Source organism: Capsicum annuum, unplaced genomic scaffold, assembly GCF_002878395.1.
Source record: "Capsicum annuum cultivar UCD-10X-F1 unplaced genomic scaffold, UCD10Xv1.1 ctg4291, whole genome shotgun sequence".
Lineage (NCBI taxonomy): Eukaryota > Viridiplantae > Streptophyta > Magnoliopsida > Solanales > Solanaceae > Capsicum > Capsicum annuum.
The window spans coordinates 79883-151971 of NW_025850342.1; the positions used below are offsets into that span (position 1 = coordinate 79883).

The following is a 72089-nucleotide window of genomic DNA, read 5'->3' on the forward strand; positions in this document are numbered from 1 at the left end:
GCATTAGTAAATGGCTAGTGCTAGGTGGATTGGAGTTGTCAAAGTGGTAAGGAGAATTACTCTTAAAGTGAGAGGTTGTAAGAATGTAGATGTATGGGAGATCATGATTGAGAATGTGGTTATGTGGTGAATTTTGTGGTTCTAGGTTACACATGAAAATGATGAGGGGGTTTGGTTCAAGGGGATATGAGTTGATAGAAGTGTCGGTGTCATGTGAGGATTGTAAGTGGAATTGATCAAATATAGTTGCAGAAGGGTATAGTATTGTTGAGAGAGTGTTTGAGAAGTATAGTTGAGTTGAGAGTAAGGAGTTTCCTTGCTTGAAGCTTGGTACATTTATCCAGACTTGCCTAAAGTTCTTTGATCCTTCAGACCATTAGAATTCCTTGGGAGGGTGTTGAAGAAATCCTCTACTTAAGTATGAGTATCTAGTACAATTCAGTTTGCATAGCTAGCAACCCAGTTTTTAAAATTTGGCAGATAGATTTCTATGGTCTTCCATTTTTTTTCGTACTAGTCTGGTCTTACCACTCAAAATTTCATAGGTATGAGCAATAAAATAAGTAGTTGCTCACGCCCGAAACCTACGAATTCAGTTCAGTATGTGTATCAGGTATCAGTTTCATATTTGGATATACAATTGTGATTCAGTCTGTGAGCATTCATTAAAAAATCTTTGTATTCCAAGAATTCTAGTCCAGACAATGTAATACATATTAGGTAGTCTTATCCTTGTTTCTCATGACCTATGCCTGCAAAAATTATCTCTTCGCCGTTAATGAGTACGATTGCACCATTATCACATCAAATGAATTCTAAACTCTCAGTATGAGCCCGCTCTTTAATATAGGAAGAAGGCAAATGAACTCAGATTCAGTGGAGAATTACAGTTGTCCTCTATGTATTTTTTTCAGTATCGGCTCTAGCTGTATAGCTATTCTCATCATGATTTTATACATTCAACGAAGTACTTCAAAGTTTAGAAAGATATAGATTTAGATTTGCAAGTTATTTCAGCTGTGTGTCTTCAGTTTTCTCTATATTCTTGACCAAAAAGCAATATTCGAGGATGAATGTTTCGAAGGGGGAGATATTATAACACCCCGATCGTTTCTTAAGCCTAAATCCATCTTTTTAGTGAATATGGATGACTTCCGAATTGATTGTTATTTATCTTATGTTGTATTTCCGTAAATTCTACTCTCGATCATGTGGAGAAGTGGATAATCTTTCACCCGAATCGGACACCCGGTGAGGAAGTTAGAGCTATTTTGTAATTCCCCGACACTCTAACCAATAGTCCAACCATGAATAAATCTCTTGAGAAATAAATTATAGTTCTTTGGTTGTTTTCTAATCAAGGATGGTGTGTATTAAGGCCTTAAAGATGTCCTGACAATTGGGCGAATGAAAACATTCCTTACCTATTGAGTTCTTGGGAAGGATATTGGTTTAGTCAACTTTAAACAAGCATATTTCTCATTATACAAGGAATTTTTTTTCTCCAAATATATAATTGAATTATCTTTCCAACTATACCAATTATGCCAAAATACAATATCGGAGCAAAGAGTTATACCCATTTTACTCCAACATGGTCAAGATGTAAAATGGTGATGACGGTTCTGACAGGCTGCCACGTCTTTGAAGACATTTCTAACGACTTCGTTACTTTCTGATGACATTGTCACTTTCTGATGATGTCATCAGCCTTAGGCAGAAAAAAAAATTGACCCTTTTGTGACGACATTTCATGACAGCCAATCATGGGTCTGACGGCCTATCACGAATGTTGTCAGCCATTTTTTTCAGCAATTAAGGGGTGTTTTTAAAAGGTTATTTTGGTCCTTTTCACCCATTTTGACCCTCTATATATATCCAAGTAAAGAACAAAACTTCATTCTTCTTCTATTTCATCAAAAATACTAGGGTTTCTCTCTTAAAAATCCAATCAAAATTTCCCAACAACATCAAGAATCCAACCATAGATTTTATAAATTGGTTCAAGATTCAAGGTACCCAAGTCAAAAGCATCAAGAACCCTAACTCAAGAAGTGAAAAAGGAGTCTATAACAAGTTTCTTCATTCAAATACATAATCAAGGTATTTGGGGTTTGAACAAGAAAACTTCTTTCATTCTTGTTCCCAAAGATTTAATTTCAACAATTGAAATCCATGATTTTGTAAAGTGGGTTTACACCCAAATTACTTTATTAATGATTTATGATATTTGAACTATTCAAGATCAATACACATGCCTATTTTATTATTTTATTTCTTAAATTGAGAACTTATACCATGAGTTGAATATTTTTATTATGAGTTGATGATTTCTGAATGATTTGAGATAAGAGTAATGATTTAAGCTTTTCTATGAGAATTTTTATTATTGAATATATATATATATATATTGATATTTGAGCTTGAGAGTCAAGAATGTGTTCTATGATGTTTTCTTGTAGTTTTTGATACATGATTAGTTTACAACTTCCAAATTATGACTTGATGTTTAATATTGTGAATTTCATGTTCTACCATGAGTTGGTATTTCAAGTGCTTTCAACACATGTATCAAGATTTAAGCTTCATTATGACAAATTGGATTATTGAGTATATTGATTCATAAGATTGAGTTGTTATAATGAGTCTTGATATTGCCTCAAAGTTATTGATGTTACCATGACTAAAAAAATTGATACATCTTGATGTTGAGAAAGATTGTTTGATTTTGAGTCGAGTTAGGAATCCACAGTTGTATATGATTTACCGATGAGATATATATTTTCATTTTCGTCTTTATGTTGGACTCAAAAATTGATATTGATTAAGGTGGATTTCCTAACGTGTTCTGAGCTGATTTTGGGAGGAGTATTTAGCACCGAGTGGGAAATTTCGTATTTCCCCAAAACTACGTGCCACCGTAGGAATTATATTCATAATTGTGGGCCAGAATACGAGTATGGGATTGTGATTGAGAAATTGAGGTTGTATTCCTTGTCAAGAGTATGACACCCCTGCCAATTTGGGGTTCTCTCCTTAGAAGGGCAAAACATTGGACTCCATATGGCTCATATGGTGTAGTTATGTCAGTTATAAGAAACTCCCAAGTCCATAAGAGTTCAAGTTTCATGAGTTACTGAGTCACTCTAAGTCATGATTTGAAGAATTTATGTGTAATGATTTATGAGATTTATAATGCTTGTATTACTATTGATGATTTAGAAGGAAAATATTTCAGTTAATTCAAGCGAAGAATGTTGTTATCGTCATCATGTATGATTATCGTAATCATTTATGATATTATTTATAATGTTGCATTGCACCCCCACATACTCAGTACATTTCTTAAAGTACTGACCCCCATATATTTTTATATACTACTGTATCTTATAATGTAGGTGCAAGCTAAAGTGCAGATACTACATTCAGTCAGTCCACCGCTCCCATTCAGTTGGTGATGAGTCCTCTTTATTTGAGGGCTTGAGTTAGTTATACAGTTCCAGAAGTATTGTATTTTTCTTATTTTAGTCGTATTGAGCTTAGATAGTAGGTAGTCATGACCCGGCTATCTAAAGTCAGTACCAGTAGAGGCATGTTAGACAGTCAGTAAAAGTTGTTCTATTCAATTTCAGTTTCATTTGTAAAAGTAGAGTTGTAATCTTGTAAAGTTCATGTTTATATTGATCAAGTTCAAAGAAGTTCTATATTTTCACTAACTTTAAATAGATTTAAGCATTTCATCCTGTTGTTTATGAGTTAATGCCAGTAGGAGGGTTAGCTTGGGTCACTTGCAACCCTAAGCACTGTGTGACGTCTCAGGTCCCAAATTTCGGGGCATTACAGTAGAAATTCTAGAACAATTCAAATAATTCAATTTCATTGATGTACCAAAGCCAACTAATTTAGTTAACACGTTCACAACCGCAAAATTAAATGCATTAACCTAGTTTTGACTCTGTCAGAAGTGGTGACATAAACTTTTTTGGTTCCAACAATTTGGTAGCTTACATGAATCTAATGAATTTTGTACATTATATTGAGAAAGTCAACCATTTCTCTAGGATTACAGTAGTAGTACACACCTGAAATAGCTTCATATAGAGAATTTTCATCATAGGTTCACCTCTTAAAACCAATGCTGCATCAATTAAGACATCTGCAACAACTGACATATGGAAACATCACAGATTAAATTAGCATGGTGGAAAAGAGAATCTCTTATATTTCTTCTTAACACAATAGTCGATGCACATTCGTGATTGATTTTCCAAAATTTCAAGATATCATGGTATTAAAAAAAGTGATATCAAGGAAATAAATGATGAGATACATAGATGGTACAGATTGAGCTAGAAACTTGATGCGTATAAATGATAAGGTACATAGATGGTATAGATTTAGATAGAAACTTGATGCGTATCAATGAGCAAAGATACTAGATCTTTGAGAATATGCTATCTCCTTCTAGAACAAGACAATTAAACAGTCAAATATATGATTATAAATGCAAATTAAACCTTTATTATCCCTGATATGAACTGCATTTCTCGTTTTCTAAAGAAAAGTAAGCCAACATGATATAAATCACCAGAAAAATAATTCAAACAAAAAAGTTTAGTGGTCTGCATTAAAACAACCAAGGCATTAAGTGCAATGGAGAAGATTTTTTATAGTGATCGCACAATCAAGAGGCACACATGAGATATTTTGGTGAAGTTCAAGATATTAAGAAAATTGTCTTCACTAGTTCAAGATCATGGAAGTATTGGTAAGAGAGGGGCATTAGGCATAGTCCACTACTTTTGCTTCTGCATTTTAATTTTTGTAGTACTTTTTCTAAAGAACACAGTGATAAGGTCAATAACAACAACAACAATATGCCCAGTATATTCCCACCAGGTGGAGACTGAGGAGGTTAAGTGTACATAGTCCATACAACTACCTCAGAAAAATAGTGATGAGGTCATTGAGCATTATTTCCTACTTTGGCCTCAACCCTTCAATAGTGTCTTTTTGTAATTGTTATCATGAAAAGTAAGTTTATAAACTTAACATTTAGTGCAGAACTTCCTTATAACTATAGGTAATCTTTAGGAATCCTAAAAATAAAGGTTAATTCTCAAAATAAAAGCACCTAAATGATATTTCTAACCATAATACAATAGAACAACAGGTGGGAAATAGTCAAATGCTAAAAAATTCAACTTGACAAACCAAAAAAAAAATTCCAACCATGATAAAACCAAACTTTTTTTTATAATGGGCCATCTTGTGCACTACACTTTTTCAAGGGTATAATGTATATTTAATTAGTAAATGTTACAATAGTAAAGAAAAAAACATTAAGAAACCAGATTAATTTTAGGTAAAGAGGCGGATGGGATAAGAAAATTTCACTTGGTGCGTTGGAAGAATGTTATATCTCCTAAAAAATGGGATACCTTGGAATTAAAAGGTTTAAAAGTCTTTAATAAAGCTTTATTAGACAAATTACTTTAGATGTTTGTGGGGGGTGGAGGGTGGGGGTGGGGTATAAGTTCTGTAAAAGGTGTGACAATTGATAAATATGCTATTACTGAAGAGGGTTGAAGAACTAGAGATATCACTTTAGCTTCAAATTGAGGTTTATAGATGAATATCATGAATAGATGGAATTTATTTTTGGAAAATATCTCACTCAAGGTTGGAGAGTGAATTTTTAGGGACCTAGCAAGCATCAAGACATATTACAGAAGGATAGAGTCCACATATTGTACAGAATATCATGCCTATCAACCTCATTAAAACCCTGAAGATAAAATAAGTCAACAGATTATTGATGCAATAGAAGTAGTATAATAATTTCTAGTTAGCATCATTAGCAAACCTCAGTGATCTTAATAGCAGCCTCATAATCAATTTCACTATGTTTGTCGATCCCATCAGCATTGATCTTGAAGATTTCCATTAATAATTGTTCATTAGGCAAAGGTATTTCTATCTTTTTATCTAATCGACATGGACGAAGAAGAGCTGAGTCCAAAACATCGGGTCTATTTGTTGCCATAATCATTTTTACCTGAAAATAGAATGAAGATTAAATAGGGCCAAGTAAAGAAACAATATCTCTCTCCTGGTTTCATGGTTTCATGCATTCTACCCTTTTTTATAAGTTAAAAAAACTAAGTAATTTCGTGCTTGTAATAAGAAAAATTTCAATAGTTAAAAAAATATATCTAAGCCTGGAATTTCCCCACCCCCACCCCCAATCCCAACTCAAGTAGGAAAATCTAAGTATAAATTATTTAATGGTGCACCATATGCACAGATTCCAATCGCGTACTATGATAAATAACTAATGATTCCTGCCTTAATCAGCAAACCTAATTATAGTTAATAGACTTTTTTTTGGTAAGGCAGGTAAATCAAACATAGAGAGTTCAAAGAGAGACTATGAAATGATACAAGTCTTAGATCATGGACTATGGAAAAAATCCCAACACATTTTGATGGAAATATACGTTTAAGAGTAAAACATACCTTTCCAAACTGGTCAAATCCATCCAATTGATTGAGCAACTCTATGAGTGTTCTTCGGATTTCTCAGTCTGCATTGGTTCCCTCGTTAAAACGGAATCTACCAATTGCATCTATCTCATTCATGAAAATGATGCAGGGCTACAAATAAATATAATAGTGTCAACATTTTAAGGCACCTCTAGATTCATTCTAGAAGTCAAACACTGCCAATATATGGAACGAACCTGATTGAAGTCTTAGTTGGTGATCACGAGCATAATTAAACATTTTCTAAATTAATCTTGCACTTTCACCAATGTACTTATCAATAATGGCACTTGATACGACTTGCAGCAATCACAAATTATAAATACCCATTATGAGATGCTATTAGACTGGAGATATAAGTAAATTCTCGTACGCACAGCATTAAAAAATTGGCATTATGTTATTAGTGATTGCCCTGGCTAAAAATGTCTTGCCCATTCCAGGAGTTCCATAGAGAAGAACACCCTAAGATAGAAATCCTCGATTACATCAGAAGTGATATTACAAGAAAAAGAATTTCTGTTCATACCGACAAATATAAAAGAATACAGAAAATTATATTGAATAATTTACCTATGAAAGCTTAATCCTCCGGAGGAAAAGCTCAGGGTTCATTTGAGGTAACTCTATGGATTCTCTCAGCTCCCTGATATGATCTGAAAGTCCACCTATAACAGAGTAACTTATGTTTCAATGATTGTCATGAAGCATATTGTATACAATAGGATCAACATGCCATTACTTTCTCATGGTAAGGAAATTGGGGATGAACATATGTAATAATTCTAAATGTAGGCCTAGATACTTAACACTTGCAAGCAAAACAATGATTACTAATTTCATGGGGAAGTGCCCATATGAGTGTAAGTGCTGTCATGTCGAGAACTACTCTTGTGCCTGAAGTTAGTTTTTCCTTGTCGACTTTTATTTAGCAGCCAACCACATACCTTGGACCACTGCTATCTTTTACTAATACTGAAAAGGTAACGGAAGGTGTAGGTAAATTTTTTCATGTCAAAGAAAAAAGTAAACACTTTGTGATCAAAAACGCATTTCTAAGACTATAAGGGTAAATGTATATTAGTCAAGATAATTGTTACTTACAACACTCATTATCTAGAGGTTGCAGCACTTCTCCTATGATTTGTCCAACACTCTGAAGTGATTTCAGATCATCTTCTGTTTTAGCATATTCCTTTTTTGTAGCCTGAAAGTTCTCTCTTACTGAGGAGAATAACTTTACAGTCAATGGAATCAATGTAATAATAGAAGATTAAAAAAATATAAATATTATAAAGCTTTGCATGACCAGGAATTTAACCTGTTTATTAGATTTTAGGAACACAACATAATAGAAGAAAGAAATACCAAGGAACAATCACAAAGTACTATATAATGTATCACCAGCCTCATGGTCACTACTAACAAAACAACTGATCTATATCTTACTCTTTGATGCATTACACAAGAGGTTATACAAGCTCCAGGAAACTAAGGATAGAGTCACAGAATATGTTGGGCAAGAATTTGCATAAGCTCCCATTTCCAATAAAAATCTTTGGTTTTTGATAGTTCTATATTAGGGATCTGTATCAGAATAGCCGAACACTCATTTTTTGAACAAAAGGATAGATGATACTATTGAGACTAAAAGTATGTCAAAGCATGCTTAAATATATCATTAGGATATATATAGTTGAATAATGAAGTTTGACAACCCAACCAACTACATTTGTACTTTGTGGAGTAGAAGGCATAATAGTGAAGGAACAAAATTTAACAAATGGAAATACCAAATGATCTTGTTGATTATTATTTTCATACAACAAAAAATTATAGGAAACTAAGAAAAGATATGAACCAATAACATATGTTATATTCATTATTTTATGGAACCTTCTTACAGTAGGCCACAATGCTTTATGCCCCAAACCTTGAAGATCAACACAAAGATTTAATTTCCAAAATCATATATATATATATAGGAACACACACGCACACACATATACAAACACAAAAAAAATGTATAAGCATTTGTAATAGATCCTTATACCAACCATAGCGGGACTTTTAGTGCACCAGGCTGCCCTTGTCCTTAATCTACACCATCACAAGTGCAACATAAACACCAATAGATCCTTATACCAAGCAATGACACTCACATGCTTCTAGAATGTTCATCTTCATTAATGTTTAATTTTAACATAAAGCAATCATAGTTTAAAGAACATTGGCCACAACCATTGCAATACAAAACAAATCTCACACATCTTGTGCAAGGCAAGTTCAAATATCAGGTAAGACTCTTTTTTCATTTAAAAATACTTACTTTAATCCCATAAACTATCCCTGAATTATATTGCTAGCACTAAATGTCTCATTTTCATTATCTATGTGTTTACCCTCTTGCATCAGAACATAACAAATCTAATCTTCTCTACTATAAAAGTAAAATGAAAGAACAAAAGTCCGAAGCATTAGAACTGAATTATAGAGAGACAATAATTGACCATCCATAAATTGAAAAATTTTATAGTAAATTACCAAGTTGTACAAATAAAAAAATGATAGAGTCAGATAGAATAAAGTAGGAAGAACAAGATTGAATAGCTTGAATAACCAAGCAATAAAACTAATTTTGAACAATTTTGGAAGAAAAGAGCAACTACATAGAACTGAAATCATACCTCGAATTTGCTACTCAGATAGAACAGAGATTAGGGTAATTAGCTGCAATAACCAAAACTAAAGAAGCAATAGCCAAAGCTGCTCCCTCATTCATTGTGGATTTGCAAAATAGGTGCTTATATTAATGGAGTTCTAGGGTAAACTTATGACCAGGTACTGTATTTGAGGATTGAAAATGATATATAGTGCGAGTTTGTATGTGTTTTTTTTTAGAACTCATGTATTTAGGCATGTATTAGTATCATGTAAAAAAGGAATAAATAATTAAGGAACTTATTAGTATACTAAGTGAAATAAAATAAAATTGTTAAAATTTTAATTACATTTTGGCGTTAGTTTTTTCCGCTCAAAGCTTCTAATTATAATTTGGGACCAGTTAAATTTTTTCGTAGGGACAAAATTTTGTACCTTCACAATAAAATATAATATTAAGAACCAATTTTTAATCTCTTCCTAAAACATCTACTTCTAGAGACGAGATTAATGATTCATCTCTAAATAGTGGTCATAAATAAAGCAATTTCTTGTAGTGGGATCCGCACGATGCATACAATTTTGGCAAGAACTTATACTATGATTGGTTGGCTGTAAAAGCATAGTATGAGTACTAAACATATGGTACTTAGCAGGCAATTTCTGACTTAGATCCCACGATAATACAAATACACATAACATGTAAACAAGAATCTGAACTACACTTAAATATCTAGGTAAATAACATAGTAAACCTAAAAAGGAAATAAGGATAAACTATCCTATTCTAACCATACTCTGGAACTTAAGAACTATACCGTATATTACTAGCCATATACAAAAAAGGAAGATGAAGGATATATAGTCGTATGCAAGGCCAAGTAATGGATATACAACTTGAACGCATGAAGAAAGGAAAGTATAAAGTGTAATACCATAACTACATATATAGTTGTAGATAAATAAGGCTAACCTTAAAGTAGTCATACTACTATCTCAAGGCCTCCTAATAATAGTATAAACAAGTGTAAACATAATCAAAATCTCTAATCCATATGTTTAAACATGATATAATTACCCATAATATAGCAATGGCAAGGAAATAAATCAAAATCATACCTCAAAAATCAGTACCAACCTTATAATCAACTAGTCATGCACTAAACATAATAATAACACAATTAAAGTAATTAGCTAGGCTAAATAAACAATACCTAATTGGTCCCCATAACTAGGAAGGTCCAATCAACACACAACACAAAACAAGTAATGCTCATCTATTCTACATATGCAACCTTATTTGGATAATAGATATAGACACATTTTGGTGATAGGTAATATGTATGCAAGAATAAATACTAAGTATAATCCATACTACTATAACCAAACAAAGTACGATAGTGTGACCCAATTTATACATATTATCTAACTTGATATATTATAAAGGCAGGACCTACAATGACCTCTCTTCTTCGGCATGATGGCTCACAGATGAAGGGCCCCTAAAACGTTCAAAAGTACCCATATACACCAAACTTATCCTAATATAGGATTTCCAATGACCATCAATATCAAAAATCTATTTTTACTAGTGCTAGATATCTATATATATATATAGATATATGTGAATCTGTATATGTATATATATATTTTTTATTTATATATATATATATACACTGGCTAAAATTTTTCTTAAAAGAGTATAAGTCTTTAAATGGTGCTCGAGGTAAACTTTTGGATTAAATTATCATAAAAGTATATCAACGGTCAAAATCTCTCTCAACAGAGATAAATAGTTGTATAAAACCGTGGACAAAAAACTATCTCGATCAAATCTCTAAAACACCATTATTAGTATCAAAGCTCAAAATTTATTCATTAAGATGGTACAATTCTCCTTGTGAAAGAATTTTTTTAAAAAGTGAAAAGTGGGAATTAATCCTTTCTAGGAAAGATAGTAATAAAACTATATTTTTAATTGGAATCATAACATTTATCATTTTAGTGAGCTTAAATATCGAATCTATGCATACCATCAGTAGTGTCCAAATAAAACAATCATAAGCATTAAAACATCTATAAAATATGGCCATGTCCTTTACAAGGAAAAATAAATTTTCAAAATCCAACTAATTTCTTAAACACGGCCTTAGGACCAATAATACATCTAACATAAACATCACCGTATTACTCAAGAAAACCATCATAATCTATCGAGTACCGTATTAACATTATACTAAAGGTTCATTAGTATCAACTATGCCTGACATGGTAGCAACCTAGGGTAATAGAATCCTACAAGCATAATAAGTATTTCACCTTATGGGTCGATTACCATTTCAGTCCCGACTCTCATAAATTAGGCTAAGTTATGTAGTTCAATAGGAAATCACATCCTAACATCCCTATCTAACAATACACATATATAACATACCACGACAAAAAGAAGTGTAGACAAAAGCCTACCTCAATGCAAAACTACAATCATTGAATCGCCCATAAATCATATTCTACATATTATTAGGGTTAAAAGGAGTCCTATATTACTATATTAAAGGTCTCATCAAAATTCAAGTTGAGAATAGGCCTTTGAGGCTCTAAAATAGAATTCAAAATTAAATTGATCATGCGGTCCCTCAAAGCACAAGGAATGTGTGATCAAAAGTAGAGCATAAATGGAGAGTAAATCTGGTTTCAAATCTACCCTTAAGTTTTAGGAATTCAGGACCTAATTTCTATGAATTTGACCATGAATTAGGATGGAAATTAATTGGAAATGACCAAGGAGAGTTAGACTAGCTCATCTTAGCTTCTATGAATGAATTTTCACTTTTTCCTATTGTTGTAGTCACATTTTGGTATGAAAATTATGGAAAAATTTATAGAAAATTAGGTGGGGAAAATAGTATTAAAAAGGATTTAAGTGTCGCTAAAGTCTACACTTAGGTGTAAAAACACCTACCACTGAAGCGTAAACATGGCATCTTAAGCAGTCTGGCGATAGTAGTTGGTACCAATAAAGCACTCCCAATGGCACTAAAGCGAGCATCGGTTTAGTGACTATTAACTGCTTATGTTGACCTCGACTAATGGGTCATGGCTACAAAAGCAACCCATGGGAACTAAAATGCTAAGGCGGCCGAATAGTTGCTTAAGCGGACCTATGAAGTTATATGCACCAAATTATTTTGTCAAATCCAAAATGATCTTTGATCGAGTGCTCAGGATTTATTTGGAACCCTATACGTGCAAATGAACTATGCTACCATACCAAATTCGATATTTCCAAAATCAATGAAATCATCAAGTCTTTCATTTGAGATTATTTATAATAAATATTGGACCCACTATAGTTCTATTTTCACATAGACCACCCAGCCCAAAATAAGTTTGGATGCTATTAAAGAATCCCATAACCATGTTATTCATTAATCTATGGATGTGACTATCACTTAGGATATTTATTTGGCCATTTATTAGATATTGATTTGGCCAATGAACACCTTACTAAATGGGCCCCTTAGTATAATATGGCTTAAGCCATAATGTAGTCATCAACTATGTTATGAATAAGGTACAGATTTTTCCATGGATTTTCTATTGCTCAAGTTATTAATAAGATTTCTTTATGATAATAGTGAGAAAATAAAGAGGTTACTTATGGGTGATTATGTATGATAATGGCCATGGTTATGCCCATGGTCTAATAGATTAGATTATTGATTTGTCGCTTATAACATTCATGTTATATATATATACACTTGTTGATAGTGCAACATTAATGATTAACGAGTAAATACAGAGATATGCTCTTCTTTCTTCTTCTTTTATGTTTATTTATTTTAGCTCTCATGGGTCTTGTCCTTTACATTATCCCTCGTGGGTCTTGGCATTTATTTTAGCCCTTGTGGGGCTTGCTCTTTATTATTTGTATTAATATGGATGATATGATGATACCTAGCAAGGTAGAGGATATTATAATTATATGATCATACGTAGAAAGGGCGTAGTATATGAAGATAATATGATGATACTCGACAAGGCTTAAGGATATTCTGATAAAATGATGATACTTAGCAAGACCAGAGGATACTATGATGATATGATGATACCCGACAAGGCTGGAGGATATTATGATGTTATGAAGATACCCAAAAAGGTCAGAGGATATTATGATGATATTATTATACATGGAAAGGTCGGAGGATGATGATACCTACGTACTTGAAAAGGTAGGAGGATGACTGTTGGTGTGCCTATGAGTACATCTACCATTTTGAGTCCGACTATTCTTATGTATGGTAATTTTATATTCTTTATGCTCATGTGTAGTTGGGTATAATATTGATGTTAGAAATACCGGACATAGTTTTCTAGTGATAAAGGTATAGTTGTTAATTTAAGGTTTAAAAGATGATTAGTGCTAAATATTATTAAGTGGTTAATAATAACTTATGGATAGTTGAGCCTTAGCAATAATGAGGACTACTGATGTTGACGTATTGTAATTATAATGGTTAAGCTATGCTAATATTTAACGTAAACGAAGACTTATAACAATGATGATTAATTGATAATAATGATTTAGTCAATGATGATGACTAGTTGCCAAATGAGGATTTATGGATTAGCTATGCTAGTTACTAGATGCGTTTAGTCAATAAATTTAATAGTGGATAATTTATGATTAGCGATTATTGGATCAATTATGATTAATGATTTTTGATTGCTACAAATATTGGCTAGTTGATAAGTATGGCTTAGTGATGATTTTTGGCTATGTGTTATGTATTGACTAATTTAAGAAGAATGTCTAGTTGTTGACCCATGAATAATGATTATATAGTAAAGAGTTGATAAATAACAATTAGAGGTTATATGATGACTAGTGAGCAATAGAATTAGTAAATAAGCATTAGCTAGCTAATAAAGATCTATTAGAGCCTATTGAGAATATAGTTGTCTAAATGATAGTAGTGTTATGGATATAAATATATTCTCATATATTTTTTAACTATGAATATTTATAATAATGAGGAAGGCTGGTCAACCTCCGATTGATGATAATCTTGGAATGTTGATAAATTGACTAATTGATAGTATGCGTGGAATAATAGTTGAATAACAATGGTGTTTGGATATATTGTTGATTAGATTCCCTTTTATTTCTGTTGGGTGTACTCTTTAGTGGAATGGCGTATGGGAGATAACTTTGTAGTTGTGATTGCTTGTGTTGATACTTTATAAGATATTGTTATTTTGATATTTATTACTGTTATGTACAATGATACTAGCATGTGTAGATGCCTTATCATATAATATTATTCTATTTTGATTACTTATTATATTCAGTGATGTTGGAGATTATTTAGGTTCAATTTTTTACCTTGACTTAGTTATGATTATCTAGCATTATATCATTTTTATACCATGACTTACCTCAGTTGATCAATGATACGTACCGAATACCCATTGTTTCTTTACTCATACTACATTTATGCAGCCTATAAATCATGATACAAGTTATTAATTTTGATGTGTGCATTATGTGAAGCAGCAGTGGTTCAAAGAGTTAGAGTGATTTTCTAACGTTCGAAGTATTAATTACATCCCTCTTATGCACTAGATTTATCTTTATGTTGTATTTGGAGATAAATTGTATTAGTGTAATTTATTTCATTTATTCTATTTTTTACTATTAATATATTAGAAGCTCTTGCACTAATACCCCCAGGTTCTAGGATTTTATATTGTATCTAATTCTTTTATTTCCTTTATTTTGCAATCTCTTCTATATATTTTTATGTATTCTGTTACGAGCCATTTTCGACTATAGGTTTGGCTTACCTACTAGTTGGTTATAGTTTGTACCATCATGCCCGGAGGAATTGGTCATGAAAAATTGTTATCAGAGCCTAGGGTTTACTAGTGTATTGTTACAAGAGTAAAGTGTTAGTAAACTCTTACAGATCGGTGCAAAAATGTCTGTAACCTATCTTTGGGAAGCAACAGGAGAATTTTAGGAAATTTATTTCTTGACTCTTTATTGTGTGTTCTCATTGATATGTGCCTTAAAATCATTCTGTGACTTTTTTCTATCCATAAAAGGGTAATGCAAAATAATCAATAGATACAGATAAAACTTCGACATGTGTTTTCAGAGCTTTAACACAGCATAGGGTTAGAGGTATTATAGATAGATATCTAAGATCTTCAGCATCTACCAAAGGATTTGAGGTCAACCATTGGAGATCCGAATTATGATTATAGATCCTTCACAACCATGGATTAAATTTGATTCATCGAGAAGTTCTTAGACTAGAGTTGGGTCTATTGGTATACATCATAGTTCTTGATCAGATCTAAGTATGAGATTGGGTTTTTAGATTGGGCCATGCATTTTACTATGCGATATCCTTCAAAGAATGACATAGTTGATAAAATCATTAGAGTTTTAGTATTGCCACACCATTTGACGTTAGAGCATTTAATAGCAGCCAAATCTTCTTTCTCTCACGTTGTGGATTATTCATGGTCCATAGACAGAGCATGTATTGGTACTTAGAAAGGTGGCTTCAAGAAGTCATGCCACAAGTATAGTCCTATTGGTATTTCATCCGAGAGCTTATTTAGGTTGTGGCAAGATGAGGCATCACTTTAGAGAGTTCCCCAAATATGAGTTAGTTATCTAGCATGTATTACCTACCACCCTAAAGTTTATGGGATAGGCTATGATTACGGGAAGGATGATCAATGGTAGTTGAAAGTGCTCTTAGTGTTAGTTGGCCAACCATTTAGGCTCAATTTGTTCTCACCATGTTGGGCTCCAAGAGATTGCTACAAGTATAGAGAGATCAAGTAATGGTCAAAAGAGTGTCCCTGATATGAGATTTCTAGTCTTCTAACTTATTCAGAGTAGCCTCATGATGATTGTGGCACCTTTAATTAGAGATAATGCGCTTAGTGCCTCATTTGATAATTCAGTCAGTTGGTTTGAATTTTGACCCATTCAAATTTACTCTCCCTTATATCTATCAGGCATGAGGTTGCAGATTTAACTCTAGTTGGTGTACATTAATTTTTCAACATTCATCTTTTTATCATATGATTTAGGATTTTTATACCCAATAATGATTATATGCCTTGATGAGTTCATATTGGCTATTCTGTACCTTGTAATGAAACTCTTGATTATATGACTACCTCCGTGGCTTATTTCTTTTAATAGTAGATGAGGTAGATCTATAATGATGTTTGCTCCTTATGAGTGTAGATTTTGGGTATGAGTCCCATTTATATTAGTGCATTGATCTTGTTATGGTCCCTGGGCAGTACATGATTTTGATGATTACTTTGGTATTGCCTATTCATTGTATTGATGTTGATATTGTTATTACTATTTCTATCACTGCTTGAGATTAGCAATATTATTTGATATTATTACTTGATGTAATTGATCATCGTTAGGTAGCTATATAGAGTAGTGCTAGTTAGTTAGAATTTAATTCCCTTGTAATTCTTATTCGATGGCTTGAGTAGATATAGCCCAATTTGATGATTTCTTTTTCATTGCACGGTGAGGTTGATTGTTTTCCTTCTTTGTTAGCTGTGTTAGATTGATTCAAGAATTTATTATGATGTCGAAGGTAAGATGACCATCTGTGCTTCTATATGGTTCTTAAGTTGGCAACTTAGCTATATTGCCCAATCTTGAGATGGAGATTCTTAGACTACCCCCAGGTTACAAATATTTTTTCTTTGGCTATCCCTTTCTATATAACCTATTTTTAAGCATGACTAATTTGGGGTTTGTTCTTTGTTTGTGGCTATTTCATTGCCCGATAACAATTTGACATAGATATCGAGATATCCTGGATTTATCTCTTTAATTTGTTTAATTCATCTTCTTGTGATGGTTTGCATATTTTATAAGGTGGATTTGGATGCTTCCTTCTCACTATAATGTGATTTTTTTCTTTTGTGAAGGTAGGGAAATAGAGGTAGGAGGCCTTTCCTGTAATCGATTCATAAATTGGCATTTTTCTGCTTTAATGATGTGATCCATGGATGGATCGAGTGATGATTTCCCTACTTGAGTGGATTCAATAAATCCCCATTTCAAAGTTTGTTAGGCCTAATGAGGCTTGGTGGATAATTTCCCCTTGTCGATATATGCCTAAGACTACTCTTTTTTGAATCAAAGTGTTGGATTGGTTAGTTTTTGCCTTAAGTTGTATTTCTCTTAGTTGCTAGAATTTTTTCCATCATTAGTGTGATTTGTGTCCTTTATGAGCTCTTGAGTAAGTGTGATATTTCACACCCTTTGGTGGATATGGAGTGGATTTATTTCTATTTTAGCTGATGATTTATCCTCTTCTTAGATTTTACTCTTCTGCTATGTTTCAATAACGGCACGGCATGATCTGGTATAGATAAGTCTAATTCATACAATATGGTCGATTTAGGTATTTGACCTTGGTTTGGAATTGTTGTCTCAATTTTTGATTTGGCACCTCGGGATGGCTATTTATAGGTTATGATAGATTAGGAAATTAGTTCCTATAGATTTTTAGGTTTGGTTAAGGCAGTTGAGATTGAGCGACTCAGCCTTGGTATTAATATTTCTACTTGGAATTGTAGGGCTTGAGTGTAGCCTTTATTTTTGAATTATCTCACTTTGGATTTCATGTATAGGCTAGATGATCCTACTCCATTGTTGCTTATTCGACTTCTCAACTTTGGTGGGATTATTATTTGTAAGTGCTCACACGATATCCTATAGACCCGATATTGATTACTTTAGTTCTGATCGCGAGTCTTTAGTATACTTTGAGAATTTGGGATTATATACTTAGTAGGAGTAGCATGCTTGGGTTGGATTAAATATGGTTCCATTCTTTGTTAGTGGGACATCCTGGAGCAGATTGTTCTATGATAAGTAGTTATGCATTGATCTTGTTGATTACAGTCTTGATTACCATCCAGACTAGTTACAGTATGGCATAGGTTATATTCCCTGATTATCTCTATTTCTATGCCCAGATAATTCCTTATGAGTTAAATCTCAGGGTTTTCATATGGATTTTCACAGATTAGTTTCACTTTTTTGAGTTGTCTATGATGAGATTGTGTGTATAGGACTCAGGTGATTTTCCTCCTAGTTTCGAGTACATAGTAAGTATGGAGTGGTAAAAAAAAAGGTTATAGTTGTATTTTGAGTTGGTGGTATGACTCGTGTCTTGATTTTTTTTGAATTTGATAAACCTTTGTTGATTTGTGTGGATGTTGAGGTAGTACCAGTGTGAAGTGATTCAGATGTGTGTGCATTAGCCTCTTTGGTTTAGTTGGTGGCCAGTCAGTGGTTGAAGTTGAGTTTTAGTTATTTGGAAGTGAAATGAGAGTGCTGGTTGAAAAAGGGATACCTGTGGTGAAATCTCTTACAAGTATTCTTTCTTCGTGAAGGTTGTCTAGAAACTCATGCTCGAAGCGTGCGGTTTACTACCTTATCCCTTCAAGCTTTTGAGATTCTGTGATTCGTTGACTTTCGGGATGAAATTCCTTTTAGTAGTGGATATTGTAATGACTCTTTCAGATATTTTTCATAATTACATTTATTTTTGCCGATTGAGCTTCTTCATAGCTGCCCCAAGTCATTTATGACTTGTTTGGACTGGTCGATCAATTATCGAATAGTTTGTTTGGGTTCTTACAATAAATTCCCTATTTATAAGTCTTTTCTTGTTTTAACTAGTCACTACGCAAAAACTTTAGTAAAATGATTTTGGATGGGAATTCCAATTGCACCATAAGATCCATAATATCAATTTAAGGCGAGGTAGATCTTTGGTTCAGGTCCTAATGCAATTCGAGCTCATTTCAACATATTGGTCGGAAAGTTGGAAATTTGGAAATGTCAATATAGGAACCATATTTTGTTGAAATATCTTTGGATTGAAAATTTGACTTCACCAACACATCTAGACCGCCAAACTTAGTGTGGTCGCATGGTTCATTTGAGAAATTGTTTTCCGAATGAATCTCGAGGGATCATTGAAAACTTTGAAGAATTTCCAAGATGCTGGTCTAGTTACATGGCGATTATGCAAGGATCACCATGATAGCACCATGTAGATCTCGGCAAGGCCTATGACAATTATGACACGGTAATTACCATCCTTATGACGGCGATCGCGAAATCTCTTTGCCTGAAGGGTCTATAAATAGATCCCAACTTCACAAATTCAGGGATTTCCCCTTCATCCTTTAGACCTAAAAATCCTAAAATGGTGAGATAACTCTACACTGAGTCTTGGGATTTACATGAAATCTTAATTAACATATATTTTCATGATTAGCATCGGATTTAAGGTATCAATCCATTAGTTATAGAGCTTGAATTTCTTCATTATTTGACCAAAACCCCAAATAGCTTGAGGTTTTGATTTTATCCGTAATGACCTAGATTTTCACCTATTCTTGAGGGTTAGATTCCTTGATGATGTATGAATATTGGGTTTGACCTTGTAAATGTATTTTTCGTACGTGGGGCCGACTTAGGTTTTTGGTGTCATTTTTTATCCCAAAGCTCAATAGTACAATATGGGTATCGTTATGCTCGTATTGATGAGTAGATTATATTTTTGATAGCTTTGCATCTTAATGTGGATTCTTGGAGAGGGGAAACATAAAGGTTTAGCATATTTGTGAGCGTTATTTAGATTGGAGGTAGGTTAGGTTTATCCCTTGTTCAAATGAGTTTTGCCATAGTATAATTATGATATCTTATTAGATTGGCTAGGTTTTTAAGTGTTAGTTTGATGATTATTCAAGACTTGTGAATAGTTTGATCTTTTAGGTCATTTGAACCCAAATAGTGAAATGGCTAGCCTGTTATCTTGAACTGTAATGAATATGAGTTAATGTCTCTTTCTTTAAATGAGAATGCTTAGAATTACTTTAGTTAGATGGGAGTGGCCTTTTGACTTATGCTTAAGGCATGATTGGCCTTAGATGCTTACTGTAATAAAGTTGCTTTTGTTCTAATAGACTTAGTGATAGTATTTGAGTATGATCCCTACCTTGGACTTAACAGTGGCTTGCTATACTTCTAAGAGTTGAATTAGATACCTTAGACTAGTTTAGGGTAGATATGAACTTGAAAGTAAATCAGAGGATTTAGAAGTAGGCCTTGACAAACCTTAAGTCAAGATTGAGGTAGTCCTTGTGAGACCCATGGGTGCTTACAAACTGTCTAAAAAATTCCACTTTAGGTAATATTGAGGAACCTTGGTAGTAAATTGGTTTGTAGTACCATAACGAGCTATTTCTTAAGCTATTAAAGAAGCCCATGACCACATTATTAATTAATCCATGGATAGGTCTATCACTCAGGATATAGATGAGGCCATTTCTTGGCTATTGATTGGGCCAACGAACACCTTATTGAATGGGCCCTTGACTATAACATGGCTTAAACTGTAAGGTATGATATCAACTATGTTATAAATAATCTATAGATTTTCCCATGGATTTTCTATTATTGAAGTTAGTGATAAGATTTCTTCATGCCATTTATGGGCCAATGAATATGTTACTTTTGGGCCATTGCATATGATAATTCTTATGGTTATGTTCATGGTCTAATGGACTAGATTATTGACTTGTCACTTATAATATTCATGTTATATATATACACAAACAATTATTAATAGTGTGGCATTGATGATCAATGAGTAAAAATAGATGTATTGCATTTTTGCTTTTCCTTTTATGTTTATTATATTAGCTCTCATGGGGCTTATCCTTTTCTTTATTCCTCGTGGGGCCTTTCCTTTAATTTAGCCATTGTGTGGCTTGCTCTTTATTATTGATATTAATTTGTATGATATGATGATACCCAACAAGTTCGGAGGATATTATGATAATACGATGTTACCCGCCAAGGTTGGAGGATATTATGATGATATGATGATACCCGATAAGGTCGGAGAATACTATGATTATATTATGATAACCGACAAGGCAAGAGGATATTATGATTATATGATGATACCCGACAAGGTTGGAGGATATTATGATAATATGATGATACGTGACAAGGATAGATTGTGATGATATTAAAATGTATATACCCGGCATGGTTGTAGGATGATTATAGATGTGCCTATGAGTACATCTACCGGTTTGATTGAGGCTATCCCTATGTATAAGGCAATTATAGGTTATTTATGGTCATATGTAGTTAGGTGCAATGGTGATGTTAGAAATGTCGTCCATAGTTTTCTAGTGATCAAGGTATAGTTGTTGATTTAAGGTTAAAAAGATGATTAGTGGTGAATATTATTAAGAGGTTAATAATGACATATTGATAGTTGGACCTTAGCAATAATGAGGACTAGTGGTATTGATGACTAGTAATTATAATGATTAATCTATGATTTTGTTTAGTGTAAATGAAGACTTATTGCAATGATGATTAATTGATTATAATGATTTACCCGATGATGATGACTAGTTACCAAAGAAGGATTTATGGATTAGGGATACTAATTATTAATGATGTTTAATCAATAAATTGAATGATGAATAATTGGTGATTAGTGGTTATTGGATCAATGGTGATTAGTGAGTTGTGATGGCTATATACAAGTATTTGCGAGTTGATAAATATGGATTTGTGGTGAATTTTTGCTATCTTCTAGGTGTTGACTAGTTGGTAAAGAATTTCTAGTTGTTGACCCATTAACAGTGATTATGTGGTGAATAGTTTATAAATAACAATTAGATGTTATATAATGACTGGTGAGTAATTGGATTAGTAAATATGCATTGACTAGGTAATAAAGAGCTATTAGCATATATCGAAGATATACCTTTTGAAATTATGGTATTATTATTGTTATGAATAAATTGTCATATGTTATTTAATTATTAATATTGATTATAATGAGGAAGGGTAGTGAACCTCCGATTGATGATAATTGTGGAATATTGATAAATTGACCGATTGATGGTAAGTATGGAATGACGGTTGAATAATGATGGATTTCGGATACATTGTTTATTATATTCCCTTACATTTCTCTTTGGTGTACTATCCACTGGTATGGGACTTTGTCATAAGTTCTTTACTTTATGCACCAGTTGGTGTATTAGAGCCAACTTTGTACTCGTGATTGTTTCTATTGATAATTTATGATATATTGTAATTCCTATATTTATTTCTGTTATGTATAGTGATACAAGTATATGTTGATGCCTTTTGTAATACTATTATACCAGTTTGATTACTTATTATATATAGTGATGTTGGAGATTATTCAAGTTTTGTTCAGTACCTTGACTTAGTTATAATTATCTTGCATTATATCATCTATATATCATGACTTAGCTCAATTGACGTATGATGCCTACCGAGTACCCATTGTTTTGGTACTCATACTACACTACTATAGCCTAAAGATCATAGTATGGGTTATCTCTTGATGTTTGCGTTGTGCAGAATCGCTATGTTTCAGAGACTTAGAGTGAGCTCATGGCGTTTGGAGTATTTCTTTCCTGCCTCTGATGTACTAGATTTGTTTCTGTATCATATTTTGAGATAAGTTGTATTAGTGTAATTTATTTCATCTATTCTACTTTTGTACTCTTAATATATTAAAAGCTCTTGTACTGATACAACCAGGTTTTGAGATTTTATATTTCCTATATTACGCAATCTTTTCTATATATTTTTTGATAGTCCATTATTAGCCGTTTCAGATTATGGGTTTGGCTTGCCTACTAGTGGGTTATATTAAGTGCCAATATGACCTGAATAATTGGGTCGCAAAATTTCCCTTGCCTTTTAGTTTAAGGACGAACTAGATTCTTAGTGGTGGATAATGCAATGACGTGATTTTTGGTAATTTATGTGATTTATTCATTTATGTGTTATTTGAAAATTTAACCCTCCTCACTGTTGCATTTTACTATTTCCTTAGGTGTGGGGTTGATTGACATGGTTCACAATGCATTTTCGTATAATTTGTGCGAGTTGTGGTTTGTGGTGGTTATAAAGCCTTATTAGTTAACTGATCAAAATTTATTGTTCTATGCGTCATATGACAAAATAGACTACACTTGCAGATCCAGAACATGTTTTTTAGTTGGGTGACATAGTTGGTGTGGTTTTATGACTTTTATCTCTAATTTTGACCTTTGGTTTTAAAAGTTGTGAAATTGCATTTTTGGGGTTAACCTTGTGAAAACGACTTTTTTTCAAAAATTTGATAACGCCAGTGAGTCCCGAGCATTGAATTTAGTCAAGTAGAATTATTTGTTTGTGTTCTTGGGATTTTTGATGAATCCCAACTGGTCCATATAGACGTAGAATTCTCCAAGTCTCCATCTGGTGCACTACTCAGCTGGGCACCACTTACGCAATACTTTTATCGCTTTAGCAACTTGGCATGATAGCCAAAGTGTCTCCTAAGCAACACCAAGCTCTCTTAAGCAACCACCTGGTTGCTTATGCATCATGGCGTGCATTGCATAAATGATGCCTTGTCTCCTAAGCAACTTGGTGGTCGCTTCAGCGATACTTGGGGAGATTATATCTCCATTTTCATAATTATTCACCATTATCGAGAAAAGAATCTTGGGGTTTCATTTTTTCGGCATTTTCTTCCATTTTAATGCTTGAGTAAGCTCCAAAAACTTTTTTAATTACTTATCATTGATTTTTAACATTTTAAACCTTTTAAAACATGAACTCAAGTATAGAATATGGGGATTTTGGATCATGAGGCCTAAAATTTGGAATTCTTCTACCTAAATCTCTATTCTAACTCATTATAACCTGGGTTTTCTTCTATGTGTTACTTTAATCAAGGGTAATATATATTTGGACTAAAATTCTTATTTTACCATTCTTTTTTAAAACTCATTTTGGGGGTCTATTTTAACCCTGACACAGAAATAGGCAGTATTGATATTGTTGGCTTTCTTTTAATGCATAGTGTCTATATTTGCATATTTTGGTTCATTTCGAGTTCATCGTGAGGTAAAAGCTCATTGTTAAAGGCTTCTTTTTACCGATTTATGATATTTGAGGTAGTTTATGGATTAACTTTCTTCAGACTAGATTGGGTAGTTAATATTAGTATAAAATCATGTTATGGGCATGGGAACCAATCATGGAAATGGATATTAACATTGTTTTGTCGCCATGTGAGGGCCTACATTTTTGTTATTTGGTTGTATTTAGACATTAACTGTGTGGGGTCTTTTACAATGTCATTGGCCTTATGTATAAATATTTAGTGGTATCCTTCAAATTAAAAGCTTAAATTGGAATTTATCTGGTATTAATGGAATATTGTTATATATTTCATTCTATTGGCATATGATTACATTGGACTTTTGAACTGTTGACATATTGAGTGGATTTTGGATCACATGGTTTGTATATTGGTCAACTTTGGAAATTCCCATTCTGGTTGGTTGTGAGCTTTACATCCTTATATTGTATGCACTTGTGAAACATTGGTATCGCTATTGAAAAATTGGCTTGTGACATCTTTATTGACCCTTTGTTGGGGATGTGCTGGAGAAGAGTTATGGATATTGGATAGTATATGGGTTGACAAACCGTCATTGGTCCTATCTCAGGAGAATAACTCGGTAGGTATATAAGGAGGTTGTGCGATGACCATATATATTTCATCATCATTCATATTGCATCTCAATTGTATGCAACTTGTTTTATTATACGTTGTTCTTGATATGTTTCTTCTCTCTTATATTTATCAAACATAGGTACACTATGGAAATACTTGAAACACTGGCTCATGACATCTTTATAGACCCTTTTTTGAGGGATGCGTTGGATAGGGGTCATGGATATTGGTATTGGATAATAGTTATATATAGGTTGACAAACCCCTTATGGGTCCTACCTCAGGAGCATAGCTCGATAGGTATATAATGAGGTTGTGCGACAAACCTGAGAATCATCATCACATCATCAGCACCTTCATTTCATTTCATATATATTGTGCTCATTTTGGGTTGTATTGTGGTCTTTGATGTGATATCTATCTATTTTTACTTCTTTCCTATACTTGTATTTGGTATTCATGTATATTTGTGTGTCTTTCTCATATTTGTGTTTATTATATGTATATTGTAAAACTATGAGTGGAAATGGTGTTGGCCATCGTTTGGAATTATTTTTCTATTACATATGACATGCTCATAGTGTGTATTTCATATGCTTTATTTTCTACTTTGCTCAATAGGCCTATGATACCTATTGAGTGCAAGTGGATCATTCTCACCCCTACCATGCCCTTTCAATGAAGATCCAAGTATGAGTGCACTGCACAGTACTTAATTTATACGGTGTCTAGGGTATATTCGAGGTAGTGGATGATCTATGCTTTCGGAGTTTCTCTACTGCCTTTCCTATCTATTTCATGTCTTATTTTTTATTTAGAGATAGATTTTTATCCTTTTTGTACTCATTCTATCTTTGACATATGAGATGGATTTAGTGGTTCTTACACTGTGACACCACGTTTTGGGATATTAATATGGTATTTTTGGTTATGTACTTTTGCTATTGTCATAGTTGTGTGGTTCGTCTTTGTTCTGGAAGTCTTGGCTTGGTTCTAGTATTGATTTCATATTTTGTATCATTTTTCTGATAAGATTGCCGCAACAAGAGTCATCATGACCCCTGGTTTTGGGTCGTGACAACTAAGACAAGAATTCAAACAGTTGCATACAATGTTTGACCCATGTTGGCAAATTGATTTAATACTTAAGTGTGTGACAAATGCTTTTCGATTAAAGACACTCCAACTCACAAAATCAGTATTTGTTTGTACGTTGATGATATGTTGATCATCAGTAGAGATATTTTAGACATAAAAGCTACAAAGAAAATACTATATAGCAAATTTAATATTAAAGACCTTGGAGATGTTGATTTAATATTAGGGATAAGAATCCGTAAAAGTCCACAAGGTTTAGATTTATCACAGTCTCATTACATTGAAAAGGTACTTTACAAGTTCAAAGTATTTGGAGTTTAATATTGCCAACACACCAATAGATGTGAGCTTTGTGCTTCAAAAGAATAAAGGTGGAAGTAACTCACAATTTGACTATGAAAGAGTGTACGAAATTTTGATGTATATCATGAATTGTAAGCGATTAGATATTGTATGTGCTATTAGTAAATTGAGTTAGTTCATAAATAATTCCAAAAACTCACTAAATTAAAACAAAAAGAGTTTTGAGGTATCTAAAATATAATCAAACCTACGCTTTAATTTATAACAAATATCAAGTAATAATTGTAGGATATAGTGATGTAAATTGGATGTCCGGATCAAATAAAATAAAATTTACAGCTAGTATGAACTACTCTCGGTAGAGGAATGGTCTCTTGGAAATTATAGAAATAGACATGTACAACTCTATAATGGAGTGTAAATTTATCATTTTCGATAAAGCCAACGAAGAAGCTAAATGACTCCAGAATTTCTTAGAAGATATTAATTTTTGTCCCAAACCTTTGACATCTATATGGATACATTATGATAGTCAAGCTGCAAGACGTAGGGCAGGGAGCAATATATATATGAAAAAATCTCATCCCATTTAGATGGATACATAATACCATTACACTACTACACTGTAGTGGAATTATCACGATTAACTAAGTGATGTCAAAAGATATAATATCAGTTTCATTAACAAAAAGCCTATGTATCGAGGGAGTTTAAAGATCTCAAAAGGAAATGAATTAAATGCCTAGCAGAAGTCATTATGTTGGTAAATTTATGTAGTATATTGGAGAACCCAATAGCTAGGTTCAAGGAGATTAAAAAAAGTTGTGATTGCCGATTAAACATTGCCAAAAGAACTTAACAAATTCTCATGATGAAGACAGTGTTCAGGAAACAAGGATAAAGCTTTTTTAATGGTTTCTAAGTTTGAAAGTTATGACAAACTAGTTTATCTATACTATTAAACATTTAGGAATTACCAATGCGAGTGTGAAGTGGAAGTATCTTCAAGGAGAATAATAGCAAATCCCTATAATCCATTCTCTCATGAAATCAAGTAGTGTTCATAGATAAAAAAACAAAACCACGAGAACTGTTAATAGTAAAAGGCGAGTTGTGTGACATGTATTATCTTCATTGCATGTGATTAACACTTAGGATATCATTAAAATATTTACTTTTATTTGACCATGCCTTATAATAAGTATATGAAGAAACAATTAACATGTACACATAAATCTACTTTGGTTTCAACTATGTTAATCTATTAGCTACCTCAATCCAAGATTGAACCACTCTTGTGAACTTGAGCCTTTCTATTTTGTGTAATTTCCACTTGGTTATGATCTATAACTAATGACATGATCACAATTCAAGCAATGACCTAGTATATGCATCGATTACACCTAATCCCATAATCGTCAAAGTCAATTCATCATCATTCCATCAATTAAAGGGTTTTCTATTATCATTCCACATTAATCCTACCAATTAATTTCGTCTTTAAAATGGTGAATTATAGTTATGCAGGGGTATTTTAGAAACTTCTAACAAAAACTCAAGGATTTTCTACCCTATTCACTAAACTTCAGAAGAAAAATGAGTTAGATCATATCAAAACCTCCCTAAGAACTAGTGATTCTTAGGAGTTAATAATAAAAAAAACTAGTTAATGGAAGGGGTCAACTTACCTTTACAAAGAGTCATAATAGAAGGTAGGTGGAATTAATAAAAAATTGCCACAACTATCCCAAAATAAAAGTTGAAAAAAATATTTTGGGGTTATTTCAAGCATTAAATAGAATATATCCTTCAATAATGACCTTATCCCACTATAGAAGCCTTGTAATTGTCGGATCCATCCATTATAACGGGATTGCCCAAAGTTGACTCCTATTTTGGCAAGAAAATTCCTGCTATAATGGTGCAGTGGTAGCATCCTACCACCCATGATAAAGGGTAGGTGAGGTACAAACTTATTATTTCTCCCCATTTTTCAATATTTGTAACACACCTCGAGATTTCGACATACCAAAACCAATCCCTTTGAGTCAAATTTATTATCAAGAATTCCACTTACAAAAGCTCACTTTTGAATAATCCTAAAATTTCCTTATCATCTTAGCTATCATAAAATCATCTAATTATACAAAAATTAACTAATACATTTTTGAATTACCATATATCATATGTGTAATGACCAGAGTCTATCCCCTAGTCGTAAAACGATGCCTAAAACTATAATTGATCCAAAACTAACCCTAGGTATTGGCATAATGTATGAGAAATTGATTAAAGAATATATAAAAGCTAAACTAATGGAGCAAAACCATAATAATAAGATAAGTTGTTTCAATACATTACTATTGAAATTTTACAATATCATAATATCAGAGAAAGAGGAACTGAAACTACATATAATAACGCTAACTGACTATTTATGAAACCTCTACTAATACTAACTGTAGGTAGCCATCACATGACCAAAACTATGCCTAATCAATGAATATGAATATGAAAAGAAAATACTACAACTACAACTGACTTGAGTCCTCAAAACAAGAGAACTCATTGCTAATGAGATGATGTGATGTGATTGCCTATGATCTTGATAGTAAGCACCTGAATTTAGATCAAATAAAAAATATAGGTAGAAGAGGTATGCAACTAGTACTTTTGAAAGGACTGCGTATATCAGATATGCATAATCATAAAAACGCTAAAACATGATTTAAAACTGAGGACATGAAATATTTACCTAGATAACCTTTTAAAATAGGTATGTACATAAAAGCTATTAGGCATAGTCAAATATATGAATCCTGAGCTAAAATGATTTTTTAAAATGAGAAGCTATTGAAGCATAACTACTATATTTGATCTAGATCTAAAATGTTCAATATGCTATAAAACTATTTTGAGTGCAAATTGAATACAAAGAGTTGAAATTAGTATAATGACCCTATATACCATACATAAATATTGATATGTAGTAATAGTATGAAAAGTCATAGTATAAAAGCAAGTAGACTAAACTGTTGGTCATATACAAATACTGAGTTTGAAATTAGTGGATGTGAACTGATGCAATGACTAAATAAATAAACATATAACTCATTAATATTGTACTAAATAAATTGATTACTAGGTCATGCAATAACTTGGGTTGAGCAATGAGAGATACTATTAATGGACACATAATCATATGAGATAAACATGAAGTTTGATACATGATCCCCATCTAAAAGGGCGCAATATATGTTGCCAGGACATAAAGGATGATCTAACAGGGTATGATGGGGATCATGCATCGAACTTCATAGAGTTTAACCATGACCCTTAAGAACCTACCATAGAGTTGTAGTTCTAGGACTTAGGGACTTCTACCAGGGGTGTCAACCTAATTAGCATGTCATCATTCATCCCTGCATCTGCTCGATGCTAAGTATTGCTCCCAACTAAATATAAATTGAACACTAGATAGCCCCATAATACTGATGATATCAAACTGAAGTATAAGTGATTTATATAAATGAATTCTTAATAATGATTACATAAGGATTGAGTATTCAAGTGATACTGCATGAAATACTAGGTCATGGGGTGTTCATAACCCGCCATCTTTGAAGAATTCAACTACTCCTAACGAAATCAATAAAACTGAAAAAAATTGTGACTTTTATAAATCAATTCCAAAATCATGAATTTACTAATACACTGAGAATTCACCATTATAAGGGTGTAAAGATACTAGATTTCATGATAATACATGGTATATCAATCCAAATATATACTTAAATCCGTCAAATGATGATAATTAATGCTTAATAGTCATGAAATATAATATATCATGCATACTAATATCTTGTAAATAAAGCATGGACTTGAGAATAATGTTTATACTATAATATATCAATAAAAAATCATAAATTATAATGAAACATGCTCATGAATGAAAAATATATCGTGGAGAACTCAATTTAAGCTTGAAATCCTAATTGGGTAAAAACCCTAGTTAATTAAAATCATCGAATTCATGAGTGAAAAACAATAATTTAGGATTGAGGATAAAGGATATAGGAATTTAATTCCCACATACCTATACTGAAGAAATCTTGGATTAGAGTTTGGAGAATTCGAGCTTCAAGGTGAACCCTAGGTTCTTACTTTGGAGAGGACAAAGTTGCCCATTTCTGTAAGTTTTTCAAGTATCGACTGACTTCTGAGTAAATAAGGGATTTTGGGGAATTAAATAGATTTATACCCCTTGTAACAGGTGATAAACCATAGTGTTTGGGTTAAAAGAATGGGAAAAACACAAACAACCCTTTTAATATCATATGAGATATTGTTTGTATTAGTCTCAACAACTTTGGTGATGATCCGTAAGCCTTGGGTATGATTCGTGGTTTAAGTCATCATCATATATGACTACACCACAACTAAAAATATGAATCTTAGGGACTGATGATTACTCGTAGGTTCTTTCGATGACTCTCACCACTAATAATTTTTATAGTGCTTTATTAAATCAACCATAACTTCTTACTTTGATACCAAATTATGGAAAAATTGGATAAAGTAGAAAGGTAATTCAAATATCTCTACTTTACTTTTTTTTTTTCCAAATTCTTCATAATTTAGTAACTACGGTTATCTGAAATTGAGTATAGAAAGACTCTACATAAGAAATCAATCAGTATGGAATGTTTCAACTTAGCTATGAGCTAGATGTTACTTTATGCATTAATTAATTTTTAAATAATTCCAATACTATCAAATCGCTAATTTTGGTTCCATATATTGTTAAAATATTATTCTACTCTTGGCTTGGATTATTTTGGGGTGTTACAATATGATGTTAAGATTTCATCCAAGACTAGCCTAACCTAATATTTCTTACTCTTGTTTTTAGTAAAACATTAACAAAATTTTGGAACGGTAGACTAACCTATAACAAAATAAAGGCTAATTAAAACAAGTACCAATTTACCCATAATTTGTAAATAAATGATCAAATAAGAAAAACAAGTCAAGCAAGAAGGAAGAGAGTACATGTATCCTTAAACAAGTAACGGTACTTGTACTGCATGTACCTATTGGTTTCCTGAGTTGCTTCCACAATAGGAAAATTCTTTCATTGGACCTTTACATACCAAACCTTCTTCATTCTTAATTTTTGAGTGTCCGGTCAAGAATTGTAACAAACTTCTCCTTTTATGAAAGAATGTTATAAAGAAAACTGAATCCCATTTAATTATGCAATCTCTATCTCCATGATGTATCTTAATTATTAATACATGGAATACCAAATGGACCCCTAGTAGGATTATTGGTAACACCAAGTTATAATCTACTGGTGCCACATTATTCAGCACCTTGCATGGACCTATATATCAAAGACTAAGTTTATTCTACTTTCCAAATTGCTTAACTCCCTTAATAACAGATACCTTCATAAAAATATTTACACAAGGTTTGAATAAAATTTCCCTCACCTTGATATTTATATACTTTTTTTTACTACTCTAGGCTACCAACAACTTGATGTGAATTAACCTCACCTTCCCCCGAGCTTTATTCACCAAGTCTTTGCGCAAAGACTTCACATCACCAACTTTGAAATAGCCTATGGTTTATCAACACCTTCTCCTATAGAGTGTTTGAATAGAGCCATGTAGATGCTATAATAATAACTATTGTTGTGAAAATTCACACAATTACAAGAACATATCCCAATACCTATCAAAGTCAACCAGTCATACCCTTAACATATCTAAGAATTTGAATAATCCTTTACACTACCCATCAGTCTTAGTATGGAAAGTAGTTTTGAGGTTAAACTTAGGTCCCAACTCTTCTTATCACCTATCTCAAAACATAAAGGTACTTGAAACACCTCTATAAAAATGATGGAAATTGGCAACGCATACAAACTGAATATCTTTTTATATATATCTTGGCTAACTTCTTCAAGCTATAATTCACTCTAATTAGAATGACATGAGCTTACTTAGTTAGCCTATCCAGTATGGCCCATATTGAGTCATGCTGCTCCAAGGACTTACGAAGTCCTACTAAGAAGTCCATGGCTATCTTCTCCCACTTCTACTCGGGAAGTATCATTCTCTCAAACTCATAGGTCTTTTAAGAACATAATTCACCTACTGACAATTATGTCATTTTGATATATTTTCTACTATATCTCTCTATATCTCGGACCACCAATAGAGCTATCTCTAGTCATTATATATCGTGATTTTACCTGAATGTATAGAGTATTAAGAACTTTGAGATTTTACAAGAAATCCTGGAATAAGATCACCAACTTGAGGTACACATATCTCCCCTTATCATCAACACTCCAACCACATCACGTGTGGTGTTAAAACCTTTAATACACACCACCTTTTTTCAAAGATTATTCAATTTCACATCTTTAAAGTGTCTAGTCTTGATTATATCATGGAATATTGACCTTAACTCAACACTAGCAACCACTATGCCTTTTTAGTTACAACAAAATACATCAAATATGATGGTAAATTATAAATATCTCTATCAAAGTTTAATTTTTAAACCCTCAAGAAAGACAAACTACCCTTACTTATTGATTTTCAGCTCAATGCATCTACCACCAAATTTGCCTTATTGGATGTATTGGATGGTCACATAAAATGCCTAAAAAAATCCAAGCCTAAGATTGAATCATGCTTCAAGAACATATAGGGTAAATCATCAAGTTTTACTAAGGCCACACGAATCCTCAATCCTTTAACCAAGCCACAACCTCCTTTACACATCAATTCCTAAAAAAGTGATCAGATTTAACTTAGAATAACTTCTACATTCTGATGCATTTTAAGTTCCATTAAATATCAAATTATAGATATTTGAATTATTTTTCAAAGCATCAAGTTTTTCCTTAATCTGATATCGAAATAAAAAGTTATTGTTTTTTTAGTAAAGCACTACTCTACAGTGAGATACCATAAGACAAATAACAATCGTCGTTGCATTGTACGACAATAAGATAATATTGTATGATCAAGAAAACCACAAAATATGAAAGTTGATAAAGAGTACCCTCATTCCATGGGAGGGAACCATGATTCCCTAGCACGATTATGAGTCTCATAAATACCTTTGATGTAACCAACAAACATATGAACCAAGTTATGATTATAGGTATATCCTACTATTGTACAACAATTCATCTGATCATGTTTGAAGATCTCTCATCCACATCATAACCATGAGTGCAACATATGATCATAGGTTGGTCCTAGGATCATGGGAAGGTCTCGAACATCCCTCCTTGCAGTTTTCAGCTATTATATTGTAAGGGGTATATTAATCTTTTTCCACTCTTTAAACTTCAAAATTATATTATCTTATGAATATCAAGGGTCATAAGTAGGGTTTATATGACCCTAAGATCTTATTACGTAGAATATCATCTGATACTTAGTTTCTAAAGAGAAAAAAAGGTGATTATTTTTTCCTAAGGCAATGTTGCAGTTTATCTTCTTCATACATAATAGTATAAATGGTTCTTTAGGGTTCTCATCTCTAGGTATATGGGATTTCATCAGTGGATATCATTTAACCCATTGAGTCCCTAAGTAAACTTAACTCCCAAGTTCAATTCTTTTTAACAATTTAGGTTAATGGATATTGGTAAATTTGTAAATATCTTAGTCTTTTTGTGTCATTGAGTGATAATACCCATTTTATCCTAAATTTTAGTGTTGTTACTTGAACATTATTCCAAAACCTAGTTATATATTAAATACCATGATTATTGGACCTGATTTATTGAATTTAACTAGTTCTATTAGTTTATGAAATTGACATAACAGTTTTATTCTTTAGGAATGGCGTGTTATTAACACCCGATGAACTAGAATTTCATGCATACACTTATGAGTTTTAATTCCCCTAGTTTACATGTTTGGAACACTTTTAGATATTATATTTATTTTAGTCATCAGATTATTACCATAAGTGAGAATTGCAGTTATCAGAGTCATTTCATTGGAAGTAGAACATAGAGTAGGGAGGATACAAAAATTAAGGCTTATTGTACTGCAACCTTTATTAAATGTCCCTAAGTCCCAGAACTATGATGATACCATAGGTTTAAAAGGGTTATCCCTTAGATTAGGATTTATACCTTATTTTTTTATAAACAAGTTAATTAATCCACGTTAATTTGAGTTTGTAAACATGGCAAGGTACTGAATATCCTTCCAACTGGGTTTATAGGCTGGACCCAGATTAGCTCATATTAGGGTATGTTGGTTATGAATAATTCCCACAGTCCATAATTTATATTTCAGATTTCAGATACTTACATGACCATGTATTTAGTTCATTTTATAGCATACGTTCATTACCTAGTCTTGTACTAGTTATCATGTTACCTGCATCATATTTATCTCATATTAGTTATTTTCCTACACGTATATTCTAATTAAACTCTAAAATATTTTTTATTTGCACGTATTTTTGGTATTTCAATCTTTCTTATAGATGCTACAAGTAATTTCTTACTCTTTGGTACTGTCGGTTTAGTTATCGGATAGTTTGTTTGGATTTTAAGCTTATTTTTCTATTTCGGAGCTTTAATTGTAAAAGATTTGGCCTCAAACCAAAACTCCTAGTAGATGACCTCAGAGAAGAATTTTAATAATTCCATCAGTTCTAAAATGGTTATTTTAGTCTAATAGGACCCTTGGTTCAGGTCTCCAGGCTTCAATACTCCTTTTGGGCTATTAGGCGAACAATGTGAAAAATAGAACTATAGGTATGGCACCTAAACTTTGTCAAAATGATCTCAAATGAGAGTATCGATGATTTTATTGAGTTTGGAATATCTAATTTTTTCTGGAACCATATTTTTTTGTTCACACAAGGTTCCAAACGCATCCCAAGAACCCAGTCAAAATTCATTATGGACTCAATAAGATCTGATGCATTAGGATGCTGATACGATCTCTTAAGTGATCATATGAGCGATTAAGTAGTCTCTACATATGCGACATAGTGTTTCTTAAGTAACCTTGACTATTTTGTCAAGGGTCACTTATGTAATGTTGTGTCCCCTTAAGTGGACATTGCTTAAACGGCCTGTGAGTTGCTTAAGCGATACCCGACCTTCTAGTTATTTATCACTTAAGCAATATTTGATCTGCCTAAGTTGTTATGAATTAAGTGACTCGGCGTCCGCTTAAGCAACACATAGTAGTAATTTATCCCCTTTTACTCCAACCAATTCTCCACAATTTCTTCTATCATTTTAAAACAACATTAAGTGCTTAAGGAGTGAAAAAAGGTGAAAGTCATTCGTAATAGCTAAGGTTAGCCGACCTAACTCTTATTGGTCATTTCTAATAAATTTTCCCTTCGATTTACCATCCTAATTTATAGAAAAATACTTATAAATTGGGTCTGAAATTCCCAGTTTTAAGGGTCAATTTGATACCATATTTAATCTTTGTTGGTGCTCAACTTTTGACCATACATTCTTTCTTCTTCGAGGGATATTGTGATGGATTCAATTTATTATTCTATTTGTAGGCCCCGCAAGCCCATTCTTGACCCAAACTTTATTATAGTAATATCGGTCTATTTTTAATCCTAATGACTTGTAGATTACTATTTTTATAGTGTGGAGGGATTTTGGGATTGTTGAATGATGATGGACGATATATGGATGATTAGAGGACTTTGATTCGGCATCAAGATAGGCTTCTGTCTACTCTTCTTCATGATATGGTATATTATATTTGTGGCATATTTGATAGGATTTTAGGATGTAATATTAGGTATTACATTGTGACTTAGCCTAATTTATTAGTTTGTGGACTAGAAAGGCAATTGGCCCATAAAGTGAAATAATTTTTATGCTTCTAGGATCCTATTAGCCTAGGTTTCTAGCATGCTAGGCATAACTGAGACTAATGAATATTTAGTATAATTTTTATTATGTTACTGTAATGACCTGAGACTACCCCCTAGTCATCACATGGTGCTTGTAACCACAAGTGATCCCAAGTTAATCCATGAACTAGCATACTGTTAAGCAACTGAATTATAACATAATAAATAGCTGTTCTGCTATGTAGAAAAATAATTATACTAAAAATATAAAGTAGATACCATATAGATAAAGTTTACAATCTGATAAATATGAAGGATGAAATTGAAAATTTCATGACTGACTCTGAATGACGTCTATGAAGCTTTTACTATACTAACTATAGATAGCTGGGACAGGCCTCCAACTACAACTAATTAATATATACAAAAATAAATAAACTATACATGGACAAAACTGTCTGGAGTTCCCAAAGTAGGAGAACTCGTAACTTGCTGGCTGGAATCTACAACTGTCTAATTGTGATGTGCAGGATACAAATGGTACCTATATTATAAAATAATGTAGCCATGCAGACGTATATATTGATCAGTACTTCTAGAATATACTGAGTATGTAGGGGTGAATGCAATAAGTAAAACTGATTTCATATGTAATCGTAAAACATGTCTGCTAAGTGTAAGTAGACTTACCAATAGGCTGGAATAAACTAAAAACTAAAATATCTTAAAGCATGAGTGACAAATATTCTCTGATGTGATGGTAAATCTCTATACTTTGTTTCTGTTAACTTTACTTTAATGATATAATTATAACTAAAGCAGGGATATGGTAGAACATGGATACTGTATAAATACTGGGTATGAAACTATGTGATGGAGACTGACATAAATCAAGGATCTGAATATACAATCATACTGAGCACAAATACGTAAACATACTAACTTATCAGATTAACTGAGTGACTAATAGCTGAATACTGGTCATATAAGCTTGAACTACACTTAGTCTAAATAACTAGACTATAACTGTAGAGTATTATACATATGAGGTAAAGACTGACTAAGTAACATGAGATAATTGAGCCTGAATTTTTGAAAACTATATTATCTAAGAATACCAAACCAAACGTATAACTTGATTTTTAACTAGTCTTTAAACTGAGGTACTAAAATACTAATAACTGAATAGCTGATAACTGTATGCTATGGTTAAGCAAACCTAAAATTGATAGAGTTATGAAGTGAATACTGAACTGGGACTGTAACTGAGACTTTAACTGAGAGAGCACTGGGACTGTAACTTAGATTGTAACTGAGATTTTTTTGTAGCTAAGTACTGAGTTTTGATAGTTGAGTAAATGATATTTGAGACTTTTGATAACTAAAATTATTGATAACTAAGTGACTATTTCTGATAATCTTTATTTCGTAGAATTAAACTGAGTTATATACTGAGACTAAAATTGGAACTCTGGGAGGTATCATTTAACCGACATGTACCAATCTGAGCTAATTGCGGTCTAACCTGTAACCCCAGTTGGAAGGGTGTTAGCACCTTGCCAAGGGATACTAACAATGCTGGGTCAACCCTAAGCGGGTAGAAAGACTCATAAATTATATATGTGTGCTTTTATCAACACTATTCTGACAGAAGGACATCTTACCCTACATTAGATACGTCGTTCTTTAAATAAGGGATTGCTATTAAGGGTCAAACCCTCTGCTGGCAAGAATGCCCCCATCCCTGGGTTAGCTTGGCGCTGAATCCTACTTCCATCTGAATGACACTAGAATACTAACTGGTGCATAAACTGATAACTGATAAGCTCAGGTTATGTTATTCTAAACATAACAGTGCATATGAATTCTGAGGTAATTATTAACGATTAAACTGATTCTGGGATTGAAACTGGCGGTACCAGGCTTGACTGAACCCACACTATTTTTGTAATCATTACTGTACTGTACTATGACCATTAGGCTACCTCCAGTACCACTTCTAGCCATCTTATTCTCCCTTTTTTTCTTTTTTGATTTTCTCTTTCTCAATTTGTTGAGCATAGACCATCTACCTGGAAGGTCCTTCTCTTTGACTAACATTGTTGTCCTACCTTTCATAACCATATCTTAAAAAATACTAAACATAAATTTATTCATTTGGGAACTAGAATTGTAAAGCCCCGAATCTGGTACTCAAAATGCTACACGGTGCTCATGACCCCAAAGGACCACAAGCTAAACCATAACTAATATCTGTATCAGCATAATGCAGAATATACTGTATAAATACGGAAATAAAGGCTGTAAGGTCATAAGGATCAAAACTGATAAAATAATCTCTGAATGATATGGTATCACAATACCAAAATAAAATCTAAAATAATGTATCAAAACATGATAGTCTAAAAACCCTCTAACTGACTGAACTATCTGAATAAGGAGTTGATAGGACATGTCCCCAACTATCTCTAAATAATAAAATAAATTAATTAATGAAATAATAAAGTAATGGTTATTTCCTCAAAGGGTGAGGATTCACTGCTAACTCAGACTGCTAAGACGGGAATGATACTAATACTCTGAAGTTCATGCTTCTGAATCTATGGTATAAAACACCATAGTGCAAATACGTCAGTACTCTGAATGTACTGGTATACAGGGAAGGTAGTTGAATACAAAGGGTTCAGATGTATGAACTAAACTAACTGACAGGACAACATGAACATGAGAATACATGCATGAATACATAATAACGGTAACTGAGTTCGTGATAACATGGTTATTGAATCTGAGTACTGATAACATGAGATACTGATAACTGTATAACTGAAAAAACTAAGACCAAGTGACTGTATCTGACAAGCTAGTTTCTAATGGAACTAGCTGAGTTCTATATTGTACTGAGTTGACTGTATTTGACAGTCCTTAATTTGAAGAACTATTTGAGTTGTTTTACTGAGACTGAAACTAAAACTGAATCTGTAACGGGGGAAGGTAATCATCTAACCGACATGCCCTATAGCTGAATTAGTGGTGTCCAACCTGTAACCTCAGCTTGAAGGGTGTCAATACCATGCCATGGGTAAAGACTACGTATGAGTATATCCTCTCTCATAGGAAGCTCTTCCATCAATCCCTCCTGGTAGGTAGCCCAAATAAGATGTCTCAGTCCCTAAACTTGTAGGGTGTATCTCAACCTAAGCTGGCTTCATAGTTTTGGAACACAAGGATTGCTTCTAAGGATCACACCCTCTACTAAATAATAGGTGAGTCCCCATCCTTGGGTTCACTCGGTGCTGAATCCTACTCCCAACTGAATAGATACGGAAATAATTAACAAAACTGAACTTATACTAATAGTATTGTTTAGCAAAGCTAAACTGAGTTCATTAAGTTCCATTGATCAAGATAATGCTACTGAGATTTGAGTACTGATTGAGAGAACTAAAGTTACTGAGATTTAATGGGAATACTGAGGTTACCAAGAGTACGAAGTGTTGAGATCACTGAGATTACTAAACTACTGAGATTACTAGATTTATGAGATTCCTATGTTTCCTAAGTCACAAGACTAACTGGGTTTTGTAGATCATGTCTTGACTAGGAGTATCATGAAAACATGACATTGGCTCTAGGAACAAAGCTAAATTGTCGGGTACAAGTACCCCCAGGACACGATGGAAAGAAACTAACAAAGCAGGACTTTCTTGAATACATAACTAACATCAACAATCCATAATCCATTTAATAAGATATTTAATCAAACACTTGACATGCCTGTACTTGTAAATGAATGGGGGTTACATATTATTATACTAGAATGGCACTTTTCCTTCGCATAGGCATTTGATCAAACACATAGGGAGCATGCTATGGTTATACAATCCTCAACACATGTAATAATCATGGATACATTAATCAACTTACAAAATGAAAGGGTTTTATCATGGTTATTATGCAAATCATCACATACTAGGGTCAATCATTGAAATATGTAATTTAAAACATGAATCAATACCATACTACATCATGAACTTGAATTTCAATTCAATTTAAATAATGAACATTCACAAATACCCAAATCATTGATTTTAAAAGAGATTCTTGAGCTTCATAGGTGAAAGGGACCCATGAACCAATACATGACATAACTAGGTTTTGATTTCTTAAAGATTGATAGAGGAAAACTTGAATTCTTCCCTCAAAATTAAACACCTATGGTTTTATTATTCTTTAGGATAGATCTTTGAGAGAAAAAGATAATTTGATGTTATAAATAAATAATGAACTTATGAGCCTTGGTCTGATATAATTAGGGGTTAAAACGGGTGGAAAAAGACCCAAATACCCTTTAAAAATGACTTAAAATAACTGAATAGGATCTGCGATGGCTCGTGCAATGGTACATCACCAGCTCGACGGCCCGTTATTTTGACCATCTTATGTGGACCAAGAAAAGAACTCACTGCCTAAGTAGTGACGGCTTGGGCGATGGTCTGTAGCAAGTCCGATGGTCCATAAACCTACCCGTTGTACCTTATCTAGAAGGTTGACTCATTGCCTTGGCTATGATGATCTAGGCAATGGTCCGTCCGTAGATTGATGGTCCGTTAACGTGGCCATTGTACTTGGGTGATTCTAACAGCTTTGAGTAAAATATCCATAACTTTTTACTCCAATACAGATTTGGATGAAATTTGCATCATTGTAAAGCTAATTCAATTTACCACATGATAAAAAGTAAAAAACATAAAAATTCCATTTATACAAAAGTGGGTTCATATTTCAAATAAAATTTCTAACATTCTTGGGATGATTTCAAACTAGGTAGAAATAGGGGGTATTACAATATATCCCTGTTGAGAATATTCATCCTCGAATTAGACTGAGTGAGAGGGGAGAAGATAAACTGACGTACCTACTGAACATAGATGGACGAAACATGATCTCATGACTGACTTGATAGATAACTAAATATATCATACCGAGCATGCATATCTGATGCATGTGTAACTAATTCATAAATGCGTGATTGAGTGTCATGATGAACTGAGTTTTTCTCAAAATGAGAATGCATATCTGATGCATAATTACATGACTGGACTAATATATGAATGCATGATGATTATGCAAGTTTGTAATAGATATATGAGAATGAATTGAACACCAAGTTTGTAATGGTAATTTGAACATGAAACTGATAAGTTGAAGAAAACTATTACATAAACTAAAAAGTACTGATGAACCCATGATTATCATAGTATGCATGAATAGGAACCTAAGAACATGGCTGATATTGAAACATGATATATAAACTGAATTTCATGAACTAAACTGAGCCCCTAAATACATGGATCACAACAGAGATTGGAACTTGGGAGTCAACTTATAAGTACCCACTACTCCAATCTGGATCTATTTCGAGAAAAGGGAGGGGGATATTTAAGTCATGAAAGCTCGGGGGATTATAGTGTATCTCCATCTTGGGACACTAGGTCCCTCTAGGAATACTGACTTGGTTGAGCTACTTGAGGAAACTGAGGCGATGTGCAATGGACCTAGGAACTGATTCTTGAGTAATTATCTGAGATTGAAAACTAAGGCCTGATACATGAACTGAGCTGATCTTGCATCTATTTGATTGGTTCTTCTTAGAATAGTTTTATTTGTTAGATTTTGGCTAGAGAGATTATATAGAAAGATAGGAAAACAAACTGTATGAACTTGTCTGTCTAGACTAACACATGCTGAAAACCTATAGTCGACTGAAGCGTTTCCTTAACAGTCTTTCTATAGAGCTCTAATGGCTTTAGGGGACAAGAAAACCTTGGCGTGGTCTGAACAAGACAGTTAAATAAGAAAAATCATTGCCTTGCTAAAATTCGGTAAGATAGGTTAAGACCTACGAACACCATTTAAGATAAAATGACAAAGATTCTTGCACTGCAACTAAGTCTACTCAAAAGATTCACGTGGGCATTGAACATGAATGCACAAATATACTAACTCATCTGATTAACTAAATAACTAATAGCTGAATACTGGGCATGTAAGATTGGTCTGTACTTAGTCCAAATAATTGTACTGAGGCTATAGAATATTATGCATAGGAGGTAATAATTAACTAGATAACATGAGGTAATTGAGCATGAATGAGCAAAACTGTATCACCTTAAGAATGCAAGGCTAGGTGTCTAGCATGGTTTGGATATATTCTATATACTGATATACTAAATACTACTAACTGAGTAAGTGATAGTTGTAGCGTTGTTTAACAAGTCTGGAACTAAATTAAGTTTCTGATCTGATTACTGAACTGAAGCTGGAATTATAACGAAGACTGTAGCGAAGACTGTAACTAAGTATGTAATTTAGACTCATACAGGTACTGAATGCTAGTAACTGAGGCTGATACTAATTCTAAATCACTGAATCCTAATGGCTAAGTAAATAATAATGGATAGCCATGGTCCCATAAGAATATCTGAGTTCTTTATATTATATCAATTGCTAAACTGATGTTGTAATCGAGGACAGAGGGACAGAATATCCACATCACAAATTTATTGAGGAATCTAAACTGAGCGTATACATGGCATAAACTGAGTTTGGCAAATCACTAAGAGAGGAGCATGAGTCATATGGCCTGGACATACTGTAAAACATGACATAAGTACATAAGTTATGAGCTGCATGACCTGAGTTTTGAATTTCAGTGTCCATGGGACATAATTCATAACACTGAGTGAACTTGAATTCCTCATACTAGGAACTTGAAATACCCACTATTCTAGGGGAAGTGTGCGGAGACAACTTGTATTCGTGGAACTGAAATGGGTAGCATGAATAAATATCGTGATGACTAAAGTACAAAACTTTGCACTAAGACAGGAATGGGTCAGAAATCGTCTTTCCTTACTGATTATCTACACACACTGGAACTATAACTAGAATCAGAAGGCTTGACTTTCTATCCCCAAAGTTTAACTGCTATGAAAGGTTTCAAAAGAAAAGAAACTCATGAATCTGAAGAAGCGTGAACATATAAATGAGATATCTGTAATATACCCGTAACTAAATTAGGAGGAATTTCCTTATTCTTCTTGGACCGAAGTGCATAGAGTGTATTTGGGTGATGCCCACTGATAGCACTAGAATTGGCACCCTGCCTTTTCGGGCGATCGGATAGAGCTGAAGAATGACTATGCTGACTTTGATTTCTGGGTTTAGGACAATCTTGAACTTTATGACCTACTTTACCACATCTAAAACATACATTACTACCGGTTCTACGCACCCCTTTATGATACTTACCATACTCTTTTCAAAATAGATGAGTAAGAATCCTGCTCTTACTACCCTAGGGCTTGGAGCTCGGTGTACTAGCTGAAAGGGGAAACTGGGACTGAAACATTCTAACTATGCTGAGAAGGGTTTCCACCATGCAACCCTGACTGAGAAAAATTATAACTGCCAGTTCTGGCTCTCTTATTTTCACTCTCCTTCTTCTTAAGCTTCTGTTCCTCTATCTGTTGGGTATAGACCATAAGCCTAGATATGTACATATCCTTCACCAAAATCGCAGTCTTGCTCTCCTTAACTACTCTACCTGACACCCTTGATACAAACTCTTTCATTCAAGATCTAATATCTGCTACTACTTAGGCAGCATACCTGACTAACTAAGTGAAGAAAATGGAGTATTCTTTCATACTCATAGTGCCTCGTCTGAGATTTATGAACTCTAAAACTTTGGCTTCTCTCTACTCTAGGGGAAATAATCTATCTAAGAAAGCTGTAGTAAACAATTCCCACTCTATGGGGTCTGTTTCTGTACCCCTGTCTACCTTTCACTGCTTATATCATGTATGGTCTATGTCTTGTAGCTGATAGGTGGCTAACTATATGCTCTCACTAGAAGACACTCCTATGATATTTGTGACTTTCTAAACCTGATCAAGGCACTCTTATGGATCATTTCCTACCTTAGAACCGGTGAACAGGGAAGGATTCATTCGGGTAAAGTAATGAATCTTGGCTTCAGTAGCGTTGGCCACTGGGTTGGCCGGAATTGTGGCTGGATGTTCATTCTAAGTTGTGACTGAATGAGCTAGAGTAGTGAATCCAGTCCTGCATTCGGCATGAGAGACGTGCTCATCCAGAGGACCTGGCTGGACGGGCTTACTAATTTCCATTTCTCCCTTCGCTAGACCTTTTGGAAGGCATGATCTGTAAACAAAGGGAAGAAGTAGATTAGACTGACAGTTTAACTAGAGCTTATGCTCACTAGCACGACATGAATACTAAAAGACGGGAAACTATTCCTAAAACATCTCATAGCCTCCTGCACAAAAGTGTGGTGCACAACACACACATGCATAAAACTCTACTAGATGTGGTTTTCATACTTCGTAGGACACTATTGAATGTTAGGCTCTGATTCCAAGTTTGTAACGCCCCAAATCTGATACACGAAATGCTACACAGTGCTCATGACCTCGAAGGACCACAAGCTAACCTATGACTGATATCTATACCTGAACACTGCATAATATACTTTATAAAGGCAGTAAGGCCTTAAGGTTCAAAACTAATAAAATAATCTCAGAATGATATGGTATCACAATACCAAAATAAAACCTGAAATAAACTTTCTAAACATGATAGTCTGAAAAGCCACTAACTATCTGAACTATCTGAATAAGGAGTTGATGGGACATGTCCCCAACAAACTCAAACTATTGAAATAGATTAATTAATGAGATAATAAAGTAATGGTCATATCCTCAAAGGATGAGGACTTACGGATAACTCAGACTACTGAGACTAGAATGCTACTGATGCTGTAGAGCTCGTGCTTCTGAACCTATGGTATAAAACACCATAGCACAAATGTGTCAGTACTTTGAATGTACTGTTATGCATACAAGAAAGGCTGAATTCAAAGGGTTCACATGCATGAACTATAATAAATGACTGGATAACATGAATGTGAGAATACATGTATGAATACATAATAACTGTAACTGAGTACGTGATAACATGATTACTAAATCTGAGTACTGATAATGTACGATACTGCTAACTGTATAACTAAAATAACTGATACCAAACGACTGTACCTGACAGTCTAGTTTCTGATGGAACTAGCTGAGTTCTGTATTATACTTAGTTAACTGTATCTGACAGTCCTAAATATGAAGAACTATCTAAGTTCTTTTACTGAGACTAAGACTGAAACTAAAACTGTAACGGTGAAAGGTAATCATCAAACCGATATGCCCCAAAACTGAACTGGTGAGGTCTAACCTGTAACCCAAGATAGAAAGGTGTCAATACCGTGCTACGGGTAAAGACTAGCTATGAGTATACCCTCTCTAACAAGGATCTCTTCCGTCATCCCCTCCTGGTAGGTAGCCCAAGTAAGATGTATAAGTCCCTAACTGCGTAGGGTGCATTGCGAACTACGCTAGCTACATAGTTCTAGAACACAAGGATTACTTCTAAGGGTCATACCTTCCACTAAATAATAGGTGAGTCCCCATCCCTGGGTTCATTCGGTGCTGAACCCTACTACCAACTAAATAGACACAGAACTGATTAACCAAACTGAACTGATACTAGTGGTATTGTTTAGCAAAGCTAAACTGAGTTCACTAAGTTTCGTTGATAGAGGGAATACTATTGAGATCTGAGTACTAACTGAGAGTACTAAACTTACTGAGATATACTAGGAATACTGAGGTTAGCAAGATTACTGAGTACTGAGATCATTGAGATTACAGAACTACTATGATTACTGAGATTTCTGGTTTTCCTGAGTCACATTACTAACTGGGTTCTATAGATCATGGATTGACTGAGATTATCATGAAAACATGAAACTGGCTATAGGCACACAGCTAAATTGTTGGGTACAAGTACCCCAAGACTCAAAGGAAAGAAACGGACAAAGCATAACTTTCTTTAATACATGACTAACATGAAAAATCCATAGTCCATTAATTAAGACATTTCATCAAATACTTGACATGTATTAAGTTGTACATGAATAGGGATTACATATTAGTATACTAGTATGACACTTTCCTTTCGTAAAGGCATTTAATCAAACACATAGGTAGCATGCTATGGTTATACAATCCTCAACACATCTAATAATCATGGATACATTAATCACCATTTAAATTGAAGGGGTTTTATCATGGTTATTATTAAAATCATCACATACTAGGGTCAATCATTGGAATATGTAATTTAAAACATGAATCAAAACCACACAGCATCATGAACATGAATTTCAATTCAATTTAAATCATGAACATTCACAAATACCCATATCTTGGATTTTAAAAGAGATTCTTGAGCTTCGTGGGTGAAAGGGACCCATGAATGAACACATGACATACCTGGGTTGTGTTTTCTTGAAGATTAATTGAGGAAAACTTGAATTCTTGAGTTGGAATTAAACACCTAGGGTTTTCTTGTTCTTAAGGATAGATCTTTGAGGGAAAAACCTAATTTGATATTGTGAATGAATAATGAACTTGTGAGCCTTGATCTGATATAATTAGGGGTTAAAACGGGTTGAAAAAGACCCAAATACCCTTTAAAAATAACTTAATATAACTAAATGTGATCTACAATAGCTTGTGCCAAGGTCCATCATTTCAACCGTCGTACGTAGACAAAGAAAATGAATCACTGGCTAAGTAGGACGGCTTGGGAGACAGAGGAAAAAGACCCAAATACCCTTTAAAAATGACTTAAAATAACTAAATATGATTTGTGATGGATTGTACGATGGCCCATCGCTGGCTTAACAGTTCGTCGTTTTGACCATCGTAAGTGGACCAAGAAAAGGACTTACTGCCTAAGTAGCGACGACTTGGGCGACGGTCTGTTGGAAATTCTATGGTACGTTAACCTATTTGTCGCACCTTATTCAAAAGTTTCACTCACTGCCTTGGCCGCAAAGGTCCCTCGCTAGATCGACGGTCCGTCAATCTGGCCGTCGCACTTGGGAGATTCTGATAACTCTGAGTAAAACATCCATAACTTTTTACTCCAATATCAGATTTGGAAGAAATTGGTATCGTTTGAAAGCTAATTCAATTTCTCACATGATAAAAAGTGAAAATATTAAAAATTCCACGTATACAAAAGTGGGTTTATCTTTCAAAGAAAATTTCTAACATTCTTGGGATTATTTCAAGATAGGTACAAGTACGGGTTATTATAAGAATCATCCACTATAGTTGGAGCATAGGTCACCTACTAAGTAAAATTTACTGAATATTCCTTAACACTCATATTGTGATGATTAATGTTGATGAACTCCTTTACTTTGGCTTCCCTCAACTCTAGCAAAAAAAACCTATCCAGTAATACAATAGCAAACTCATCCCACTCTACTGGCCCATCATCTATACCTCTATTTTCCTTTCATTGCCTAACCCACGTATGAGCCACTCCTTGAGGATGGTAAGAAGGAAAATCAACATATTCACTCAAAGTGACACCCATAATATTATTCAAATTCTAAACACTGTCTAAGAACTCCTATAAATCCTCCTTAAATTTAGATCTAAAAAATATTGGTAGTTTTATTCGAGTGAAATCTCAAATTCTGGTTGTCGATGTACTCACTATTGGGTTAGATTGGGCCATAAACTACTAGTTATTCCTAGCATTCATAGATTAGGCTAGCATTATAAAAGTAACCCTAAACTGAACATGAGAGACCTACGCATTCAGAGGGTGTTAGAGAAGTTGCAGTGGTGCTTTTTATTTAATGTTTTTTCTTTCATTAGTTTTCTTAGGAGGCATTTTTCTATAAACAGATAGAGTACAACTTAGAAGAAGAATCTTAATATATTTCAAACTCAATTGCACAACGTTAATCATAAAGGAAGTGAGAGTTCTTTAAAATATTTCATTTCCTTTGTTCTATAAGTATGGCGCGCTTCTCACCCATGAACAATACTCTACTTAATGCAACTTTTGTACACCCTAGGACACTTTAAACCTGTGGCTCTGATATTACATTTATCATGAACTTAGTCTACCCCTAGTGGTAACATGGTGCCAAAGGTCACAAGTCGGCCTAAGCTAACCAATGTTCTAGCATGCGTTTAAATACTAAAGTAATTATAAAAGTAATTGTTGGAAGCTAATTGATAATAATATAAAATTGAATATCAATTTAAATTGGAAATAGAAATGACTGACAAGTCAATAAGCTGACAAGTTAAACATTTGTCTGAAAGTCTTTCAACATAATGAAATAATGGGATAATCCCCCAACTAACGACAACTAAAATAATTGACAAGAAAATAAAATTGATATCTAGTCCTCAGATAAGTATGACTCACCAAAAGATATTACTGAATGTGGCACGGGAACATGCTAAGTGCGGTTTGGGTATTGAGCATCCAAAACCATATTATGAGACAATATAGCACAAAAAGTATACCATTAGTACTTTGAATATACTGAGTATATGAGATTGGACACTAAGTAACATGACTGCACATGAATGAATGAACATGCAAACAAAATGCAAAACCAAGTATAATATGTGTGCTGGATAATACTTAATACTGGATAATTGAATATCTGAATAATTGGTTAATAAAAACTAAATTGAACATAAACTAAAAATAAAATGAGGAATATGGGAGCTAACAATAACCGACATACACCAATTTGAGCAAAACCATGGTCTAACCTATAACCTAGTAGGAAGGGGTCTAGTACCTTGCTAAGGGTATCAACACTAGCTATCGTGGATCTAATAAGCTAATTTCCCAAAGGAATTTATGTCAGTCCTTTACTGGCGGGTGACCCTCATACCCTATGGTGGCGTCGTAGTTCTTGAACTTAAGGACTTCTACTAAAGCTCTCAGTCCTCAAATGGTGGGTGAGCCTTCATCCCTGTGTTCACTCGGTGCTAAGTACTACTCCCAACTAAATGACACTGGAATTGATATATATGTATATTCTCAATATGGTAAAATCTATAAAATATCAACTTAAGCGTAGTCTGAAGTGCTCAAAACATATGAATTGTTTTATGTGTGAAGTCGTAAGTATTGGGTGTTCATAACCCACCAACTTTGTCTAATGCAATTGATCATGATAACGACTTAATTCTGATCATGGTAAAGAATTTACAAAACACATTCCAAACTCCATAATTTATAAATAATAAAGAAATTTATCTTTGAGCAAGGAAAATGTCACCCTTGTTTAAAGACATGTGTTTATGGTATGATTTCAAAGAAAATAGAGTACATTAAAGAAAACATAATATTTGATCTAGAACCTAAGTATAGGATAAAGTAAAGTTAAGTGTTAGAATCTTTTTGGGACTCAATGGGTGGAAGGGACCTATTGATGAAACCCAATATACCTGAAATGGAAGCCTTAAAGAAAATCCTTGGAATTGAGTTTGAGATGGACAAACCCTAGCTTTCTTTAGAGAAGAAATCACTTTTATTTCCTACTATGGATTGAATTTATAATTAAATAGTGAATTTAGGTAAATTTAAGATCTTATACCACTCTTGAGAAAGCCAAAATTACGTGGGTTAGGAGTTAATAGAATGGGAATTGATGAAAAGTCCCTTTCTAAATTATGCAGGAAATTATTGATACCTGTCATAATGACTCAAGCTATGAATCATTGTGAATGGTCACGAGTCGTGATCTAATGTTATAAAGTTCTAAGTCTATTTTTTATGACAATGACTCCACTTAAAATGAATCATTAGCTCTGATCACGGGTTATTAGGAGAAGTCATGGTTGGAGACTCAATTTCTAGATTTCTTTCTCTTGTGATGGTGGGTTCACCTAATGACTTATTAGGACTTATAGCAATACGTTGGCTAGACTAATAACCTTACGGATGCATTTTTGGAAGACCTCATTATCGTGGGAAGGACTACACCCAATGACTCAATATGACTAGCCACAAGTCATGGACTGAGTTATTGCCGCTGGCAGTTTACAGACCCTTAGGAAATTTTCCACAACTTTTCACCTTGATATCAAATTTATGTGTGAATTGTGGAATTGGAAAGATAATTTAATGGCCTATATTTTAATAGGTGTAGAGAGCTTGAAATTTTGGTTATTACACAAATTGAACATAAATTGGGTACCAAATCCACCCTTACAGTTAAGGATTTCAAGACCTAGATTCTAAGAATTTTTACATGAATTAGGATTAAAACTAATGGGAAATTACCAATAAGAGAAAGGATAGCTTGCCTTAGCTTCTACAATGATTTAATACTTTTTCCTGTATTTGAACTTTCTATTTGGTCTGAAAATTATGGAAAAAATGATAGAAAATTGGGTGGGATAAAGAGGATAAATTGTATACAGGTGTCGCCAAAACGGACACCTGGACGCAAAAGCACCTACAGATAAAGCAGCATCTTGACCGGTAAAGAGATCCAGCAGCATATTCAGGTGACAATTTTGTGCTAAAATGGTGCGAGCTTTAGCATCCATTGACCGCTAAATTGGACTCCCATTGTTCTAGGGTCAATAAAGTGCTAGCGCTGATGTTTTCCAAAAGGATCTTAAGTGGTCATGTCGGTGCCATGCCCTAGATTTTGACCAAGTCCCTAACAGACTTCAACTAGGTGCTCCGAATTCATTTAGAATCTTGTGTGTGCAAATAAATTATTCTATCATACAAAATTCGATGTTCTAAACTTAATGGAACCATCTAAACTTTCATCAAGATCATTTAAACTAAATATAGGGAATACACATATAGTTATATTTTTTCACATAATTGCCCAATTGCCTAAAATGATCTTAAAAGCCTCAGGAACTGACCCAATGTCCCCCTAGTCTAAAATAAATATTATAGGCAGCACTATCGAAAATCTCATATGAGCTCATCTACTAGGAGTTTTTGTCCAAAGCCAAATCCTAAATAGAGAAATCTCCAAAATAGGAAAAAGAGCCTAAAATCTAAATAAATTGTCCATAACCAAACGGACAGTTCCGTCAAGTCATAAATGACTTGTAGCCGCTATGGGATGGCTTAAAATGTTTGAAATGCATGTAAACTAAGGAAATGACAAAAAGGATCATTAAAATATCCACTACTAAAAAGAATTTTGTTCGTAAAAGTCAAATGGATAGAAGAAGCACAAAAACTGAAAGGGACGAGATTCTAGGCATGCATGCTCTGAGCAAGACTTTCCAGATAACTTCCAAGAAGAGACGACACTTCTTAGCAATTTTTTCCATAGGTATTCAGTTTTACACAACTTCTTAACTTATCAAATGACTAAAAGTCAACCTTAACAACCAACTGACCTCCAATTAATTTAAAGAAGAATAATGAATGCAAATCAAAACCATGACACACTGATTCGACAATGATAATAGCACCATCAAATAAAAACTCATCCAAGCCAAAGGAAATCCAAGGCTTGGCACATGAAACCAACTCCAATATCCAAATATATCCTTATGTACCTAGTATCCATTAACAAAGAAAATAGTCTCTCATGTCCTTTCCATGTAATTCCACCATACTAACCTTGAAGAACTAAAGATGATTCACAAAGAATCCAAACTAGAAAGCGTTAGAATAAGCTAGTAAGGCTAGGTAAGAAAATGTAAATAACCAAGGCATATAATTTATGCCAATTCTACAACTGGTTTGAATAACCCTCAAAGTTGATACCTAGAAGATCTAAGCACACATACTTACCATGAAATGATCCGCTCTATGATTTCCCATCAATTGAGGATGAAGTCATGTTTAATTTCACTTAGTATACTACATCTACAGAGTTGATCATCCAAAAATTTTTACAAACACTGAAACCCAAGATTAAACCTGATACAACCAATACTTTACACATCAGACTACTATGTAAACACCAATAAATCACATTACATATGAACTAAATAAGACCAAACAGGCATTCGAAGAATAGTCTTAGAAAAATTATAGATGAAATCCCAACCGAGAGAAATCTAGAAATAAAGGTTTCACCCAATCTCTACAACTTACCATTGAATCCTAACACCAAGGATGAAATGCACTATCTTAACTATCGAAACCAATCTCGTATATGGGTAAACATCCATACTTTAAACCTATCATAAACTGTAAATTTCTATTCAAAGATATCAAATAATAAATTGAGAAAATGAGTTTGATCTAAATATAAATAACTAGTCTACCTTAGCATTCAAATGAGATATCCCGACTGGATTATCCAGAAGCCATAACCAACAAACAGGTGAAGAAAAAAATCACAATAGAGGAAAAATTACTGGTTGAAAGCACAAATACCAACTACATATTTGCTTGAGGGCATGAACCATCAAAACATTCTCATGAACTCACTAAGACTATGTAACGCCCCATGTCTCTACCCCAGATGCTACATGGTGCTCATAATCTGAAAGGACCAGAAGCTTACCCATGACTGGTACCTACTTTAATATCTGAGTAATAAATACTATAATTGTATAGAAATAGGTGGAAATCTATTCCTTAAGGTTAAAATTTGTAAATAAATCTAAATGTGGTATAAAAATACCAAAACTGAATATGAGTATTGAAAAATTAAACAACTATCTAAAAATAATCTAGTTTGAAGATGCCTCTAATTGTCTGAACTATGGACTTGATGGGAAAAGCCCCCAACTAAATCCATCTACTAAAATAAAACTGAAGTACTTTAAATAATAAGCATGTCCTCAAATTATAAAGACTCACCACTAATTTGAAAGCTGAGAATCTGAACAGCTAAGCGTTCTCTGAAGCCCGTGCATCTAAACTTACGATACAAGACATCATAGCATAAAGAAAAGCATGCGTCAGTACTTTGAATATACTGGTATTCTCAGTATGGTAGGTTGATAGGAATGGGTTCATATGCATGCACAATAATAATGAAATAACATGAATATAATTGAGTAAGAGTACATGCATGAATACATAGGTCGTAACTGAGATCATCCTAATACTGAGTACTGAATTGGAATTTTGATATCCAATATCTGAGTTTATGAATACTGTATTACTAATTATCTGAATGAATATATCTAACAGTTCTAATTATTGTGGAACCCTTATGAGTTCCATACAAAGCTGAGTGACTACATCTGATAATCCTTGATCTGTAGAACTGAACTGAGTTCTATTTTGAGATGGATACTGGAACTGAGACTGTGGGAGGTAATTATTTAACTGAAATGCCCCTTCTCTAACTAATTTAGGGTCAAAACTATAACCCCAATTAGAAGGATGCCAATACCGTACCACGGGTAAGGACAAGCTATGAGTTAACCCTCTATGACAGAAAGCTCTTTTGTCAACCCTCGCTGGCAGGATAACTCGGATGAGAAATATCAACCTTTATGATGTCTACCAGGAAGATACCTCAACCTATGCTGGCTACGTAGTTCTATAATGCAAGCATTATTTCTAAGGGTCAAACCCTCTGCTGATAGGAATGCCTCCATCCCCGGGTTAACTCGGTGTTGAATCCTACTCCTAACTAAATAGAAACTGAACTAATTTCTGGCCTATACTAGGTTGGACTGAACGGTTACAGAGATTACTGTTTAGCTGAACTGAACTGAGTTTACTAAGTTCTATTAACTGATGGAATACTACTAAATTTTGTTAGCTAACTGAGTTTATTAATGTCTGAACTAGACATTGAATTAGACAGGAATAATATGGATTCTAGTGAGTTTTCTTGATTTGTATAGTTGAATGAGAGTACTACTGATCGTGTCGTGACTGATCCTATTCTATGACTGACCATGGATCTAGGGAATCAGCTAAATTCGCATGTATAAGTACCCCTAGGACTCGATAGCATAAATTAAGAGATATGAAATAACATGAAACATGTAAACTATGAACTTGATCATTATTCATTCATTGGGGCATTTTCACAAACACTTCCATGATATAACTTGCACATAAGCCAACCTGATATTATTTCATTCTCTTAATAGTTCACATGGATAATTTATCAAGAAATTAGTGAGCATAGCATATGTACATAGGGTTGAACAACAAGTGAGCATCATAATTTATCTCTAAGTTCAGAAGTCAAGGACTTATCATTGACTCACATCAATCTAAACATATAATGATCAATTTCACATGATATATATATATATAATCACGAATTAGGATTTTAATCCAAATATCATTTATGGATACACTTTAATTCAAACCATGGAAATCATAAAGTCAATTACTTGAGGTTCAAAAAATATTCTTGGACTCCAAGGGTGGAAGGAACCTTTGGATAAACACTTGACATACCTTTGTTGAAGAATTTCTGAGAGCTTATGGTTGAATCTTGACTACTTGATTTGAAATTGGATTTTCTAGGGTTTTATCGTTGATCGAATTTGAGAAAGAATGACTATATTTGCTTTATAGGGAGTTTAATTTTTTGTTTTAGGGGGCTGAGGATTAAGAGAAAAAGACCTAAATACCCCCAAGAACGTAATCTTTTAATGACTAAAAATTAGGTCACCAATGCGTAGGTCGACGCGATAGCCAATGCATCCCACCATATTTTCATCGATTCACTGGAATTGGATACTGGTAGCTGGGAAAAAATAGCAATTAGTGTGATAGTTAACGCGGTGCACCAAGATCGCGTTGATTCACTATTTTGGGATTGCAAAGAAGCTTCAAACAAAGTCTAAAAAATCCAAAACTTATCCAGAAATACCTACGGATATTCTTGATCATTAATCAACCTAAACATCAACATTTTATGGATGTAAATTTTGCAAAATAAGATTTCCAACCTTTTTAGGTTAAAATGATATTATGTCTGAGTACTTAGCTAAAATATTCTATGTCTGGGACCCCTTGACAAGCCTGAAGGACTGAATTAAGCTTAGGATTTTGTAGGGTCTTACATTATCTCCCCCTTGGGAACATTCATCCTCGAATGAGACTACTGAGACTGAGAATATTAAGAGACTGACTGACTTACTGGGCATGAACATCTAGAACATGACTATATGATAGATATTACTGGTATTCTGAATTATCATTCTGAAGATGTATACCTGATGCATGGATATAGCTGAAAATAATTCATGAATACATCACTGAGATTACTGATAAACTAAATTTATTTACTAAACATGCATATCTGATGTATGGATACATGACTGAACTAGCTCATGAATTTATAACTGAACATACAATGGTAACTGATACCATGTTTTAACTAAAATCTGAACATGAAACTGATTAAGCTGAAGAAAATTATTACCTTGAGCTTAGTCTAGATTAGCGGAGAATAGATAAGGATACTTGGTTTGCATGTTTGATTCTGCTTCCCAAGTAGATCCCTCACTAGACTGATTCTGCCAAAGAACTTTGACTAAAGATACTTCTTTGTTCCTTAATCTGTGAATGTGATAATCAAGGGTTTTGATTGGGATCTCTTCATATGAGAGGATGTTCTGAATATCTATGCTGCCCTCAATAGGTACTATGACTTCTGGGTCTCCTAATCATTTCTTTAGCAAGTAGACATGGAATACCATATGAACTGGAGATAAATCTTAAGTTAACTCAAGCTCATAAGCTACCTTTATAAAACGACTGAGGATTTATTAAGGATCAATATATCGGGGACTGAGTTTTCCCTTCATTCCAAAATGCTTCACTCCTTTCATAGGAGAGATCTTCAAGTACACAGTTACCAATATTGAACTCGATATCCTTTGTACGGACATCTGTACATGATTTCTGCCGGCTCTGAGCTGACTTAAGCCTTTCCCTGATAAATTAGACCTTCTCTAAGGTATCAAACACCAAGACAGGCCCTACCACTATGGCCTTACTCACTTTAAACCAACCAATGGGAGATCTATACCTTATCCTATAAAGCACGGTCCTTTCTTCTTGACCATCTGGCTGACGATGAAAAGTTCTACTGAGATGAACTCGGGTACCAAGGCCTTTTTGGAATACTTTCCAAAAATAATAGGTGAACTGGGTACCTTTATCAAAGATAATGGACAACGAAACACCGTGCAATCTAACTAACTCCCTGATATAGAGTTTGGTGTAATCCTTAGTTGAAGAGGATGTATGAACTGGAAGGAAATAAGCTAATTTGGTCTTTCGATCTATACTGACCCAAACTGAATCATGCTGACGATGAGTACGAGGCAAGCCCATCCCAAAGTCCATGTTCACTTCTTCCCATTTCCAGGTGGGAATACTGAACTCTATTCTTCTTGGCCCCTAGATGAATAGAGTAATGCGCACCCTAATTTTCTGGAAGAATTTACTGCCCCAAGTAATCTATACCTAGAAGACATAGATGACCCTGACAATGCAAAACTCTATCTCCGCTTTGGGAGAAAACCTTTACTTTCTAATTTATGAATGATTCCTTCAACTGGACTACACAGGGATCCCTATTCTTCTTTTCCTTCACTTCACAAACTAGGAATGATTCTAAGCTACTATGCAACCACACACTACATTCTGCTGAATCAACTAAGAGCATACCTAGTTAGGCTAGCTGATGAACTTCCTGTGCTAACTTATTCTTACTGTTCTCAACATGGGCAACACTACCCATACACATTCTACTAAGACTGTCAACCACTACATTGGCCTTGACCAGATGATACAAAACACTCATGTTATAGTCTTTCAACAATTCCAAACACCTTCTCTGATGGAGGTTGAGGTCTTTTTGAGAGAACACATACTGCAGGCTCTTATGCTCAGTGAACAAATCAACATTCACGCCATACAAGTAATGCCTCCAAACCTTTAAGGCAAAAAATACTGCCGCTAACTAAAGATCATGAGTAGGATAGTTCTTCTTATGGTCATAAACAATCTAGAGGAATAGGCTATGACCTTACCTTTCTGCATCAAAACACCACCCAATCCGACTCTGAAAGTATCACGATATACAACAAAACCGTCAGAACTAATTGGTAGGGTCAATACTGGAGCTATGGTGAGTCGAGTCTTCAACTCCTAAAAACTCCTCTCAAAAGACTCTGATCACTGAAACTTGACTTTCTTCTGAGTCAATCTGGACATAGGGAATGTAATTGATGAAAATCCCTCAACAAACCATTAGTAATAGCCATCCAAACCTAAGAAACTCCTGATATCTAATAGAGAGATGAGCTTAGGCTAGTTTCTCACTATTTTTGTCTTTTGGGGATAAACTCTACTACCATCACGTGAAATTATATGGACAAGGAATGCTATTGACTTTAACCAAAAATTGCATTTACTAAATTTGGTAAATATCTGATGGTTTTTGAGAGTTTGTAATACTATACAGAGATGGTCTGTATGATCATATTCACTACATGAGTAAATGAGAATGTCATCTATGAAGACTATGACAAACATGTCCAAGTACTGCTTGAACACACAGTTCATCAAGTCCATGAATGCTGCTGGGGCATTGATAAGACCCAAGGACATAGCTAAAATTTTGAAGTAACCATACTGAGTTTGGAAAGCTATTTTTGGGATGTCACTTTCCCTGACTCTGAGCTGATGATAGCTTACACTGAGGTCTATCTTAGAGAAATAACTGGAACCCTGAAGTTGGGCAAATAAGTCATGGATTCTGGGGAGTGGATACTTGTTCGTGATCGTAACTTTGTTTAACTGACGGTAATTTATCCACATTCTTAGAGAACCATATTTCTTACACAGGAATAAAATTTGTGCTCCCTATGGGGACACAATGGGTCTGATGAATCCATTATATAAGAGATCTTATTAATGTTCCTTTAATTATCAGAGTTCTACTGGAGCCATCCTGTATGGCAGGATAGATATGGGTTGTGTATCTGGGAAAAAAATTATTCTGAAATCAATTTGCGTTTCGAGAGGGACTCCAAGAAGGATTTCGGGGAACTCTTCTGGGAATTCACATACTACTGATACTGATTAAAAAGTAGGGGTTTCTAAACTAGAGTCCTGCACTCCAACGAGATGGCAGACACATCCCTTAGAATCATGTTTCTAGCCCAAAGGTAAGAAATAAGTTCATCACTAAGTACTGAAGTACTACCTTCCTACTCTAGGACGGGTTCATTCAGAAACTGAAACTAGATAAGTCTATTTCGATAGTAGAGTGAGGTATACTAGGAATGAAGCCAATCCACTTCGAGAATGACATCGAAATTAGTAATCTCTAATTTGACTTAATCTACTGAAGTGACTTTATGAAATATTATAATTGAATAGTTTCTATATAACTGTTAGGCTATGATAGATTTACCCACTAGGGTAGAAACTGAGAAGGGCTCTGCTTGAATTTTGGGACTTACTTCAAAATCAATTGCAATATATGGAGTAACAAAAGACAAAGAAGCTCCTGGATCGAGCAAAGCGAAAACATACAAATGGAAAACTTGTTACATACCATTGACCATATCAGGGGAACTTTTTTGATCCTATTAGGACTGAAAAGCATAGAGTTTATTTGGGCGTTGTCCACTAGTGGCACTTGAAGAGGCACCCTACAGATTCAGGCGACCGGACAGAGCTGGGGAACGGTTATGCTGACTCTGCAAACCCACCTGAGGACACTATCTGACTCTGTGCGTTGGCTTGCCACATCCAAAACACAAATTATTTTTTCAGCTCTTCAGATACCCTGGTGATTTTTTCCACACTTCTGGTAAAAGGTATTGGTTCGGGCACTGCTAACACTGCCCTGGGGTTTAGGGTCTAATGCCCTATCTTGGTTGCCATCTCTGAGTTTTTACACTGGAGCACTGGATAAGGAAGGACATAGAACTGGGGATTTTGAGAGAAACTGAGAACAATTCCCTCCTTCTAACTTAGGCTGAGAGAAATTGAAACTACCTATTCTCGCTTTCTTATTCTCTCTTTCTTTCTCTTTATTCTTAGCCTCCTTTATTCACTAAGAATGGACCATGATCCTAGCTATGTCCATCTCCTTAATAATTGTTGCAATCCTACACTCCTTGACTATGTTGTTAGACACTCCTGACATAAACTTACTTATCTTCGCTCTACTATCTGCTACAATATGCGAGGCATATCTGGCTAACTGATTAAACTTGAGAAAATACCCTTGCACTAACATATTCTATAAATGGAAGAGAAGCTAGGATTAGAAAAAGAGTATAACTACAGATCATGCTCACTCGCATGACATGAATACTGAAAGAAGGGAGATATTTCCTAAAATATCTCATAGCCTCTTGTGAATAAGTATGAAAAACAATGCACCCATGCACAAGAGTCTACTAGATATGACTTTAAGACTTTATAGGACACTGTTAAACCATAGTATTTGATACCAAGTTTGTAACGCCCGAGTCTGTACCCTGGATGCTACACAGTGCTCATAATCGTGAAGGACCATAAGCTTACCCATGACTGGTACCTGCTGTAATAACTGAGTAATAAATACTGTAATAATGCAAAAATAGGCGAAAACATATACCATAAGGTTTAAATCTACAAATAAATCTGAATGTCGTATCAAAATACAAAAACTTATTATAAGTACCTAAAAACTAAATAACTGTCTTAAAATAATCTAGTCTAAAAAAGCGTCTAACTGTCTGAACTGTGGAGTTAATGGGACAAACCCCTAACTAAATCTATCTAATAAAATAAAACTGAAGTACTTTAAATAATTAGCATGTCCTCAAAATATGAGGACTTACCACGAATCTGAAAGCTGAGAATCTGAACTGCTAATGGTGCTCAGCAGCCCATGCGTCTGAACCTATGATATAACACATCATAGTGAAAAAGAAAAGCATGCATCAGTAATTTGAATATACTAGTATGCTCAGTGAGGTAGGCTGATATGTATGGCTTCATATGCATTCACAATAATAACTGAAAAACATGAGTATGACTGAGTAAGAGTACATGCATGAATACATAGATTGTAACTGATATCATGCTAATCTGGAGTACTGAATTGGAATTATAATAAACATTATCTAAGTTTACAAATACTGTATTACTAATTATCTGAATGACTGTATTTGATAGTTCTAAATACTATGGAACCCTTTTGATTTCCATACTAATCTGAGTGACTACATCTGATAGTCCTGGATTTGTAGAACTAAACTAAGTTCTATTCTGAGACAGAGACTAGAATTGAGACTATTGGAGGTAATCATCTTACCAAAATGCCCCTTCTCTAACTGATTTTGGGTCCAACCTATAATCCCTGTTGGAAAGGTGTCAATATCGTGCCACAAGTAAGGACAAGCTATGAGTTAACCCTTTCTGATAGGAAGCTCTTTCATTAACCCTCGCTGGCAGGATAACTCGAATGAGAAATATCAACCCTCATAATGCCCGGTAGAAAGATACCTCAACCTATACTGGATACATAGTTCTGTAACATAGGGATTTCTGCTAAGGGTCCAACCCTCTACTGACATGAATGCCTCCATCTTTGGGTTAACTCGATGCTAAATCATACTCCTAGCTAAATAGACACTGAACTGATTTCTAGTCTGTACTAGGATGGACTGAATGGTTACTAAGATTACTGTTTAGCTGAACTGAACTTAGTTAACTGAGTTCCATTGACTGAAACAATACTACTAAATTTTATAAGCTAATTGAGTTTACTGAGGTCTGAACTAAACACTATATTAAACTGGAGTAATATGGATTCTACTGAGTTTTTCTAAGTTTTGTAATTAACTGAGAATACTACTGATTGTGTTATGACTGATACTATTCTATGACTGACATGGCTCTAAGTAATCAACTAAATTGTCAGGTACAAGTACCTCCAAGACTCGATAGCATAAATTAAGAGACATGGAGTAACATAAAATATTTAAACTATGAACTTGATCATCATTCATTCATTGGGGCATTTTGACAAACACTTGCATGATATAACTTACACATAAGCTAACTTGACATTATTTCATTCTCTTAATAGTTGACATAGACAATTTAACAAGAACTTAGTAAGCATAGCATACGCATAGAGTGTTGTACAACAAGTGAGCATCATAATTCATCTCTAATTTTAGGGGTCAAGGGTTTATCAAGGATTTGCATGAATCTACACATATAATGATCAATTTCACATGAGATATATGTATATATAATCATGAATTAGGATCTATCCAAATAGGAATCATGGATACACTTTAATTCCAACCATGGAATCATAAAGTCAATTACTTGAAGTTCAAAAAAGATTCTTGGACTCCAAGGGTGGAAGGAACCCTTGGATGAACACTTTGCATACCTTTGTTGAAGAATTTTTTAAAGCTTATGGTTGAATCTTGAGTTCTTGATTAGAAATTGGATCTTCTAGGGTTTTGTCCTTGAGCAAATTTGAGAAAGAATGACTATATTTGCTCTATAAGGAGTATAATTTCGTATTTTGAGGGGCTAAAGGTCGAGGGATAAAGACCTAAATACCCCCAAGAACACAGTCTTTTAATGACTAAAAACTGGGTTACCGATGTGTCGGTCAACATGGCGCGTCGATGGCATCGATACAATAGCCAACGCATCGCAGCATGTTCACATTGATTCACTGGAATTGGACACTGGTAGCTGGAAAAAAATAGTAATCAATACGATAGTCGACGCAGTGCACCAAGGTTGCTTTGATTTATTATTTTGGGATTCCAAAGGATCTTCGAACGAAGTTCGAAATTTCCAAAACTTGTCCAAAAACACCTACGAATATTCATGATCATAAATCAACCTAAAAATCAACATTTAATAGATGTAAAGGTTGTGAAGTAAGATTGCCAACCTTCGTTGGTTAAAATGATAGTAAGTCTGAGTACTTAGCTAAAATATTAGAAGTCTAGGACCCCTTAACTAGTCTGCAATGCCCTGCCTAGTCTGGTGCTGGGGAGTTCGTGATGCAGCTCACGATGCCCTACCTATAGTGGCACTCTAGAGCTCGTGGAGCCTCGGCCAGTCTAGTTTGAGTAAAATTTACAATTTGGTTCCATATTTTTAAGGGCAAATGGCTTTTTTCCCTTCACCCAATAGCTCTATAACACAGGATTAAAGTATTAAATAGCTAAATTGCTCATCCTTTTCACAAAATCCTCTCATGAATAAGCCCTAGCTTCATAAAGTTCAAGAATAAAGTCTCAAGAACTCACCTCAATCTCCCCGAAATTAAAAATCAAGGTATGCTAGGTGTTCATCCTTCGGTTTTCTTCGACCCTTGGAGTTCAAGAACCTCTTTTAAAATTTCAAGATAATTGTTTTCATGAACTCCATGTTGAATTGAATTGTGTTCAAGATTATGATGTTAGTTGGGTTTATGATACATGATATATTACAAGTTTCATGAGAAATAAATAACATGTGTGTTGTTATATGGTTTCATGTTAAAAACCCTTGAAATTGTGAGTTTGGATGGAAATCATGATGCTTACATGCTTATTATCATTATGTACCTAAATTATGCTCCCAAGTGTTTGATAAAATGTTCTTGAAGGTTGAATAGAGAAACCATAACATGTTAGTGTGTATACAAGTTTATACCATGTATGCTTGATAAAATGCCTTAATGGATGAATTGTGACAAAATGCCTAGTTATCATACTTTCAAGATTGAGCTTTGTTTAACTTTCAATGCTATCAAGTCCTGGGGGTAGTCAGTACCTGAAATCTAGTTGTTTACTTAGAATTTTGGTAGCTATAGAATAGTTTCTGTAATATTGCGTACAGTAATGCTTAGTCAGTTATAAAACTCAGTGAAATCTGTCCCATTCAGTTAGTTAACACAATCAGTAGCATTTCAATCCAACCTAGTATAGTTTACAAATCCATTCAGTATCTATTTATTTGGTAGTAGGATTCAGCACCGAGTAAATCCAAGGATGGGGACTCACCTTCTAGTAGAGGGTGTGATCCTTAGAAGTAGTCCTTGTGTTCAAGATCTATCTATCTAGTGTAGGTTGAGATATCAACCTACCAAATTGAGGGTTGATGAGGTATTTACCTATCAGTTTAAGGATACCACTGTTCTCATTCAGAGAACCTGCCAAATTAAGGGTGACTGTTTAGCTTGTCTTTACCCGTGGCATAGTACTGACACCCTTCTAGCTGGGGTTACAGGTTGGACTCTAATCAGTTCAGAGAGGGGCATGTCGGTTAGATGATTATTTCCCACAGTTTTAGCTTCAGTCTCAGTTCATAACTCAGTTTAGTTCTACAGAATCAGGACTGTCAGACATAGTCACTAAGTTATCAATAATTCAGTTATTAGTAACTTCAGATATCAGCTGCTAAGTTATTAAAACTCTGTATTTAAGCTTCAGGAAAATCTCAGATACAGTATACATGAATACATACAATATTGTATTTGCATACTTAGTATTTATCGCAGTTTCAGCTATCCACGTCTCATATATTTTGTTATTCTATATCATTTAGTCAGTTCCTATTCATGCATATGAACCCCTATATTTAGCCTTACCTCATCTAGAATAACATTATATTTCACGTACTGATGCATAATTTCTATTGCACTATGATGTCTCATATCATAGGTTCAAGCGCTTAAGTTCCTGATCATACTTAGCCAGATCTAGTCAACAATATCAGTTTATAGTAATGAGTCCTAATCCATCGAGGCAAGGTGATATTTCAATTTTTCAGTTTACCAGTATTTCAATTGTTGGAGTTAGTTGGGGACTTGTTCCATCAACTTCACCTTCAGACAGACAAAATAGAGGCTTATTAGACTAGATTTTCAGAGAGTATTCAGTTTTACAGATTATTATCATTACAGTTCATATTCTTTATCAATATTTCAAATTTTGATCCTTATGGCATTACAGTCTATATTTTCGCATTATTTTAGAGTTATTACTTAGTTATTGAAGCAGGTACAACTCATAGGTTAGCTTGTGGTCCTTCAGGATTATGAGCATCGTGTGATATTCGGGGTGCAGACTCGGGGCGTTACAGTTAGGTATGGTGAAAAGGTTTGTAAATATAACACCACCATCATACATTAACATAGATTGCAATGAGGCTAACATATATCCTATGAGGAATGCTACCACAGGGAAAATAGAGGTAAGTCATATTTATACTGAATCAACCAATCCAATTAACTATCCATTAGTGCAAAATTTAGGAACTTTGATCAGATCCTCAAAAATGCCCCTTGAAATCTGTTGGATGCTCCCAAAAATTATGCATTTTTAATGATCAAAGCAACAGAGCTCCAACAGAACAAGAATTAAAAATACTAGATTTTATCCTCCTTTAAAAATCTCATATAATTAAAACACTAAAACTCCTACCATTACAATATTCATGGTTGATAAGATAACTAAGTTGATTTGAGCTAAAATTAAAAGAAGTTTGACAATTTTGGGGTAAAGATCTTCAATGGATTCGATGGATTTGGCGGATTTTAGGAGATATTTAGGCAAACTGCTTAAAGTGTTTTGTGAGTTGTTTGAGATCCATGAAATTTTTGGGGAAAAGAGATGAATATATTCATTAAATATTAAGTTTTCTCATTTATTTTGTTCAATTATAAATTGGAGGGAAAGTAAACTACTTTCGAGGGAGAGTGAAATAATTTAATGAAAATTTAGGCCACATTTCTAAAATGTAGTCTTTTGAATTGTAGTAATACCACACTTAAAAGTGTAGGCATATGTGTAAATAAGTGTTGCCAATTATATCATGATTTGGCAACGCTTATAAAGTATGGCCTATATCATTAAAGACCACGCTTTATAAGGTTTGTCAAATTAATATGGCCATAAACTAAAAATATAGGCTATGCTTTACATGTGTTGTCTTTAATGGTATAGTCCACACTTTACAAGCGTTCTCCTGATTTAGTGTGGCCAAAAGACTAACATGTTGTATTGCATATTGCTATAATTAAGGTCAAGTCAAAATTTGGGTCAAGAACAAGCCCATGTAGCCCATAAATGGAATCCAAAATTAAATCTGTCATGAGGTCCTTCGAAAGACAAGGAATGTGTGCTCAAAAGTTGAGCACAAACAAAGCGTAAATCAGGTCTCAAATCAACCATTAAAGTTCAAAAATTCAATCCTTAATTTCTATAGATTTTCCCATTAATTAGGATGGAAATTGAAGAAAACATTAATGAGAAATGGCCAAGAAGAGTTAGTCTAGCTTATCTTAGCTTGTACGGATGATTTTCCACTTTTTCCTATCTTTGAACTCTCAATTTGGTGTGAAAATAATGGAAGAAATAGTGAAAAATAGGGTGGGGAAAAAGGATAAAAAGGTTGTTGGTGCCGCTAAAGCTCCTACAGCTAAAACGTAATATCGATTGCTAAAGTGGTCTGGTAACAATCGCGAGTCTGACTTTGGCTCTAAAGCGGTTCTCACTTTAGCGCCCATTGACCACTAAAGTAGAATCTTGACATTGGGTCATGGCCACTAAAGCGAACTATAGATTCTAAAGTGTTGAGGGATAAAGTGACTGAATATGTGCTTAAGAGGTTATATCATATGCCATGCAGCTTCTACACCAAATTCCCTTATTCACTTCTCAAATAAGCCAAACTCAACTTCAACAACCAACTGACCTCCAACTGAATCAAGAGAGGTTGATGCAATCAAATTCAAACTACGACACACTAATACCACAACAATACCACCATATTCAAATGAAAACTCATCCAAACTAAAGAAAACCCAAGGCATGGCTCATGCAACCAACTCTAATATCAAAACACATCTTTCTAAACCTAATATAAACCAACTAAGAAGAAAGTCACTCGAGTCTTATCCATACAATTTAACCATACTAATCTCAAAGAACTGAAGTTGATCCATTGAGAATACACAATGGCAAGCATAAGAATAATCTCACTAGCGCTACTGGGGAATACATATGGAAATAAACAAGACCTATTATCTATACCAATGCTACAACTAGTCTGAATGACCTTAAAACAAATAGCTAGATGTCCAAAGTGCACATACTTACCACAGAATGATCCGATCCAGGATGTATCAGCAACTAAGGATGAAACCATGTTGAATCCAACTCAAACATACTACGCCTATTAAGTAGATCATCCAAAAACTCTTACTAAATTAAAACACAAGGTTAAAGCTGAAGGAACTAATACAATGCCAATTAGAGTACCATATGAACACCTATCAATTGCTATACATCTAGATTGAAGAAAACCAATTTGATAGGAAAAAAGTAGGCTTAGTGAGCATATAGATAAAATCCTAATCAAGACAAGTCTGGAATAGATGGTTGTACCCAATCTCTAGAACTTCCCCCTAAATCCCAACACCAAGGCTGAACAACCTTTTGTAAACTATCCAAACCATTCCTATAGATGGGTAAGCATCCATACTCCAAATTTATCATAACCTCCAAATTGCCATTCCAAGGTGTCAAATCCAAAACTGAGCTAAAGAGTCTGATCTAAGGACAAATATCCAATCTACTTTAGCATCAAAATTATATATATCATTGTTGATCATGTCGGATCCAGAACCAAAATATAGCTAAAGAATAAAATCCAACGGAGAATGAATCAACGGTTAAAAGCACAAGCAACTAAATCCATATCTGTTGGGAGGCATATAGCATCAAAGAATACTCAAGAACTCACAAAGCCAAAACTCTAGTGACACAAAAAGAAGAAACTTTAGACAAAAAAGGATTAATCCAACACTCATCACGATAATGAATACCTAATTTACCAACTTATGAAGTGCTCATAAGAAATATCACCAATCTCCAACTCTCTTAACTTCTATAAGATAAGAACCATATCCTGGCAAGAGCAGAGTATCCCACTCCATACTAATACCTCGAGCAAAGCATCACCAGGAGAGAAATATGACAACCTAAAAGAAGAATCCTTGACCTCTAATTATCAACATCAAAACCACTATTGATCAATAAACTAGTCAAATTAGAATAATAAGACCAAAACTAGTTAACCTCAAAAACAGGCTACACAACCCAATCATTAACTTTAGAACCATAATAGAATCTTGGAAAGTCAACTTACCTTTACTTTCATAGTCCACTGTATAACTGATCTTGCATACTCAAAGGAAGAGTAAAATGACCAACCTCACCTCAATACAAGAGAGAAATCCTCTGACTAATCTTCCTATCCAAGCCAACAAACTAGAGTAGGGAGGATTCTAGATAGATAATAATGGTATAGCCATTCACAAAGTGAGGATCAATAAACATCAAACAATAACAAAAAAATTGAAATATAAACATCAGTATAAAATATTAGTGGTACCCAAAAATAAATATCAATAACAAGTACCACTATCGTGCCACAAGAAGGCCATTATTCAAAGTAAATGTGACTCGAGCCCAAATGATATAGCCCTAAGAAAATATCAATACCGATCTACTTTTTCCATTACTAAAAGTAATCATCTTGAGATAGGCATATCATCATGTATATTATATAACGGCATGCAACAATTGATATAAACGTACTCTGGCATACATTCATCAATTGGCATGAGAACACAATACACACTAATGAAAATGGTAAAGGCAAAATATGGAATGCTTAAAATGCCCTTAAATTATGTAAAATGGTGCAAAAATGCAGCCTCCCCCGTCTACCTATTAGCCTTAAAATGCCCTTTCTCTCTATCTATTGAGTAAAAAATACCCTTGTCACCTATCTATTGGGTCTAAAATGCCCTCCCCATTTACTTATTAGGCCAATTTGGCCCTTTTATTTAGGTAAATTACATGAAAAGGCCATCCTTAAAACATTACGACATAAATAATGGTACATATATAGCCATTTTAAAAAATTAGAAAAGATAATTATAATTCCTAATTTAATGCTATAACTAATTATGAATTCAACTTAATTTAAGAAATATATTTTTAATCTTTAAATTAAAATTGATAAAGATAATCACTGTTTTGAAATCTTTCTCTATCTTCTATTCAAAATTCAAATATCCTTAAAGTATTTTATTATTTTCTCGTGTGTGTTTCATTTGGTTTGCATGTATATTCATCATCTAGTATTATTTCATCATCGTGAATTTTTAATTCTAATGTAAAGGTTTAACCCTAATTTTTTAAGGATAAATATTTATGGAATAAAAATTATTACGTTGGAAGTATAGATATATCATATATTTTTATTGTATAAATATAATTTGTGTCAACATCAGATTATTATTGTATTTTTGATAAAATTTATGGGATAAATATTCATGGTATATACCATTATGTCAGAAGAACTTCTCTTGTTAAAAAATTATTTATTCAATATAAATATATATTTTCAGTATTACATGGCACAAACTTTTTATATCTAAAATATACCATATATGTTTATGGTATAATATAATTTATAGGGTATAAATATAATTTATATGGCATAAATATACCATGTATTTTTATGATATAAATATAATTTATATAATACATAAATATACCATAAATTTTTATAGTATAAATATGCCATATATTTTATGGAGGCATCATGAATGAAGGCACTAAAAATGAAAACATGAAATTTTTATATAGCATATAAAAAATGAATGAGCAAAGGCTTCCATAAAAAATAGACAATAAATAAGAAATATGAGAATTTAATATATAACTATTTTTCTATATATTAGAATATGTTATTAGAGTAAATATTTTATATGTTATATCTGACAAACAACTAATACGTCTAGGTATATGTAATTTTTTTTTAAATGGCTATTTATGTTTCTTTTTCTTTTTATTTATAAGATCAATTTAGAATAACGAAAAATTGATATTGTACACTATTTATTTGGTTAATATTAATAAAAATGATAGGAATTTTATGAAGTTTAATAAAAATAAGTTGTGGTATAATATAATCTTTTTTTAATTAAAGGGAAAAATAACCCCAATAGGTACACGAAAAGGGAAGTTTAGGTTCAATAGGTAGATAGGAAGGGGATTTTAGGCCCAATAGGTAGATAGAGAGTATTTTTGCACCATTTTACATAGTTGAAGTACATTTTAGGCCCTTTTTCAGGAATAAAATAAAAGTTCACCTATCATGATGGAATCTTATATTACATGCATGGCGAACTTGATGTAGTACGAATCTGAGTAGTTCTAAACTCAGAAAGAGCATCTGAATCGTCAACAGTGGCACTAAGCGCACTTCCCCTGACCGAAGGTGCCAAAACACTATTAGACTTATCTAAATGAGTTGAATGATTAATAATCCCATATCAAGGACCCTTTCTAGACATATGAACAATCTCTCTGTAGTCTTATAAAACTGCTAAACCCTAACATAGAGAGAAATTTAAGTTGATCCTAACAAGAAGACAAACTAATTCTGAGGGTACTACCTACAGAACTGACCATTCTACTAGTAGTGATAATACATCTCAGGAGATCTAGGCTGGCGGGGAACATATGCTAACTCAATTTGAGAAACTGACTTATGCTTAGGGCACTCTCTAAACCAATGTTTGATATCGCAACAACCAAAACAAGCTCCTGAATACTCTAAGTACAACCCCTACTAATCTAGGACAACTTCCATGGCCTTAAGATCCATACTGAATACTTTACAAGGTTTGAGGAGAACCTTACCCATTATGACAGCCACAACTAACTTAAGAGCCATACATTTTCTTAATACTAGCTATGTATAACTGATAGGTTGTAAATAAAATTGACCTCTATCAAAAGGATCCTCACTCTCAAATAGTATACCAATAACACTGTACCAATATAATGGCCTCTTACCGTCACATTCATAAGTCTCAACACCTGCTCACTATGTGGCCCTCACATGATCAATGACATGAGAGAAGAAAGACCTAATTACTATTAAATGGTTCATATCCCAATCGAGTGGAAAAGATAATACTCTAATAAATCCACATACCATGACATTATCTAAAAGATATAACATAGGAATATTCCTATCCTATTGAGGAAACCCAATTTGGTACTTTAAAACCTACAAGGATCCCCGATGAACACCGAATAACCCAGCTCTAGCCTAAGAACTACTGAATGAAGTGAATTCCATCCTTGGCACTAAGATATCCATAAAAATCCTTTGATTCCCCAATGCTGAATCTCAAAAGGTTGAAGCAGTTAAGTGCTTTACTGGAGTCTAGGTTGGCCCCTAATTTTTTAACGAATGTTGAAGATCTTCGACATCCGTCTTTGACTCCTTAGTCGGACACTACACTAAAGCTCTAGAAATGTATACCAAAGTCCCATCCACATCTTTTGATAACCTCACGTTATCCATCTTGGATAGAATAGACTCATAGAATATATTTGAGGGTCATAAAAATATGTACATACTCTATGAAGTCAAGAATAGAATCTCCTAAGAATGACCTGTAGCCTCTCAAAGATAGGATACAAAATTCCTCACCCTAATCAGCTGGACTCTATTAGACACTTAACTTTTGTACAAAAAAACTGGTAAACCTAGCTCTAATAGTAATTTATCATGACCTAATTTCTCAGGTCATGATGACACCTACTATAACCACTAATGGGTAAGCCAACCAGTTGTCCGAAACTACTGGTAACAGAATACCAAAATAAATGAAGGAACAATATGAAATTAATATAATAAAAATGCAAAAATACATAAGATAGTCCCAAAACCTAGTGTAATTAGTACATGATCCTCCAATGGAATAAAATTACAATCTGAAGTACTGTATTAATTTACTTATACAACCCATATCTAAAGACAACATAGAGCTTAGTCTAACACATAGCAGGGAGAATAGTAATATTTTGGACGCTAGGGGCTTACCGTATCTCTCTTGACCATAGCTTCTCCGCAAAATACACATAACAATAGTAAGAACCCATACAATGATCTGTAAGCTGCAGAAGTGTAGGATAAGTACCAAACATGTGGTATTTATTAAGAAAGTCTTGGTTGAGCTTAAAATATAATACAAATATACATAACATATAAGCAAGAATATAAACAATGCAAAAATTTCTAAGGAAGAAACACAATAAAGCAATGGAGGCAATAAGTATAAACTATACCAGTTTAGTCAGAATTATGAACCTAATCACTATACTATATATCGCTGGTACATATATAAATAAATAGTAGAAGAAGGATATATGATAGTATACAAGGCCAACGAATAGATATACAAGATGAACAAATAAAGAAAGGGAGGGATGTACAGTAATACCATAACTAAATATATAAATGTATGTACATAAACAAGGATAATGAAAAGGTACAACCCTATGTAGTCATACTAGCCTCCCACGGCCTCCAAACCATAGTAGAAACTAGTGCTAACATAATTAGGGTCTAAGCCATAACTCCTAAATATGGGATAATTATGCAAAGTAATATAATCATAAGAAAAAGAAATCAAAATCATACCTCAAATATAAATAACAATTGTAATGTCCCTTTCAGTAATTTTCTATATGTCTACTTATTTCCAATATTTTTACTTCTCTATTACTGCCCAAGTCATTTATGACTTGCTGGGACTGACATTTTAGTTACTAAATAGTTTGTTTTGTTTATAGAACCAATTTTCTATTTAGAAGTATTCACATATTCCAAATGGTCATAGGGCAAAAACATCAGTGAAATAATCTTGGATGTAAATTCCGACTGTGAAAACAGATCTGAAATATTGATTTTAGGTTGGGTAGACCTTTAGTTCACATACTGAGGCACCCAAGCTCATTTCAAATGATCGATCAAAAAGTTAAAAATTTCAAATTTAGGTATGGCACCCATATTTGATTTAAACAACCATTGATTGAAAATCCAACTTCGCCAGAGTGCCAAAAATGTCAAATTTAGTATGATTACATATTTAATTTGTGAAAATCAAATTTTGAATGAATCTCGAGGCATCATTGAAAACTTTGA

General features: G+C 33.8%; 1 pseudogene; it reads right to left on the reverse strand.

Moving 5' to 3' along the window:
* Positions 1–5716: 5716 nt before the first annotated feature.
* Positions 5717–50671, reverse strand: LOC107841319 (annotated as a pseudogene).
* Positions 50672–72089: the final 21418 nt, after the last annotated feature.